Raw genomic sequence first — 67,136 nt, forward strand, 5'->3', positions numbered from 1 at the left:
AACCGAACATTATTTATATAATTTTTACCTCTAATACACCACTATGTCCAACTTCGTTCAGCTTCCTGTTAGTGAGGTCAAAAAACGCGTTGTGATGACGGAAGTGATGTCTCGCCCATATACTTCAATGAGCGTGAGACATCACTTCCGTTGTCAGAGCGTGATCAGACCTCACTAGCCGGAAGCTGAACGAAGTTGGACATAGTGGTGTATTAGAGGTAAAAAATGATATAATGTTCGGTTTCTCGCACAAACCGATCGTTTCGTGTCTCAGGACATCAATGTGCCGTCACGAGCCGCAGGGTTTAATTTGGATTTGTCTATGGAAGTTTTTTCGACTCTTATTGTTCAAGTTCCCAATCACTGCTATTATTTGACTGACAGACGGCAGCGGTTGCAGTTAAAAATCATAATTTGAGTTCGACTGAAGAAAAAAAGTCCTCTACATCTTGGATGCCCTGGGGGTAAGCAGATAAACATTTTTGGGTGAACTATCCCTTTAACACACTGGCCCCGTTTTTAGCTTAGCCTTGGAAGTAGGAGTGTAACAATACACAAAACTGACGGTTCGCTACGTACATAATCATAAAATTATGTTATTTTAAAATATAATTATTTATAAAATTATTATGATCATAAAAATTATGATCTCTGCTAATGCTGTAAACTATATAGGGAGCCCTTTCTTGAACATTACTATAATATTAAAGGTTCAAAGCCCAACTTAGCCTAAATTCAGTTGCTATTTATTTTCAAATATAATAATCAACAATCAAATAAAAACATTGTATGCAAACTTGTAAACTGCACATAGGGCAGTTTTTCCATTCTAAATCGAATTATAAAATTATATTTTTTACTGCAATTCGTTGTTGAAATATAATCATTTATACAGTGGCTGTCATTTTCATGACAGATTTATTTAAAGGATTAGTTCACTTTCAAATGAAAATTAGCCCAAGCTTTACTCACCTTCAAGCCATCTTACGTGTATATGACTTTCTTCTTTCTGATGAACACAGTCAGAGATATTTTAATTAATTTCCTGACGCAACCAAGCTTTTTAATGGCAGTAATGCGCTACCAAACGAGTATCAGCTGAAGAAAGTGTCTCCAACCACATTCCATGCGGCTCCAGAGGGTTAGTAAAGGCCTTCTGAAGCGAAGCGATGCGTTTGTGTTAAAAAAAAAAAAAAGTCCATATTTAACAAGTTATGAAGTAAAATATCTAGCTTCCACCAGACCGCCTTTTTGAAGCATACGGAAGGCAGTCTGGCGGAAACTGAATTTTTTTAAATTATTAAATATGGATTTTTTTTTTTATTTTTTTTTTACACAAACGCATTGCTTCACTTCAGAAGGCCTTTTATTAACTGTGTGGAATATGTTTATGATGGATGGATGGATGTGGATGGAGACACTTTCTTTGAGCTTTGAGCTCATACTCATTTGGTAGCGCATTACTGCATCAGGATATTTATTATTAATATTTCTCAGAATGTTTTCATCAGAAAGAAGAAAGTCATATACACCTAGGATGGCTTGAGGGTGAGTAAAGCTTGGGCTAATTTTCATTTGAAAGTGAATTAATCCTTAACCCACATTAAATAATCAAGACATCACTAACAAGTTAAGTAAAATATAATGAATATATAGGCTAATACTTAGCAAAAGAGTTAATTTCTCTGGTGAACTAACAAGCTGTGGACTCAGCTGAGGTAAATGCGACATGACAGCGTTTACAAGCTGTTTTATTGACATTTTTGAAACACTGACTGAAGGATTACATGACATATTATAGGAAGAGATGATCACGTTCACTCGTGCTCCATGCTGCTGCTGTACAGAGATCTGTCACGCCACAATAAAGAGCGTCAAAACGGCATTTTTTATTTGAATTTCATGATAAAATTGACAGAATTTGAAAGGTGACACTTTTTTTTTCTTATCGAAAGTAACAAAACAGAGCTTATTGCAAATCATTGGTGTTTAGGCAACGCTCTATTGGTTGTGTATGGTAGATGCAGTGGGCCAGGGCTGGGCGGGGCAGCAGGGGGCGAGGCGCGTTCGAGTATTGCGGTACGTACCGTGGGTGTTGTATCGCAGTTTTTCGGTTCGGTTTTGAATGCGTTACACCCCTACAAAGTAAAAAAAAAAATCCCGACGCTATCCAGCTGCTGAGAGTGAGGTTTAGATGAATATGTAAATACGTGCTGCATGCACTTTCCTCTCAACAAACAAAATAAAGACAACAATGACGGCGATGAGAAAGCAGCGGGTAAGAAAGCATCTGATCAGAGCAATGTGGATATGTTTGCACCAGCTCTGCAATTCCCCAGCATCATGTCGACTGATGAGGTAATTAAAATTACACTGTTATGATAGTTTGATTAAAGTATGTTTGCGACTATATAGAGCTGGCTATAGTTTGAATTAATCCGTTTCCTTTGGATGACACATTGACATATACAGTACAGAGCTTTTTCTGCATTATCCATGCACAAACATTCGTTTTATGCGTCATAGAATGAACGTCCGTAAACGTCACATTATTTTCATTTTCCTGGCAAAAACGTCTAGAGTCATTCACACATTGGCATTAATACATTAAAATTATTACATGAAACACCATAATCTCCATAAGCTCAAAATTTCACATATTCTTTTATGCATTACAAATTTACACGACATACAATTTAAAATTGTTCGCTTTAGAAAGAACAGCAAATAACTTCAAGTCTTGACATACAAATGTTTTTTATTATTAAGTAGATGCAAAGTTCTTGCAGTATATGCATTAAAATGGCAAATGTTTCAATGTTCAAAGTTCCACAATATAAGATTAACAGCGGAAATTGATTGGAACAGTTTCTTTTAGCAGCAGCAAAGAACAAACACAAAAAGAGAAAATAAAATCCCGTAAGCTTCTTCTCCGTCCAGTCACAGAGGAAGGACGCGATCACAACAGTTAAATGGACACACACAGTGCAGGTTAAGAGAAGAACAGGACTGTAACATCATGCATTCAGAATAATGCTTCAGGTTCCCCCAAACTAAGTAAAGATTAGACATCATATTCACAAAATAAATTACAAGCAACTCAGAGGGACAAAACCAAATCAATACCCATAATCAAAATACATTCTTAAAAAATTCTCATATATATTTAGATATTTACTGTACCCTTTAATATATGCATGTGTGTGTTTCTTTTTTGCCAGACTTTTTATAATCACAGAGTTTAAACGGTGCAAAACCCAAATGTGGGGAAGGAAACATTCAGTTTTAACAGCATACATAGAACAAGAATATTCTCCTACAGAAAGACAACAGAAAGCAAAGTCCCTTGAAATCAATGTAATATTTTTCATGCCAGAGGCCACTCATAACTCAAAGTTTTCCAAGCAAATCCGAAGCGAGCTAGGATCTAATCGAACATACATATCAGAAGCAAAACAGTGACTTTTCTTAAAGGATTCATCTCCAGAAACCTCCAGCCATCAAAAAGGCATTGCATGCAAAAAAAACTGAACTATGCACAGCATTGATTTTTTGCTCTCTGTTGCAAGCGTTTACCCTTTAATGCAAAACAATAACTACAACGGTTGATCTTAAATCTAAAGAAGAAATCCAGATCTCAGTTGGATTCAAAGAAAAGTGCCATGTCTCAGAGAAGCGAGGAAAAAGGGATACAGAAGTATAATAAAGCAAAACAGGTGCATCACCTCTTTCATTTTTGTCATTTCCTCCTGAATACTGAAGATCAGGATGTTTCATAAAAGAACTAGCCTAGAGAGTCTTTTCTTACAGTTAGCTTGAGATAAATGCATATCGAATATTCAAAATTAGCCTCATCTTAATTTTCTTGATTTTAAAATTCCAACCAGTTTTCTTTAAATCCACACTCATGTTTTTATTCACTGAATTAATTATTAAAAGTGAGATGTTTTTAGTGCATCAGGAAATAATAAAAATAACCACTCTATTTTTTTCCTTAATGTTCATTATATTTCTTTCCATATTGAGGGCTAGTTGTTAACAAGACAAACATTTACAACTAACCACTTCAGCACGTTCAGATGCACAGTAACCAGTGATGACATTTTAAGGTCCTTGTTCCAGTGTAATTATACATTTAAAGGTGCAATGTGTGAATTAGGAGGATCTACTGCAATATAATATAGGTAACTATGTTTCCAGTAGTGTATAAAGACCTTACATAGTGAACCATTATGTTTTTATTACCTTAGAATGATAGCTAAATACACCGCAGGTCTCCTTACGTGTTAAGTTGCCATTTTGTGCCCGCATTATAGCTGCACGGTTCTGGAAAAAATGAGAATCACGATTTTTTGGTTTCAAATAAAGATCACGATTCTCCCATGATTCTGGATATACAACTAAAAATAACGGGGAATTCATTAGAGGTTCTGACAAAATATTAATTGCTGGGAATTTTTTTTATTAATTTATTTTAAATGAATTATTTAATAAATACTTGTTTCATTACTGGATGAATCAGTGTTTTTGAACAAATCTTTTGAATGGATGATTCAATGACAATACATTTTTAACAGTCACTTGTTGCCACCTAGTGGCATAAGATGTAATAAATACAATCGTTATTTGAAGCGCCATGTTCATTTCAAAAGGTGTTTTGCTCTATTTCGATCACTATCGTAGACATCAGTGTTTATATCCTAACTTTAAACTTTAATCTCAGTACTTCTGTGATAATTTGAATATTTGTAACAGAAATACTACTATTGTGTGGTTCAAAACCTCTCTCTCTGGCTCAGAATGGCAGCATGAACACAGATTTGCATGTTCCAGTATAATTTTGTCAAAGGTTTAACAGACACAGGCGAATCGTTGTCAGTAATAAATAAGATCGCGTGGGTGTTTGAATCGAGATTGCGATTTTTTACGATTAATCGTGCGGCTCAAACCGGCATGTTTCTACAGTAGCGCTGAATGGACAAACTGCTCTACAGAGCATGTTTGCTTGACTGGCTATTCTCTTCTGTCTCAGACGATGACATCTTTGTCCTGTGTTGGCCACTGTAGCTTCTCTATACTGCAATTCGCAACCTCACTGCTAGATGCCGCTAAAATGTACACACTGCACCTTTAAGTACTGAGTAATATTAATTAACTACAGGTACTTACTGTTAGTTGCATGTAATTATGCATAATTTACTGTTGATAAGTGCATATAATGTGTAACAAGGACACTGTAAAATTTCCGAAGTGATAACGCATGGATTTTCTAACGCGTCTTCTACACAGCTGGTATGCTGGCATATATTAACTCTATCTCTATCCCCGCCAGTATTTTTTTTAAAAACTTGTCAGTCTGCGCCAGCATTTTTGAGCATTTTCACAAAACTTTCATGGCCCCCAGAATATTTTGTTGAATTACCTGAACATACATCATATCAAAGGAAAGAACACAAAGGGAAAATACAACTACAAACATTTTATTCTAGCTTCATGCTTTCTTTTTTGTCAACACTTCAATTTGGGTAAGTTTCAGTAAAAAAGTAACCTTTTGAACCAAAAGCTGAGAAAGTTTTTCTCGCATTTTTGTGAAAGACTTCGTCAGGATCAGATTCATAGATCGAATGATCAAAACATAGATCGAGTCCATCAACACCCTCAAAGCTTGCACAGTCCTATACCTTGTCATGGGTCCCACATTTCATTCAAGAATATTAATCAGTTTTGATTTATATGCTATTTAATGTTTGATGATCGCTTTAGATTACATGTGCATAAGCAATGCTTCTGTTTTTGTTTATGCTTCTTCTTCACCTGTGTTTTGATCTGGAGATTCTGTACTCTTTAAGAAGATGCGTAATAGCGCCCCCTACTGTATAACAGTGACATCGCGCTATAGGGAACGCCACTCGTGACCCGTGTTTGAAATGCCAAGAATCATACAACACCAATCCTATTGGCCGGCGACAGCCTATGATGTTGAATGGCGCGAACCGTGACGTATAAAGGGAGTGCCCGAGGAAGCAGTCGGACATCTTCTCGTCTTTTCGGGACTGTTTTGTTAACTGGCTAATGACCTCCTTGGTAATCGGTCTGTCTAGCCTGAACCGTGATAACACTGCCACGAGCTGATGCCACGTGTCTGCTGAGGTTTTAGGCCCATGGGGCCTTCTTTAGCGTGTGTTGGCGTACGTTGTACTCCTCTTGCTTAAAAAGTAAAAGTGTGCTTTTACCGAGTACACTGCTCGCCGGATTGTGTTGGATGGGCTGTCTTGTGGGCACTCACAGCTACCTAATTACTTGGTTGGTCATGTGCACAGCATGCTTTGTTTTCAGTTCTTTGGCCTTATGGGCCATCCTGAATACCACCTGGTGTGCTGGGTTCGTGTTGTGATGTTAGTTCTCTATAGAACTCATAGCTATGTTGTAGGCCCCTTTTTGTTTGGCCTCCGTGGTTATGTGCCTACAGTACGGTCTGTCTGTTAGGTTGAGCTTCATACTTCTCTCTGGGTTGACTGCGTAATTGTGCTTAGCTCCCTAAGCTGGTCATTGGTTGTAGACTTCTGTGAAGTCTCCCGTTCAGACTGGCCCCAGGCTGGTTTGTGCTCCGCTGTACCAGGGTGCTCTAGCGCACAGCCTCCTCAGCACTTTATCAGAAGCTGAGTAGATCCTAGGATAAGCGGATTATACTCCCCTCAATACGAGGGTTTATAGCGATTAGCCGAGTTCTGCTCTCCGGGATGCCCATCTCTTAATGGCCGCTAGCTGACGCCACATGTAACAGGTAGGCCCTCGGGCCCTACATTGTTTTTGAAGACAGTAAAGGGAATTTGATGTCGCTGGCTGGCCAGGGCTCTGGCTGACTCATTAACCTCCTCTGTAGTCGGTTTGTTCTGCCTGGAGCTTGATAGCACTGCCACAAGCTGATGCCACGTGTCTGCTGAGGTTATAGGCCCATGGGGCCTTCTTTAGCACATGATGGCGTACGTTGAACTCCTCTTGCTTAAAGAGTAGAAGGTTGCTTTTACCGAGTACACTGCTCGTTGGTTTGTGTTGGACGGGCTGTTTTGTGGGCACTCACAGCTACCTAATTACTTGGTTGGTCGTGCGCTTAGCATGCTATGTTTTCCGTCGAATGGCCTTATGGGCCATCCTGAATACCACCCTGTGTGTTGGGTTCATGTTGTGATATTAGTTCATTGTAAGAACTCTTAGCTATGTTGTAGGCCCCTTTTGTTTGGCCTCCATGGTTATGTGCCTACAGTACGGTCTGTCTGTTAGGTTGAGCTTCGTACTTCCCTCTGGGTTGACTGCGTAATTGTGCTTAGCTCCCTAAGCTGGTCATTGGTTGTAGACTTCTGTGAAGTCTCCCGTTCAGACTGGCCCCAGGCTGGTTTGTGCTCCCCTGTACCAGGGTGCTCTAGCGCACAGCCTCCTCAGCACTTTATCAGAAGCTGAGTAGATCCTAGGATGAGTGGTCTTACTCCCCTCAGTATGAGGGTTTATAGTGCTCAACTGAGTTCCGCTCTCCAGGATGCCTATCTCTGTGTGTGGGTTTGAGTTGCTCACTGCCCTTTCGCAGTCGCTCTTACCTGCTCTCCTCTTTCGGAGTTTGCGCATTGGACACCATTCCTTGGTGGTGTCAGGGGTGAATTTATCCCCCTGGCCAAATTCCCTTTAAGTGACCACTTCCCCACGGGTTGTTGGTCTCAGATGCCTCTAGCAGCCTTGGCAGGCCTTTTACTGAAGGCCTCTTTTAGGCTCAGCTTGGGCTGTTGGCTGTAGGGAATGCTGTCACTGACAGCCTTGGAGAGTTGCTCCCGGTTTTGTCTGGAACTGCCGGACGTTTGTTCAGACTTCTTGGGCATGCACTCTCCTTCAGCATGGCGGCGTGGGTATATCGCTCCTGATAGTGCGATTTCAGCGCAGAGTTGAGTTCCCTTTCGAAAGGGAACGTCTCAGGTTACGCATGTAACCATGGTTCCCTGAGAACAGGGAACGAGACTCTGCGCTTCCCTGCCATGCTTAGGGGTGCCTGCGGAACAGTCCCTCAAAGACAAGAAGGTGTCCGACTGCTTCCTCGGTCGCTCAATTTATATGTCACGGTTGGCGCCGTTTGACGTCATAGGCTGTCGCCGGCCAATAGGATTGGAGTTGTGTGATTCTTGGCATTTCGAACACGGGTCACGAGTGGCGTTCCCCATAGCGTGATTTCAGCGCAGAGTCTCGTTCCCTGTTCTTAGGGAACCATGGTTACATGCGTAACCTGAGATGATTTCTATTTTGAAACATAATTTTTATATTATATATTTTTATTTTTATTTTATTATCAAATAATACAACAACAACACTTTAAAACAAGGTTCCATTGGTTAACATTAGTTAAATACATAAGCTAGCATAAACTAACAATCAAAAATACTTCTAAATCATTTATTAATCTTAGTTAATGTTAATTTCAACATTTACATTATCAAAAAACAAAAGTTATATCTGGTAATATTATTTAGTGGACCTGTACTAACAATTGGCAATTGTATTTTTATTAACTAACATTAACAAAGGTGAATAAATACTGTAACGTGTTTTGCATTGCACAATGGGACCTTATAGTAAAGTGTTATCATGATGATCATAATAATAATAATAATATTAAATTGAATATAAAATATTATTATTATGAAGAAGAAGAGGAGGAAGAAGACAAATTAATATTATAAATTAATATAACTGATAATATAATTGACTCTTTCACAACCAAAATGAACTAATATGGACCGAAATGAGATCTGAACCCACTTTTAAGGTCAAGAACAGTGTGAATGCAAAGCGAACTGGTTATGTTTCTACTCAGTTCATCTCTTGGTCTGTGTTTGGTTCTTTTAAAGATGACTCACCCTTAGTAAATGCTAGCACATCCTCTCTTTATCATGGATAGAGACTTGGTCTTTAATAAAAACAGATCATAATATGCATAATAACCCCAAGACTCACTAACTAAATCAAATGCTTCCCATCTCTTAATGGTCAAAAGTCAATATCTATGCATGTTTGTACATCAGAAAAGCCACTGATCTTGCTTACATGTTAAAAAGGCAGGCCATGTCTAAGTGCACGCAGCCCATTGAGGACAAAGCATAAAGACACACAAAAAAGTGCATTTAGAAATTCAAGTGAAAGGTGTTTGTATTAATACAGATTTGATCATAGAGATGCACATCAAACAAGACCTAGCAAAGAAAATGAAATATTCCATTTAGAAAAAGGAAAAGAAGAAACCGTTTTTAAATTGGACAAACTTGGCACAGTTTTCCCGAATCATGGTTGGTGTCCCATCATGCTTCTGGTTGGCTGATTATGAGCAAAAACCAGCAATATGGACTGAAAATGAAACTATGAACAAAACACCCTGTAAAAGAAAGAAAATAAAGATTAAAAGAGATAAAAAAAAAGAGAAAAAGGGGAGGGGTAGAGAGGGTATGCATACAGTATATATATCAATCACAAAATATAAAATATAATTAATAGATTTATATTTTAATTAATAATAATTAAATGCAACAGCATATTAGAATGATTTCTGAAGGATCATGTGACACTGAAGACTGGAGTAATGATGCTGAAAATTTAGCTTTGTATCACAGGAATAAATTACATTTTAAAATAGAAAACAGTTATTTTATGTTAAGTTTTATGTTATGTTAGTGTAATAATATTTCACAGTGTTACTGTCTTCACTGTATTTTTGATTAAATAAATGCAGCCTTGGTGAGCAGACGAGACTTTCAAGAACATTTAAAAAATCTTACTGACCCCATACTCTTGAACGGTAGTATATTTTTCATATTTCATGCCTTTTTTCATTTAACTTAAGAAAATGTGTTGCTGTAATTGTGATTAATTTGATGAATAAATCTGCATGATGAAAGTAATTCAAATAATAAACACCTTTCATGCTTTAATCATGCTCACATTTCATATTCTATGCATTCTTTGCAACATTTCATGATGATATTTAATTATGTTGTGATTAGTGCTGTCAAATCAATTAATCATGATTAATCGCATCTAACATAAAAGTTATATATATATTGATAAAAGCATATTTTGTAAAACATGATATTTTGTAAATATATATTTTATGTTAGATGCGATTAATTGAGATATATATATATATATGTATATATATATATAAATAAATATAAATATAAATTTATTCAATTTTGCCCACTGTCCAACAGAGTACCAGATGACACATGGCGAGAGATTGTAAGGTACCTCTCGTCCTCCAATACAAGGACTTTCATCATAAAACATCAAAATAAGTGACACCTCTCACAGGAACTATGGTGGCCATACTGCGAAAAGGCCAGTTCAGTGCGCTACGGTTAAAGCACTTCTCCCTCCCTCCGCTCTTACAGCAAGTGTGCAATGAACAAGCTCTTATCTGTAAGAGCACAAACAGAGAATAGCACAGCCACTCTCTTCTCACTAATCCTGTTACGCTGCAGCCTCTTCTCAGCCTCCGTCTCTATGGTTACCGCTGGCATTCAGTGATGCCGGTCCAGAGGCAGTATCTACAGTAATCTACACAGTACAAGGTCCTCCTACAAGCACGGATAACCCAAGGCAACTCGAGGAGAGAGATGGATGAAGAAGAAGCAAACAGGACTTACTCATCCGTGTCTTTCTTGCTCTCTTCGATGTATGCAATAGACTCCGACCTTAGACGGTTGGTGACCTCGTAAGTGCGCAGAGTAACACCGAAAATGTCCTCGTGGTATCGATTCTCATCCTTCAATAAGAAAGAGGAGAAAACAGTTTGAAAAAAGTAACTGGAACTTCTCAGATGACCTTGTACTTGATTTACCTTTGCACACAAAGCGTCAGTTTTAAATAAATGGCCAAATATAACACTAAATATAAGCTGTGTTTCCACAACAGAAACTTTCCCCAGGAACTAAGGACTTTGGGTTGGTACTCTGTGTGTTTCGATCACAGGAACCAGGGTCTAAATGAAGTTCCAGGTAAAAATGTCCCCCTCCGAAAGTCCCTGCTTGCAAACAGGAACTTTCGGGGGTGGGATTTGGGCGCTCAACATGCTTATTGGTTGAGTTAACGCAGCATTTTGATTGGTTGACTCCACGCAGCAATTTATTTCAACCACCACTTTTAAAAATGTTGTTGCGGTGCGTGCAGTAAGAGTTGTTTGCTATTCAAATCAACAATGTAGTTTAAAGAACACAAACGATGGACTGACAATGAGGTTCAGGCTTTATTAAGCTTATATGCGGAGGACGAAATCCAGTGGGAACTAGAAAGTCGCGTGCACTCCTACGTCACCAGACTATCTTCATGGTACTTTAGACCGTGATGGAAACGCAGACAGCAACAGGTCTGGGGGAAATAGTGGCTATAGTGTAAAGTTTTGAAAAAAGTGGGATCTGACCCTTAGTTTGCTGATATAGAAGCCGGCATCCTCCAGAGTCAAGTTGCCGTGCAGTTTAAAGATCTGCTGGACTGTTTTCAGCACATCTCCGGCCATGGTGACGTCCCCACAGACGTAGATATGTCCTCCTTCTTCTCTCAGATACTTGTACACTGTTTCAGACAGCTGCTCACGAAGCACATCCTGGACGTATTTCTGAGAAAAGAATATGAAATTGTGAGGTAAGGGACTGAATAGACATCTGAGCCACATGGCATGGTACATGAAGAGTTGACTATTATTTGATAAGTCAGAAAGCCTTTGCTTTGCTCACTGAATTTTTTTTTTTTTTTTTTTTTAAAGGAAAAATTAGACTTTTTCATTTTCCATTTTTCATTTTCCCACTAATCTCTATGATTCACATGGGCAATCTATCTAAACCCTCACTAATGCTGGAGTATAAATGGATTTGAAATATCCTCACTGATATTTGCCAAGGCATAATATTCTCACCTTTGGTCTCCCAGGCTCTCTGGAGTATGCGGTGAAAAGTTCTTTAAACACTTCCTTGTTCTTGGCCTGGATGGTCTCTTCCTTGTAAATGTGGTCAATCTGTGACTGCCGACAACCGAAAACCAAGATCATGGGGCATGCCTTGATTCCTGGTCAAATAAAACATGCCAAAATTAAGTTTTAAAGGAATGTTCACCCGAAAATGAAAATTCTGTCATCATTTACTCACCCTTATGTTGTTCCAAACCTGTATGAGTTTCTTACTTCTGCTGAACACAAAAGAAGATATTTTGGTGAGAATGTTGGTAACCAGACAGTTGACAGTAGCCATTGTAATTTTCCATAGTAATTTTTTTTCCTACTATGGAAGTCAATGGCTACCATCAACTGACTGGTTACACCAACGTTCTTCAAAATATCTCATACAGGTTTGGAACAACATAAGGGTGAGTAAATGATGACAGAATATTCATTTTTGGGTGAACTATCCCTTCAGTGACAAATGCCAAAGTATATTAGTGCTATATGCAAATTATCAATTAATCCTAAAATTATAAATAAATGATTAAAATTAAAATGATAAATAATAATAAATTTATATTATATATATATATATATATATATTTTGTGGGTATAATAAATATATATATATATATATATATATATATATATATATATATATATATATATATATATATATATATATATATATATATATATATATTATACCCACAAAATAATAAATAAAATAAATTAATATATAAAAATAAATAAACGTTTTATTTCATTTTATTCTATAAAAAGTAATGGAATATCACAGCATTAGATAACAAATTAATTAAACAATGCTTGACCCTTTTCAGGAAATTTAAATGCAAATTTTGTACATTTGTACATTCCAGCAATTAAAACAACTGACAAATAAAATAAATGAATACATTTTCTACAAAAAATAGAACACATATGTGACCCTGGACCACAAGACCAGTCATAATGGTCAATTTTTTAAAACTGAGATTTATACATCATCTGAAAGTTTAATAAATAAGCTGTTTGGATTGGACAACATTTGGCCGAGATACAACTATTTGAAAATCTGGAATCTGAGGGTGCAAAAAAAATCTAAATATTGAGAAAATCACCTTTAAAGTTGTCCATATAAAGTCTTTAGCAACGCATATACACTCACAAAAACACATTTTTATATATATTTACAGTAGGAAATTTACAAAATATCTTCATGGAATAAAATCGATCATTTTGAAACATACAATGTATTGTTAGCTATCGCTACAAATATACCCTCGCGACTTATGACTGGTTTTGTGGTCCAGGGTCATATATAAGTGTGAAAAGTCACACTTGAAAATGTATTAAATAACAAAGTAAAAAATTAATCAAACCCAAGACACTTTCCTTTCTCAGAACTTAGAATTTAAACTTAGAAGCAATAATAAGCATACCCTTATTTTCAATATCATAGAGTCTCTGCTGCCAGAAACTTCTGAATGGAGCAATTCCAGTGCCTGGACCAATCAGAATACACGGAACCTGGCTGTCTTTAGGCATACGGAATGTTGGAGCCCTGAAACACAAAATACATCATTTGATTCCATCAAATCCACAAGAAAACTACCCTCAGTGGACATATGTGAGAAGTGTATAAACGCTTTACCCTCTGACAAAGCATGGCACCGTATCATCTTCTTCCAAGCTGTTGAGCCAGGAGGAACACACTCCATGGTGTACGGGACCCTCTCCATCTATCCGGAATAAAGCACATAATCCTTTAACCTGACATCCTCTGACACTGATCTAATGCCTGGCAATTTAGGACTGCACAGGGCTGACATCACTTGCTTCAAATGGAGTGAAATTGCTATATTTTAACCGCCAATTACGCCATTATGCACATAATTACATGTTTACAATGCATTAAAAATGTGGAAAAGAGATTAGATCACAGTTTCTCTCTTTTGCGCATGATAACAAAAAAGGCTTAACAGCAAATGAGTAGATCTAGAATTAATTTGATCTTTTAATTTTTATGTAGTCCCTATCTTTAAAATAAATGAGCAGTTACTAGATGAACAGTCTAATACCACAGACAATCAGCCTGGTTTCTCTTTTGACAATACAGATTATTCACAATTCATTAGGCACTTCAGTCAAATTGCTAATTAAGTTCATAGTCTCTTATTAAGCACCCAATTATTCATACGATACCGCTGTTGGGGAAATGTGAGTTTTCAGGCTGTATGTCATTGAAAGTGAGAGGCTGTTTAGTGTGACACTCACAGTTTGAAATGAGTGACAAAGAAGCACTGGAAAACACTGTGAAGTGGATTGCATTGGTTAAACACAACATCAGGTCCTGTTTACACCTGCTTTGAACATCTGGTGTTAAAGTGATCAGCTGAGATACATTACTGTTAACACCTGGTACAAACTTGCATCTCAAATGTGTTTCTGGTGACCATTAGCTTTCATCAAATAGAGGGTCTCTGAAAGACTGCTTAAATCACTTATTACATCAGTGTATCTCTGCACATTGACATAAAAAAAACCCCACAAACTAACAAACAAAAAAAATGTTAATTGCAGGTATATAATGTCTATTATGCAATTTAATATGAGTTTGCTATTGCTTGTGGTGTATATGGATAGAATCAAATTTAGCTGTGATGTAGAGTACATACATATACGGTACATACTGTTTTATTTGATTCTATTTTTTTACAAGTAATTTTATAAGTAATTTTAAAATCTCACTCGAAAAAATGTTCTGTTAAATTGATGATTAAAAAAACTGCAGCTGTGGTTGCCAGAAAATAACACAGTCACATTGTTTTAGGTATTATTACTTGAATTATCAAAATCTGCTTTTTGCCTTAAAATATACTAATAATCACCTTAATAATGCAGGTGGTAAAACAGAAAATCACATGATGAATCAGAGTTCATAATAAGTGGCCTGTCCATAAAACAAGGCCAATACTTGTGTATAAATGTGCACAGTGTCATGCAATCAAAGAAAAAAACACCATTAGTCAGTGAAACACAAGACACTAAAATAATGCAATAAACATTTACTAAATAACAGCTGGTCGATTGGTGTTTTAACACCATGCCAGCCTCCTTGGCTATTTTCATGGTGAGTAACAGGTTTTAAAAAAACCAAAAAACAATAGGTATAGTAAAATAATTCCTGCGAGAACTTAAACCATAACAATTTAATAAAATATGTTTAAGAGATACTGGACCAAAGTCCCTTCTCTTTGAATGGGGAAACATCAAATTCTCCAAAACTGTTCGCCAACCTTACGATTACATTTCATATTTGAAATCACCAATGAAATCTGACAACAGCTGTCTTATAAATGTTTTATCCAAACGCTCGAATCATGACAAAAATTTTATTTTTCAGGCTGGATCAAGCTAATGCGCATACGCAGACCTAAATGCGCGTCTCTTTGCCATGTTTCAGAGGTGCGCGTCTGACTGTTTCTATAGAAACCGGTGATTCTAACGGCTGCTGCAGTGACGCGATGACTTTATTGGTCGCCGATTGGCTCTTATTTAGAAGGCGGGACTTATTCCGCCATATTGAGCGTTACACTTTCTCCCATTCAAAACAATACGAGTGACACATCTTGTGTTATTCTATAGTCTTTGTACTGGATTCTGGTATGAGGAGCATAGCGGTGGATCTTCATTTGACTTGTGTGTGATTGTGGAATGTAATGCGTTACAATATTGCATTAATACCTAAAAAAGTAACAAATGATCTTACTTTTTATGCAAAGTAGCTTTTTTTTTTTTTTTTTGTATATTAAAAAACAAAGTTATATTTTATTGGCAAATGTAAAGGCTCTTTCACACCTAAAGTGAAAAGAATAAGCTCATGCTGAAGGAAATGCAAAAAAAAAGTGATGTTTATCTAAGTCAATTTTGCTTATTAGCAAAGACTATAGAATAACACAAGACGTGTCACTTGTATTGTTTTGAATGGGAGAAAGTGTAACGCGCAATAAGTCCCACCTTCTAAATAAGAGCCAATCGCCGACTGGTAAAGTCGTCGCGTCACTTCAGCAGCCGTTAGAATCACCGATTTCTATAGAAACAGTCAGACGCGCATGCGCATTAGCTTGATCCAGCCTAAAAAATACAGTTTTTTTGTCATGATTCGAGCGCTTAGAAACTAAATTTATGAGCCGGTTGTTGTTAGATTTCATTGGTGATTTCAAATATGAAATTTAATCGTAAGGTTGGGGAACAGTTTTGGAGAATTTGATGTTTCCCCATTCAAGGAGATTGCATGATGCCCAGGATGCCCAAGAGGCGTTTCAAAGATGGCCGCCGAGTGAAATGACTTGCCTTAAAGGGACTTTGTTATTAGTATGGTTGAATTGGAACACTGAAGGTCAGCAACAAAGACATAGGTTAATAAAGTGAGATTAAATGCATAAAGTATATATTTATTACTTAACATTTAATTAGTCCAGGTTTGCGTTCAGTTCTGAGTTTTCTGATTTCACTGTTTTTATTCATTTTGAGGAATACTGAATCTGTTTTTGTGCAAGTGAGATGAGTAAATGTATCCTCACATTTAGTCTAGAACTGCAATAACTATCATGTTCACACAGCTTAGTGACACAACGCCTCTTTCTCTCAACCTGGGGACAGGAGAGCTGTCAGTCAATAAATGGGAAAATAAAGTAACTTGCGTTAGTTATTTGAAAAAGTAACTGATATTTTGTTGTAAATTTAAAATGCGTTACTTTTAAATTTTAATGCGTTACTTTACTTGTTACTTAAAAAAGTAATCTGATTGTGTTACTCGTGTTACTTGTAATGCGTTACCCCCAACACTGCTTGTATTACATATTACATACATTACATATTATGCAATGGTAAACCATTTAACCATTTTTCCACCATATATGGCAAGGTAACTTACAGCTAACATCTTAAAAGGTTTTTATTGTAGCATTTTTACTGTTTTTTTTTTTTTTTTTTTTTGTTTTTTTAAATTATAAGCAACATTATTAAGTTTCCTGAACTATGAAAAAGCAACCCCTTTGCGATCCCCTCTGGTTTTTCTTTTCTTTTTTTCATTACCTTTGGGCCGATAGGACACCACCGCCACAGTGAGGTGGATCTCTCCCGGATAGAGGTCTGGAGAGGAGCTGATGGAGTAGTACCGTGCCTGTAAGAGGGGTAGCTGGGTCAAGAGCAGGGTGGAGGGGATCTGGAGGGACGGGAACTCTTCCAACACCTCCACTATGGTGGGGTTATTGTACCACTTCCACTCCTCATACTCCTGCAAACCCTGAGGAGACACAGAATGAAGCACATGACATCAACATGATGTTCTCAGTAGCTCTGGTTTGGCACATGAGCTCTGGATGAGTGGCCGTGAATGGCAAACGTTCAAAACATTCTGCAAGCCGTGAATTGACAGCAAGAAGCGAGTAAAAAAAAACTGTCAACGTTGTAATTTGCGTATAAGCGTTAATCATGTGAGTGTAAAACAGAGCCAGAAATGTCTTTCTCAGATCTCTCCTTTTAAAGAGGGTTTTTGACACCATGTACTCACCATCATGTCAATCCTAATCTACAGTATGTGATATTTTGAACATAAATTATTATTTAGCACAATGTTCTTTTTTATACAATAAAAGTGTTTTTACTAGAGCTGTATATTTTTAATTACACTACCTGATCATATGGCTTCAAAAAATTACAAAAAACAGTGGTGGAAAAATCATATAGACTACTTGCTCATTTTTCCTGATAATTTCTTCATCATAGATTTCTTGATCCTTTCTGACCTTCAGCTATTACCTGAAGAATTCCATTTTAAATTAATGCTGTTCTTTTGAACTTTCCATTCATCAAAAATACTGAAATATAAATGTATCATGGTTTCCACGGGAATATTAAACAGCGCGAATCAGCATATTAGAATGATTTCTGAAGAATCATGTGACACTAAAGACTGGAATAATGATGTTGAAAATTCAGCTGACATCATGGGAATAAATTACATTTTATAATATATATAAAATAAAAGTTACTTTAACTTCTAATTATATTTCACAATTTTTACTGTATTTTTGATCAAATAAATGCAGCCTTAGTGAGCCTAAGAGACCTTTTTTAAAAACATTTAAAAATCTCACCGACCCCAAACTTTCACTAGTGTTTTCCAAATAAATGCTTAAAATATACAGAAGTAAATTGTATGTTTATTTTAATCAGGCAGAGAGACACTGTGGGGAGTTGCCATCCTCACTGACATGAACCTCTCTTTCTCCTCTGTTTCACTCCATTCTTTCATCAGAATCATTTGAACCAAAAAAGAATGACTCACTAACTAAGCAGCCATTTTCAGTGGGAACAAGCAATGAAAGAGAAATATTTCCATGTCTTTGAGTTGACGCTGAGAGGCTTGTGTGAGAGAGCAAGACAGGCATGGGAGAGGAAAAAAGGAAGTGGGGAGGAGGGGGTTGATTTTCAGGTAATAAGTTATCAAACTGAGAAAATTACTGCCGATTTGAGGCGGAAAATGCAGGGACGCATGTGGAGACGTGACACCTTTTGTCTAATACGGTGTATGAAAACGGGTCTTAGATCATTACTGAGCTTTAGCACGGCTTGTATTGATGCAAATAAATGTCTCACATGATAATTAGAGAAACACACAAGTTTGTGTGCAGGCATGCAGTGTTTTCTTACCTTGCTGAGCACCTCTAGTCTCTTTCTCTGTTTCTCATTAGTTGCTAGAGGAGCAAACTGTTGCAATAATTGAGGACTAGGAGGGGTGGTTATGTCCAGGAAGTATTTGAAAGCTTGATAGATGGTACAGGGCGGAATACGACTCTCATCTGTCCAGTTACTTATCACACCTGAAGAAGATGAAGAGATTCTGATTTGTTAAGAATCCTATTTTCCATGCAGAAAAAAAAAAAAAAATCAAGGCAACATGTATTGATATCAAGCCAAAAATTCAATAAAAGTATGATGTATGCACTATATTTTAGTCATATTATAGGTGTAAGAAAAAAAAACTAAAATTGAAAAGATTAGTTCTCTTCAGAATTAAAATTTCCTGAAAATTTACTTATCCCCATGTCATCCAAGATGTTTATGTCTTTCTTTCATCAGTTGAAAAGAAATTAAGGTTTTTGAGGAAAACATTCCAGGATTATTCTCCATATAGTGGACTTCACCAGGGTTCAACGAATTGAAGGTCAAAATTGCTGTTTCAGTGAAGCTTCAAAGGGCTCTGAACAATTCCAGACGAGGAATAAGGGTCTTATTTAGTGAAATGATTGGTCATTTTCCAAAAAAACAAAAACATTATATACAGTATATGTATACAGTATAAGTCCACTATATGGAGAATAATCCTGGAATGTTTTCCTTAAAAACCTTAATTTCTTTTCGACTGACGAAAGAAACACATAAACATCTTGGATGACATGGGGATAAGTAAATTGTCAGGAAATTTTAATTCTGAAGTGAACTAATCCTTTAAGTCATTATTCGCTGAAAATCTCTTCTGTAGTTTGTCATCACTGAAGTCTAACTTGATGTGACATTCAGATATTCACAAATGCAGATGAGATTTGAGAGTTATGGTGGAGGAAAATATTTAAGCAAACTATGACTTAAATTGTAGCTTTTTTCCCCTCACACATTAAACTATTATATGCCTTCAGAGGACTTGGAATATAGTGGACAGATAATTTGGACTTCTTTCATGGTGCTTGTTTTATCATTTTTTTATCATCACCTTTCCATTTGTATTCCAAAAAAAAAAAAGAAAGTTGTATGGGATTAGAAGGACATGTGGATGAGTAAATGATGACAGAGTTTTCATTTCTGAGTGAACTGTACCCTGATGATGTGCCCAAGGCACCTACTTTTATTAAAATACCTCTTTTGTGCACAATAATGCAGGCTTCAATGAGACCACATCTGTAATGATTGCCAGATCAAGGAGAAAGAGTTGCAGCAACCTCATATTACCTCTGTAAAGGTCACTGGCCAGTTTTCAGTCATCCTGACATATTTCTCAACAAGAAAGGGTGAGAAATCTCACTTCAGCTAACCTTTTTAAAAGACTCTGATAATAGGTCCTGTATGATAGGTCAGTACCACCAAAAATATATGTAGTATCTCTTTAACACCTTCTCTTATCTCTTCAACACAACAACTGTGAAATAATCATAATTCTTTCCATGCACAGAGGCAAGATAAATAACCATATATGATGAGGGAGAACTTCAACAAAAGAGAACAAATAGAATGTAAAGGCTCAAATAGAGAAACGGGACTGCGCCTCTGGCACAAGAGATGAAACCCTGATAGAAATGTGATTGAAAGCACTTCATTTGGCATCAAAAATTGTTTTGATTCAGTTAGATTTGCAAAGGAATAGCATGCCAGCATCAAAATCTTTCCCTCTCGGTGAAGTTTTGATCTCAAAATTGTCTATTTAATCTAAATATCTGTCATAGATTATAATGAATCCAAGGCAAATTAATTCTGCATTCATCGTATATAGAGATTTGTCATGTGGCATCTAAATTATGTTTTACAATTGATTAATAATATGATACAATTGCAATTCACTATGCAAATGTTAAAATGAGTGTTTACACGCACACTGCACTGATAACTAGCAAGTATCAGCTTATTATAAAAACCTAACAATGCAAGAGAATTGCATTTACATGAGATTTAAATTTTTGATTTTATTGTTGTGTGCGAACATTGAATAAGCCATCATAATGCCAGTGAAATTAAAGGTGATAAAGAGGATCTTTTCGTCGACTGAGAAACCAAAGACTGTTACTGAGTTTTTGAAATTAGCGCATGCGTAAGAACAACCCCCCTCCTTTCGAGGGAACGCCTCCCAAAACTCGTGCATGAGTATTGGAACACGAGTGTTTACCACCGGCATTCGCTGTGTCGTGTTAGTGGATTCATTATGTCGGACTCACCGCAGGTAACTCATAATCTGCAGTTGTTACTCCTGTCTCCTGACAAAAACATTGCATGCGGCGCCTGTGGAGTGTGGAAAGTTACTGGAGCGCACACGTCTCTCACAAGGAACGTCACGGCAGTGATTGACAAGCCAGAGGGCCAATCCGCGCACGTCTCTCACAAGGAATGTCACGGAAGTGATTGACAAGCCAGAGGGCCAATTGTTTACGTGATGATCACGTAAATGATTGGCTGATGTTTTTAAGGCCCTACCTCGTGCACAGATGATGTATATTAATATTATTCCTTTCAGTGCACCTAATAAATAGTCTTTTATCAGTTAGTAAAGACAGTTTCAAGTAATATTGCAAGAATGTATAAAACAAAACATCCTCTTTAGCACCTTTAAAGCAAAACCACTTTTTTTTTTTAAATCATTTTTAACTATTTAAAAAGGCGCATGCACACTTTACACATTGTCAGGTTAAGCATAATGAGTTTGTGAATGCTAATCTACTCAATGTCAGCGCATACATTTTGAGTAGTGAATTGTATAATTTATAAACCCTCAGAATACAGGATCTGTTTTAAGTACAATATCCTGATGGATATCAGTTGTAAGTGTTATTGTAAGTGATATGAATGAAAGCTAGCTCACTTTTCAGTAAATGTGACATGATGAGCACTATGGACCAGGTTACCCTGATCTTTGACTCATTGTGAACACCAGAACACCTGGTGAACGCACTGTTCAACAGACAATGGCATATTGAGAAAGCCTTTCCTCTGTGTTCAAAGGGGAGAAATCAAAATAATGTTTGAATGGGGGTGGGGGGGACGGGGACTGGCAGACTTATATGGACAAAGTACTAGAAACATTGCATCTCTGTTCTCATTCTGTTTGTTCATCAAAAGTGATATGTCATTTCAGATTATTTTATGTAGATTCTGTCATTTTCCGTAAGATACCAAAGCAGATGATTGAAAGACAAGTTGATTTGGAAAGTTGCTTTTCATTTGTTGACATTTGCAAGAAACAATTTAAAGCTGCTATTAAGCTAGATTGTTATTCTAGAATACTTTTTTCCATTTCATATTATATTTTCATTTTTGGATTAGTATGTAAGGAATAATTAGTATGTAAGCAATAAGGCCATTGAATTATTAGAAAATAATGCACACCCGAGGTGGTAATGCAGCCATGATGTGAAGCAGGTGTGCATTATTTTCTAATAATTCAACGGCCCGGAGTCAATTATTCCGCTTATACTATGGTTACCACACCTCAAAACATTGTTCAGATGTTGTATTTCAAGACATTTGTCAGGTTTTTGTCCTTAAACACTCGTGTGTAGGACTTAATTCTTACGCACCTCATCCCACGCCGCCGTAGCTAATTTCAAAACATCATTTAAGAGCTAGTGACAGAGGCTTAAAGTCACTGATAGCAGACTAATGCAGTCATTAATGCAGTTATTAGAGAGAGAGAGATTAAAGGTGCTAAAGAGGATGTTTTGTTTTATACATTTTTGCAATATTACTTGAAACTGTCTTTACTAACTGATAAAAGACTATTTATTAGGTGCACTGAAAGGAATAATATTAATATACATCATCTGTGCACGAGGTAGGACCTTAAAAACATCAGCCAATCGTTTACGCGATCATCGCGTAAACGATTGGCCCTCTGGCTTGTCAATCACTGCCGTGGCATTCCTTGTGAGAGACGAGCGCGGCTGCGCGCTCCAGTAACTTTCCACACTCCACAGGCGCCGCATGCAATGTTTTTGTTAGGAGACAGGAGTAACAAGTACAGATTATGAGTTACCTGCGGTGAGTCCGACATAATGAATCCAAAAAACACGACACAGCGAATGCCGGTGGTAAACACTCATGTTCCAATGCACGATTTTTGGGAGGCGTTCCTTTGAAATGAGCTGTGAAGGAGGGGGGTTGTTCTTACGCATGCGCTCATTTCAAAAACTCAGTAACAGTCTTTGGATTCTCAGTCGACGAAAAAAATCCTCTCTATCACCTTTAAGCTTGTGTCAATTACCTAAATCTGCATCTGGCAACAGTATTCGGCAGCAGCGTTTCTACTAATAGCAAAACTGTAAGTTTATCTGCTTCAATAACAGCACTATTTCTACATCGCTAGTGAGAAATGTAATGTAGCTTTTAAGTTGCTAAACTATTTTACTGATAAAATCTTCAGAGCAGCGCTGACAACATGTATCTGTGCGAGTGTGTGTCCGTACTGTATGTGTGTGTATTTGAGTAGGAGAGAGCGGGAGAAAGAGATATGTGCTTTCCATCAGCCCAGGCTCATTGGAAAAATTTACATTTGGGAACATTTTTGCAAAACGAAAATGCGTTGCGTCATTCATGTTTTGTGACTGTTATAATGTGAACTGTCCACTGAGTGGCGCTAAAAGCGTGTTCTGTTTATCCAAAACAGATGAACGTGAATCTAGTATGTTTTTTTAGGGTTTTTTTTTTTTTGCATTGTTTTTTTTGCAACACTTAAGTATAGGGAACACATATCAATGATTAACTTCAAAATTTCCCTCAATAAACTCCTAATTTACTGCTTATTAACAGTTAATAAGTTAGTTGTTAAGTTTAGGTATGGGGTAGGATTAAGAATGTAGAATAAGTTCATGCAGAATAAGGCATTAATATCTGCTTAATAATAATAATAATACATAGCCAATATTCTATGCATGCTAATAAGAAAATAACTAAAATAAAGTGTTAGCTTGTTTTGCATTTCTGATTTGATATGTCCAGTGAGTGGCGCTAAACTTAATGCTCCATTACGTTTTAAAATAAGGTTTTACCAACACTACACCTAAACCTACTTTTAGCCATTTTAGCTAGTTTTCATTTTTGATCTCTCATCTTTGAGCTCTTTTATCATAAGTCATGCTTCACCGGATTCGTACCCAGGCCCTCCACATCCCAAGTACAATTCTGTATCAGCTGAGCTAACAAGGAACCTTTGTTACATCAGAAAAGTGAAATATATGGAGCTTGTTAAGCGATGCAAAGCCCAAAATGTATTCGTTTACAAATCATGTACTATGGTAAAAAGTTTTTTGAGATCATAACATAATATTGCGCAAGGAGACATGAAAACAAGTCTTTATTAATCCATAATCTGACCCTGTAATCATAACTGTATGAAAAGGATTAAAAATACTTGCTGTTTTACTGCCTCTAGTGTTCATTTCTGTTGGAAACTGCAGTGTTATGTACCTACTGTGTTGGTATGTATTTTGCATTTTGCAATGATGTTCCCACAGGTATGTTTTTTCCATGAGATCAGGTTGCTTTTTACATAATAAAACACTATTGTTGCGAAAAACATGCAACTTAAAAAAGTAAATTACCTGGTTGACTTAAACTTCTGAGTTCAATGAAATTAAAAATTTGAGTTAATACAATGAAGGTCATTGGTTTAATAAACAGAAACTCAAAATAATATGTTATCCGAACCACATTATTTACTGAAGTTGATTTGACAAATCATAAAAATATTTTTTTACAGTTTGGAAATAATTTGTCGTTTTTATCCTATTGTTTACTATATTTATTTGCTTGGTCGTGTCGTTGTGGGTTTTAGTTCTTTTGCTGTTGTAGGCTGTAAGGACCTTTGAAATAACTGAAATCATTTAGTGTAGTGATCTGGACATGTAATGTGGTCAAGACCTGCCTGGAACTACTTTAGCCGTGCTTTTCCATGAAATGTTTGTAGAATGTTTGTCAACCAATCATATTCAAGCATTCAGTCCCATAGTATGAATAGTATTTCATATAGTTTTATAATAAAAATGTGTTTTTTTTTTTTTTTTTTTTTGACAAGAAAAAAAAAACATATTTGCATGTATTTCATAGTTACCCAATGCTGTGTTTCTCTCCACTAAGAACTCCACTTTCACAATTTGATTGACAGGAGGTGCGTCCTCCAGCTTCTCGATAAGAGTTGTAACTAGATCTTCGTTGTTGCCAGGGAAAACTCCTAAATGGTCACCAGGCAGGTATTTCAGGGTCTCGTGATTGTTGGCATCAAGACGTACAAATATAGTTGATCGGCTGATGGACAGGAAGAAAACGTAATATGAAACAGTTGCAGTCATTATTAAAGAGATTACAAAAGATATATTCATACACAATAGCAATTTGATACACTTTGCCCCATTGGGTACTTTTGCTATAATAGGCTGGAGTGAAGTCTGACATTGAAAAGCATTTTATCTGCCATTTTTCTTAAAATAAATTGTTACATTTTACAGTAACATGATTAAAAACTCAAGGCTTAAATTAGCTTTATGTTATTGACATTAATTTAGCTCACTTTTCCTTAATTTCCTAACTTTTCAGGGTTTAATAAATGATTGCAACAATATGGAAATAGCATTTTATAATAATTTTTTGAAAAACTCAGTTGAAAACTATACAAACACACCAATCCTACATAGATTTACATTAGAAAAGAGCAAAAGCTTCTCAGAAAATATGGCAGAGATAGCAACAATTGCTAAGGAAGGTTTAGTAACTTTTTAAAGTTTTTTTTAAGGCAGAACTCAGTCAAACGTAATGTGAAAGACTTTCATGACAACGTAAATATGAGATCATTTGAAATTGGACAGAATATTAGCAAAAAACATACTTTGATCTGGCACTTTGTAGGTTCTGTCTCTGCAGAAATTTGGCCCCATAAACTTTCTTCTTATGGATGCTGTAAAGTGCTGAGAGTGGATACAAAAACCAATCAACAGTTAAAAATGTGCTGTGTGGAATTAGACTATACAATTTAGCGGCCCTACAACTTGATTTGCTATAAAACTCATTATGGAGCCAAGCCGCCCATTTCAAGATCATTTTGAGGACTTTAGATGCAATAGCAAAAAAGTCTATGATATAAGAAATCAGATCCGGAAGCCTTAAAGGCATTGTTTACACTTTCATCAGTTGAATAAGAAGTGTTTACAATCCTCTGGGTAATGCTAAAACGGCGCTGAGACAATCTGTGTCAAGCTAATGAGCCACTAAAATGGCAGTCCCTTCAAGAGTCAGTTGGCATGCGTCATAAATTTTGTGGCAAATAAAAAAGCTTCGCCATTCACAGGGGAAGACTTTAAGTATCATTTAATTTGATAAAAGCTTATTGGCTTTCTGAAATGAGTCATTCCTTAATAAATGAAAGGCACTAGAGCTGCAATGTACCTTGTGTTAGCGTCGGTGCCTCTGCTGTGTATGTCATCCGGAACTTGCTTTTCTTCCAGCTGCGATCGTTACTAATCAAGGAATCGTTTGCTTTCTCGATATTAACATCATCGCCGACACAGAAAACGTCACATGCAGCCTGGGATAAAAAGGACAAAAAAAGGATCAAAACAAATTCTTGACAACTTTTTATGATGTATCATGAGCTAAACCATAAGTGTAAGTGCAGTGCAAGAAATATACACTTTACATCTTTTTATTAAGCTTAAAAATGTCTAAAAAAACAAAACAAACCTAAATTAAATGGTTTTATTTAACCCTGTTAAGCCTGACATATGAAATAAGAAAAACAAAAATGGAAAAAAATGGAAAAATCCATTTCAAGTTCAATAAAATAAAATTGTGCATATGTGTTTGAATACTGAATGAATAAACAATCAATGCAAAGTAGTGACTGCAGCCCACTGCTCGCTTAGGGCAGTACCTTAAAGACCTTTCTGGCCCATGTTCTGAAGGATTCCTCTTGGCCACAGAGTTCGTCTCCCTCTCCCATGCGCATTATTCGTTCCCCACCAAGCTCTTCGAACAGCGTGTCCACTGCGTGGGCAAACGCACAGAAGTGTGGGTATGCCCGGGAGCCAAGGCCAAACACAGAGAATCTGCATGGGAGAAACGAAGTGTTGAAAACACTTGAAGCACATGAACACAAACAACAACACACACAAGAAGATACACCGTATATACAAAACCAAGTAAATTATAAGAGTGGGATGGTTGTGGACATCAGGCCAGAGGCTGTGAGCTTTGATCCTAAACTATGAAACAGGATGAAATTCAAGGCCAGAGAGGATGTTACGCAAGCATATGCACACATACATGCAAAAAGTGTGAAATTTCTTTTGATTGCTTTAGGATGGAATTTCTTTTCAAAACTAAAGTTATTTTAGATGGTTGTTCTCTGCTCTTAGGTGCTTTGTATTTTAGTTTTGAAGAAGTTGATGAACTTAACGGGTTAGTTCACCCAAAAATTAAAATTCTGTCATTAATTACTCAACCTCATGTCGTTCCAAACCTGTAAGACCTTCATATTTGGAACACAAATTAAGATATTTTTGATGAAATTCGTGAGCTTTCTGGCCTCTGATAGACTGCCAACACTATTACCACTTTCAAGGCCCAGAAAGGTAGTAAAGACATCGTTATATTAGTCCAGTGGTTCAATCTTAATGTTATGAAGCGACGAGAATACTTTTTGTGCGCAAAAAACAAACAAAAATAATGACTTTATTCAACAATTTCTTCTCTTCCATGTCAATCTCCTACACAGTTGACGTAGTAAACACAGTGCAGCACTTTTGAGTTCTACGTCAGAATTTTTGATTTCATTAATTTGTGTTCTGAAAATGAAGGTGATCTTAATTTGTGTTCCAAAGATGAGTAATTAATGATAAAATGACAGAATTTTCATTTTTGGGTGAACTAACCCTTTAAATTTAGTGACAGATACCAGAAGAAATGCACACATGTACATAAAGACATATAGGACAATATCATGAAAAACAAGTCCAAGTCACCACAAAATTGGAAATAGTTTTTTTTTAGGCAGTTGTTGAGGATGTTAGATATTATGTGTTTAGATAAATATGCCACAATGCAAAAACTTAAAAATAATAATCCTTAAGAGAAAAATACAAAAGAATCTAGTAAAATAAGTAAATATATTTTGTATGAAGAAAGTATTTATTTTATGAAATTTAGGCCTAATTTAGGTTTGCAACGTTTTCCCTTAATTATGTAATAATTCACCCTTTGAAATCAGTTATCAATTAAAGAATAAAAGTACAATAAATATTCACATGATTAATCAACACTTAAATACAATTTAAAAATATAGAGAGAATCTAAGGGGAATAGTACTTAATTGTGCTTTTTTAAATGCAAAAACATATATATTTTTTAATTGTATTGTGGCATAGTTTATCCTAATCCTAAAAAAAACTGATTTTGAGATGGAATAACCCAGACATGTACTTACTACTTTGTTGTTGTTTTTTTGTTGTTTTTTCAAAGTATACAGATCTACACAAAGTCACATACATACACATACAGGCACTACAAGTACCTGACATTAGCAAGTGGTCCAGTGCTCTCAAAGTTGGCTTTGGTTTCAGGTTCGTCGCTGGAGGATTTACGGGTATCAGAATATGAAGAAACACTGTTAAAACGCACTTTGTACGTCCTGAGAGAGAGAAAGAGAGAGAGAGATTTCTTTGTGCATTTATGTGAATGGTTTGAGCGTATAGAGAAGAAATGCATGTTATGCGTAAATGTGTATGTCTGATGCATATATGTTAGACTTTGCGTAGGTGTGTGAACTGAAACACTGAAAAAAATTAATTATGGGAAAGCAGATGGGTGGGAGGATGAGAAGAAAATCATTCGCTTGCATCTCCACTCGTGCACACACACTCACTTTCTGTCCTCTACGCTGGTGGTGGGATGTCTCATCTCCATCAGAGCTGCACCAAATTTCTGTAGAGTGGAAAAAGGGAGAAAGAGAAACAGGAGTGAAGTTACCGGCCCTTCCCACGCATGTTCACAATCACAAATTCAACCAGGACCTGTCAGCATAATGCAGGTTCTCCACTGTACAGTATATGTGTGAAGTCCTTTATCATCACGATGAGCACATTCTGTTGTGTTGTAAAGTGTTGACAATTAGATTCAAAGCAGAAGAAAATGATTGATGTGCTCAGTGAAACACTAGCGTATGAAAGCAAACTTGTATTTTAATAACTCACCTCTCCATTTTCAGGAGGGTCCCCATTGCCGAACGTGCTTGTCACCACTAACACAAGCGTCTCGTGTTCCAAATCGACTGTGTCATATTCATCCATGGACGTCACCTGCAGGATCATATTATACTGCATTATACACATTACTTATGCTGCTATATACAGTATGTACATGATATTATGACCTCAGTAAACATCATCCATCTAAATAGTTGCATTAGTACTACTGTTGTGTTTTATGCCACTTTTCATTATAGACATATGAGAGAGGAGAGAAGAAATTACAGTAACACTTTACAATAAGGGTCCATGACATTATTTAGCTGCATTAGTTAAAATGAGCTAGCAAATAAAAAGTGTTACTGAAATTACATTGAGGAGAGTCAGGGAATGTGACTGGAACAGGGAATGTGATTTTTTCACATTATAGTAATGAAAAATGTGGGGAAATGTGCTTAATTGTGCTTATGTGTTCAAAAGTTTGTTTGTTTTTTAAAAAATGTTTTTGAAAGCAGTGTGTTATGTTCACCAAGACCATTTATTTGAACAAAAATACAGTAAAAGCCATAATATTATGAAATATTATTACAATTTACAGTAACTGTTTTCTATTTAAATACATTTTGAAATGTAATTTATTCCTGTGATGGGAAAGCTGAATTTTCAGCATCAATACTCCAGTCTTTAGTGTCAATGATCCTTTCGTTCTAATATTCCTATTTGCTGCTCAACATACATTTCTTATATTTGTCCTGAGCCGTACGGTTCGGACATCACGCTTCAGTGCATGCAATCGGACGACGAATACAGTCAGTCACGGGCGATTCACTCTCCAATCCAGAAGGGGGCGTGCACAGAAATACAACGCTGTTTGCTAACCACCACAACAGGAAAAAAAGCAGAAGAAGAAGCAGCACATACGCAAATCACATGTTTCTCAATTCCAAGAACGCAGAGAACGGACTTGCGTTCTCGTGGAGACCGGTCTTGCCAGGCGACCTTGAAAGAACAAACTCGGAAAGGACGCGAGGACACAGAACACATCGTTTGAGAATTGAGATGTGCTGCGATTAATCTTGTTGCTCAACTGACCGTCTCAGCATATTATAAGTGGCTAATGCACAATAAATACAACATAACATCACAAACAATTATCATAACCTATTAAAAGATTTTTTTTTTCACATTATTATAGACATATAAACATTGTTTTCACATAATTTTATAGCCTATCTTTTTATTTCACAGTGTGTATTTATGAAAATGAGTAGCCTTTGTGTTAGGCCTACAGGCTTTGTCAATATTAAGATTATTTTTTATATTCCAATAAAAATACTGCAGGCTTTCTTCACGTTATCACTTTATTAAAATTAAGCAAAACAAACGGTTTACTTTCACGAGCCATCACGTATTTGCGAGCTTGTAGTGGGAATCTCATAAGTGAGAACGAGAACTTTAAAGTTTACAGGCTTCCGTATGTCGACCGCCCGCAGCGTCCTCTGGGATTTTTAACGGTTTGATTCTCTCAAGTTTGCATTCGATGCATCCTCGACATCTGGGTACTTTCATGCGTTCTCTGTTCTTGCGTTCTTGAGAATTGGAACTGTATTTCGACAGTTGATGACGACGTAGAGCAAGAACACAAGGACGCAAGATCGCTTAAGAACGCATATTGAGAAACAGCCAAATGCAGTGTCGAATGCATCTTTCTGCGCTCATGGACAAAAGAGAATTCTTTGAAAGGTCAAAATTAAGTATAGGAGGGTTTGGGCTTAAGATTTGAATGTTTAAATATTGTTTGAGTAGAGCAAATTGTAACACTCCTAAAGCACAAGTTTTATTTTTCATTAATCTATTTATTTTTTTACTTTTATAACACGAGATGCTTTTCAGTTTGTAGCTGATTGTGATTAAACACCTTTTGTTTTTTATTAGCCCTGCAAAAAAAATATGACCTACTGCTTAGTGCTTACTACACTATTGGAAGCTGTACTGTACCAAGTAGGGGACTAAATGGAACAAACTGTGATTTGCACTACTTTCTGTTCAAAATAAAATAATAGAAAATAGCATTGTGGATTTGTTCCGTTGTCCGGTAACACTTTAGTTTAGGGTCCAATCTTCACTAATAACTAGTTGCTTTTTTAGCATCCATACTAGGATGTTGGCTGTTTATTAGTACTTATAAAGCACATATTATTGCCTTATTCTGCATGAACTTATTCTACATCCCATAATCCTACCCAATACCTAAATTTAACAACTACCTTTCTAACTATTAATAAGCAGCAATTTATTGAGGCAAAAGTCATAGACAATTGGAAACTAAACTTTTAAAGCGTGACCATTTTGGCTACTGTACTGAAATCTTACTGATCCGTGACCCCAAAACTGAGGAATGTACACTCTAAAAAATGCTGGGTTAAAAACAACCCAAGTTGGGTTGAAAATGGACAAACCCAGCGATTGCGCTGTTATAACCCAGCGGTTGGGTTAAGTGTTTGCCCAACCTGCTGGGTAGTTTTATTTAACCCAACTATTGTTTGAAAATTGCTATATGACTAGCTTAAAATGAACCCAAAATAGTTGGGAAATTAAAAACCAGATGCAATTAGAGACAACAATAATAGACAAAAGGTGAATGTTTATTAATAAGCTTTAATATTTTATTCATATAAATTTAATAGTTTAATAGTTTATTAATATACATTTATTAATAAGCAATTTAATAAATGTTTATTGTTTAATAATTATTCATTGGACATTAATAAATGTTCATTTCCAACATACTTTGGGTTAATTTTAATTAAGCAATACCGTAATTTTTAAACAATAATTGAGTTAAATAAAACTACCCAGCAGATTGGACAAACATTTGACCCTACCACTGGGTTAAAACAACCCAATTGCTGGGTTTGTCCATTTTCAGTCCAACTTGGGATGTTTTTAACCCAGCATTTTTTAGAGTGTACTGAACTGTGACTTCTGTGTACTGTTACACCCCTAATATAAACATCATATATCTATGTATTATCATATATACCCATCTAAAAAAAAAAAAAACGGCATTGTTGTGCATTATGCCACTTTTTTATTTATTTTACATTTTCCCACAAGAGCAACATGTCTGTCATATTATTTTTACTGAACTAATACATATGCGAGGCTAAGGCTTTCACTTAGATAAGACCTTTACTCAAATCCCAAGTATTATACTGTAGTATAATTCAATCTTCTGTTTGAACTACAACAATTAATCAATCAAATCAATCAATCAATCAACTGAAGTAGGGAGCAAGCAAGCAACCACCTAGAGCTCCCTTTCATCACAGAGGCCAGTTTTGCACCAGCAAGCATGTAATCTAATTACTAGTACTGTTTGTGAGAACATACATAATACTTCCTCCACTAGACATGATTGGTTTTTCTGTCTCATTTGTAAGCCAGAAGCAAAAGTTTGACTATTAGATAAGCGTTCGGAGAGATTTCGAGTGTGAAAAATCACACAATGTGCATCAGGAATGGGAGGCACGTTATCTCTTGATCCTGACATACCGCCAAAAGGGGTGTAGCAGTAATGAACAGTTTGTACGGTGTCTAACGAGCAGCTAATGCGCCATGATACAATTAACAGAAAAGACGCATCAGTGCGTGTGGCAGGGCAAACGCCTTCAGGACATGCAGAAATAGAGAGAGAAGTGGTATATCTGCGTCATCTGCATGTAAATCACGTAATAACAAGCACACATGAACAAGATTGATTATTCTGCTAGATTATAAAAATAACTTTGCATTTAAATGCTATCCCAAGGCTAAATACTTGATGGACTCAATACTCTTGTTTGAGATGTCACATAGCTTGGAGTGTAATGTGATCTTATCTTAACCTACAGCTCAATGCATGGGTGTATTGATTCTTGCCATTTTATGGCACTGGAGCAAAGGAAATTGGGTCAAAAGACACATTTGCGTAAGCTCTCGCATAGTGCACTTTGGTGTGAAAATAGCCTTGAATTGGAAGAGAGATTTTGGTTGTGAAACCATAAGGGGATATGCGGATATACATGTCTTGTGTCAATATTCTTTGTCATTTTGTTTACATCAGTGTTTACGTGCAAATCCACTGGAGGCACTGATCTGGGATGAACAGGAAGGGTTTTAAGAATCACACACAGATGTCAATCTATTATGTGTGGTTCAATAAGCCCGTCATTCTTACCTTGGCATCAAACGCGTGCTTGAAAATCTCACAGAGTGTTTTTGCATAGTCCTGCGATTTCCCAGTTTCTGTGGCGAACAAGATGGTGGCTTTGACTCTCTTGGCCATGGCCTGCCCCATGAGTTTGGCGGAGAATTTCACAGCCCTGCAAGTCGCACACAAACATGTCAGATGTCAATGTCAATATGTCATTACTGTATATAGTGCTTTATGCAATACAGATTTGCAATACAGATACTGAAAGCAGTAGTAAACAAGAAAATAACAGAATCAATGATACAAACTTCATCAGATCTAAGAAATTCAAATTCTGATGTAAACCAGCTTTAAAAAGACAATAGTGTCAATAGTGTCCTTCAACTCAAGTTAGTTTGGTGTTGATTCAGTTCAGTAACTTTGTAAAGTTCATTAATTCTTTCCCGCCAGCGTTTTTTTTAAGTTGTCAGCATTTTTGATCATTTTCACAAAAATTGAATGGCCTCCAGAATATTTTGTATGAATATCTGAACATGCAATGTATCAAAGGAAGGAAAAGAGCCTCTTATTTTAAACAAACAAACAACAACAACAACAACAACAACAAGACATTTTATTCTACCTTTATGCATTCTTTTTTATCAACACTTAAAAGTGGGTAAGTTTCATAAAAAAAGCAACATTTTGAACAAAAAGCTGAGAAAATCTAGTGCTTTTGTTTTGTTTAAAAAAAAAGACTGCAACGTGCATAAGCAATGCTTTTATCGCTTGTTTCTGCTCCTTTTTTTCCTGTTTTGATCAAGAGATTCTCTACACTTTCAGAAGATGTGTATTAGCGCCCCCTACCATATAACAGTGAAAAGCTATTTTTCAAAAGTTAATTTCAGCTATAAGCAGCTCTGCAGAAGACAATAGTGTCATTATTCAGCTCAAGTTAGTTCAATGTTGATTCATTTCAGTTCAAAACAGTGTCTATGTTGCAAAATTAATCAATTCTGAAAAATTATAAACTCTACAGAAGGCAATAGCAGTGTTGGCAAGTTTTCAGTTTTCCCGCGTTATTGGGCTACTTTAACACTGTTGCAATGGGTTGTTTTTCACGTCTGCGGGTTGAAACGACCCCAAATAACATGATATTTAGCACCTGGAATGAGAATTTTACCAGGAGAACCCCTGCCAAAAAGAGTATTTTACCACCTGGAATGACATTTTTTACTGGGGGACAGTTAATATTTTCTAAAAAAAAAAAAAAAAAAAAATATATATATATATATATATATATATATATATATATATATATATATATATATATATATATATATATATATATATATATATATATTTACTTGTCTGCTTGGTCATTCTTCCAAGATCTAGAACTGCTGCTGTCAAACAAACACACACACACACACACACCACAAGGGTTGAGGCGCCTGTTCTAACTGATGAATGAGACTACAAATAATCTACCTGAGATTGAGATTTATTCAAGCAGGGTTAGTGTGTTGGGCTAATTTTGAGTAGCAATTGGGTGGGTTTTCTTGTGAAAACCTGGCAACCCTTGGCAATAGTGCCAACATCCAGCTCAATTCAGTAAGGGTTGGGGTTAGTTTTGTTCTCATTCGATAGTGTCAGTGTAGTCAAATCGATTATATTCCTGAATATAAGTCTTTTATAGTCTTTTTCCTGGGTAACATGTTATAATGTCAGCAAGGATGAATTGTTGCACTAAAAATCTCATCGATTGTGGCAATGTGCATTGCAATTCCTGAATATGATCTCTTAGTAAGAGTTTAACACACTGACAGACACTTTCCCCTCATTTCCGTGACCACACAATCACATAAACATAGCTACTTATATCCTGCAGGCAATTACTGTAATAGCACAGAGGCTGAACATTAAAGGGACACTGAAAGGAAACCTGATTACACCTGAGTGTGATTCAGTGAGTTAGACTCACACTATTTGCAGCCGTTCCAGCATTATTGTGAGGAAAATATGCTGGAAAGCACTCTTAAACAGCTATTATCACAACCACTTACTGAAGTTCCTGAGCTAAGGGTTAAAATTACAATAAAAGGCTGGCAAAGATTTGGAGCGCTGCAGACGGCCAGCCTCAGAAGCGTTGTGCAGGTTAAACTCAGCATACACTTTGTGCTCAAGACAAAAACAAACAGCGCAAAGGTCTCGAGATCTTCACCCACTCACTTGGCAAGTTTCTTGAATCCAATCGCTCTTTTCTTTGTGGGTGTTCCATTCACCCCTTTCCACACGTGAGTGTTCCATGGGTCAGGCTGGAGAGTGAGAGAGAGAGAGAGAGAGAGAGAGAAAGCTGCAGAGCTCATTTCAATTATGAGCACAATAGGCTGATTGTTTTATTTCTTTCATTGGCTAAATGGGACAGAGGTTGGTGAGAAATTAAACGTCATCACGCTGATCAGGTAAACTCATCTACTCAATAGTCCACTTTTACAGCCTTATTGTATTTATACTCGCAGTCTTGCAAACTATTCAAACTCAAACTTTCCAATATGTAGATTTTAAATAAAGATTGAAAGAGTTGTCTGCTTAGTGGTGGTGACGTTGAAGTCATGTAACAGTAGTGTTGTTTGTTTATATCATAATATTAGCTTTTTACATCTGCCGATTGTTTCTTTCAGTCTCAGCTAAAGTGTTTGAGGGCGCGTCAAAGTGGATGTTCGCGATAGCCAGTGAAAACTATGGGCTGGCTTTACGCAAATTTATTACAAGCCTACTTAGGCAGTTCAGAATTGGTTCTTTCTTTTGCAGACCTTTTACATTCACAAACAGCTATATAACACACAATTACTTACGTAATTTACTTACGTAGATTACTTACAAATTGTAATCAGTTACTGATTCCAAATTACACGACAAAAACTGTAGTTAGTAACGTAATCAGATACATATTAGGTAATATTACAATTTTACATTTTACATATTACATTTTAGGTAATATAATCTGACTACTTTTTGTTTACTTTTAGATTGCTTTTGACCTACAGTAACTCATTTATCACATTGATTTGAATAGGATAATCTTGACACTGACAATGCGCCGACAGACAAGACAGAGCAGGTTACTTTTGGTATGAAACAAAGTCTCAGCTTTCCAATTTTGTCATTTTTTTAACAAATTCAAACAATAAATACTGTTTTGTGGCTCTTTAATGTGCCGTGACAGATTGCTGTGGCGCCTTAGTTCAAGAGGAACTGATCATCTCTTCCTACTAGTTATAGCAGGAAATAAACATGAATGAACATCAGAAAGTATGTTGTTTCAATGGCGGAAAGAGTCTACTAACTCTCCTGTCTGGTTTGTTTCTTGAACAAAATGGCAGATTCAGTTTTATGACTGGTCAGATCACCTGTCAATCAAACTCATGGTAAAGGGTGAATTCCACAAACCTTTTTTACTTAATTTACTGCCATTGTGAGAATAATTTGTAATCATTTAATTGATAAAAAAATACTGTAGTCTGATTACGAGTATTTTAAAATGGAATATAATCTAATTAAAAGTACTTAATTTTTGGAATCTGATTACATTATCCATATTACATGTAATCAGCAACTACCCAGCACTGATAACACACTACAGAAAAGGGGTACTTTAATGCTTATGTTATATTTATGACTTTACTAATAAGTCAAACTTAAACATAAACTGGACAAAAGACCTACCTGGTATTCAAAGGAAGGTGTTAGGCGATAGTTGAGCATTTCCTGATGGAAAACAGGTGTAATGCTGCCTGACATGGGCGGCACTATCCAAACCCAGTCACCCGGGCAGCCTCCCCTCACCCTGTACTCATTCTCCATGTGCTTCATGAAGGACTCAGTGGCCGAGTGATGGTCTACTATGGTAACCTTTGACATCTATAAAGGAAAAATTGGAAAAAGTGAGACTTCTAACTTCCTGGCTGAAAAAAAAAAAAACAGCTATAAAAAGACCAAAACGGAAGTTAAATTCAGCATGTGAAGCAAATCAACACGGAGCTGATATCAGCTAAAAATAATAAAAATAAAAGAGGCTTTTTGGGGTTTGCTTAGTATTCTGAAGTACTTGTTTTGAAAAGTATATTGTCTTTTAATATAATATACAATTATCAGATGTTCTATAATAGAATCATGAAGTATTAAATGCAATAAAATGTCAATGCTTGACAAAGGAAATGTCCACAATATTGTGCAATCCCAAAATTGTGCTTTTTTATCTGACACAAATCCAGTACGAACAGCAACAATGCCCATAATTTTTTGCATTCATGGACATGGTTATTTTCAAATGCATTTTAGATAGCTTGTAATGCTTAATGCAGCATGTTGACGTAAGTCAATACAACCTGCTATTAAATCCTCAGATTGGCTTGTACTGCAGCACATCTACTTTTCCAAGAAGATTTAATTGTTATCTGTCATTGTTTTGACTCCATCCGCAATTATGAAAGATAAGAAACTGAACACGGCTACTTACTAACATCTAATTAGTTTATCAGTGTTGAAACCGTACAGTAAAAGCCTTTTAAGCAAGGAATAAGGTCTTGTGGGTAAACAAACTGCAGGGGGTGTGCAATAAATATCAATAAACATACTTCTTCAGTCACATGAGCTTTCAGTTAAATGTCCAAGGTGCTTAACTATAATAAATAGAACAGAAGGGATTCAGCCTCTTTGATTTGTGAAAGCCGGTTAATGTTTTGTCTGCTTGCACGAGTCTCTATGAATGCTGCATAAATGTGAACACAGGGATTTGCTTTTAGGCTCTTGGAGAAGCTGTGTAAAGAAATGGACTGAAAAATGAGATACTGGCAAATATAAATAAACGTGACAGAAAATAAGGCTGAGTTTAAGATTACATGTGGGTGAACAACAAAATCAAACGAAGAAAAAAATTATATTTCGTATAAAAGACAATAAAGCCTACTTTTAGGGGCTTTTTTGATGTTGTGACGTTATTTACATGCCAAGTCAACACATCTTCACGTCAAATTAAAATGAAAAAGTAAAATAAAGTATTAATATCTAAACTGTGGTAGTATTTATTGTACTGCTTGTAAATTATACTGATTTTAATAGCTAAAAAACGCTATAGATAGATCTATGGATCGATAGATGAAAATGAAGCCACATGTCCAAACTATTAATGATACTAAAATAGGCTATATTTTCGTTATGATTTTAAATATGATTCTGACATATTATCCTGAGATTCATCCATCCATATGTATTCATCCTACCTGAAAGCTATAAAGGACAGCGATGTTGATCTCCACCAGAGCCTGGTCCTTCCACAGGGATGAAGTCTTCCTCGTGTCCAGCCCCATCATTGTAGCTACTTCCTGTAATAGAGGGAATTAATCATACTGTACAGGGAGACTATTCATACTGTATTCTCTCTGGATCTGAACCGAGGTTAATAGAACTGCCACTTGTGATCTGCCTCTATAGATCTGGAAGATCTGGAGCGACCAGGAAGAATCTAAAAATACACTTCCAGTCAAAACTTTGGACACACTTGACATGAATATGTATTTCTCATGATCTTAAAAACCTTTTGATATGAAGGCTGATTCTTACATAAATTAGTTTTGGAGATTTAAAATCAGATTTGAGTAAAACATTTTTTTTTTTAGATTATTTGAATTATATTTGAGCATGTATTTTTATTTGTGGTAAACAGTCAGGATGTTATTGACTCATTGTAAATGTGGAGGAGAGATTGTAATACTGAATTCAAAAATTATAAACAATGCGTAATATACCATATAATCAACTTAATCCATTATAATGGATTGTCAAACACAAAGTGTCATTTCTAATTTCCTGCAGCAGTACAATATCTAATGCGTATGCATGTTAATGAACAAATGTAATGCAGTTTGGGTTCAAAAGTGTGATTTTTTTTAAACATTCTCATTAATGCAGGGGTGAATTATGGGTGTCTGGTATGGTACCTCAAGAATGTTGTATCGAGAGCTGTCGCAGAAGTCTCTGACACCGATCTCGGTCCCCATGTACCAGCCGCTGAAGGGGCAGGCGGTAAACTCCAGTCCTCCGATCTCTAACAGCATGCTTGACACGGCAGGAAGGCCATACCACTTTAGATTCAGCTCCTTAAACCATTCAAACCTAAACAGACACAGACAGGAGAGTGGACAATATTAAATTCAGCACAGGGAGAAAAGTTACATGCAGAAATGTTTTGCAACGAAAGGTTCTTGGGGTTTATTTGCATAACGTAATGGAGTCAGTGGAATATCTTGGCATATGCAGATGTACACCATTAAGCTTGAAGAATATTCCATTTACAGTTTTCATCATAATTTCTCTGCAAAAACATAGTAAGCACTGCCAAAACTGTCATTATCTCTAAACCAGCACCTGCAGGTGTCTCAGGTGTTGAGCTAAAAGGCCAATTCCACCCGTCTGTTATAAATGAAGAATGGCTGAGCCATGCAGAAGTATTCACACAATTATTGCACTAAATAATGCAGTGATTGAGTCCATTATTGTCATAATACCAGCATTTTTCTTGAAAAGAAACTTTACGCAAATGCATCTCCTCCATTTAGGTGTGTTTGTTTGGCTGGTCAATTCTTTGAGAGTTTTGAGACAAACTGCCAATAATGGGCATTATATCAATGCAAAAGTTGAGTACTGAAAATTGTTGTTCTTTTCTGCTAACCGTCTCATAATGGTAGTTTCTTTACCAGTGCTTCAGGTATGTGGCCTTTTCCTCAGAATGTTTGATTCGTGTGCATTTGACTTCATAATGTCAAAATTGCTCGCATACTGTATAAAAACCTCCCACACATTTTAAATCACAGAAACATTGCGGGTATAAAACAAGCATATTTTAGCCAAACTTCAACACAGAATTCAAGGTTTACTCCTCAAGAATGGCCTAATCGCAATTTTCTTGAATAATAGTAGCACCACTGTCATTTTCATTTATGCCAGAAAAGTCGAGTTGTTTATTTCGCAATTGAGCAGTGTATGAGCAGAAGAAAACATTTTGTTTTACTTTTTACTCAGTCACTAGAATATGTAGCTGACTTTAAGTGACTTACTGGTTTCACTTATATCTTCATAAATTTCATTCAGTTTTATTGCATTTATCCACTATTACCCTTCACTCTTAAAAATATACATATATATATTTTTTTGCCTTATGCCTTAAAAAAACCATTTTTGTTTCCCCAAAGAACCTTTCATTGATCAGTTCTTTAAAGAACCATCTTTCTCTTAGTGTGAAGAACATTTTAATAATCTAAAGCAGTGTTTCCCAACCACATTCCTGGAGGCCCCCAAACATTGCACATTTTGCATGTCTCCTTGATCATGCACACCTGAATCAGGTCATCAGCTCCTTAGCAGAGACTCCAAAACCAGAAATGGGTGTGTCAGACAAAGGAGACATGGAAAATGTGCAGTGTTTTGGGGATTCCAGGAACATTGTTGGGAACCACTGATCTAAAGAACTCTCTTTAGTGGAATGGAAAGGTTCCATGGATGTCAAATGTTCTTCATTGAACCATAGATGCCAATAAAGAACCTTTATTTTTAAGAGTGTTTGATAAGAAGTTTAACTTCATCTGCATGACTTATGAGATCTAGACCTATGTCAAGTATCTCAATCTGATCATCTCTGAGACACATCAGTGTCAAACTGACAGCATTAAACAAGCAAACTAAGGCAGGATCTGGAAAAAGGGCAAGTTTTATGCCAAATTAGCCCACGTTCCTGAATGTACGTGCATAAGAGGCACTCTCTCAGCTTGAGTTCCCTGTTGCTATGCATCCTGAAGCTCTGCACATTACAGCCTCTCTGATATGTGATTTTCCTTTGGTATGTACTGACGCAGAGTGTTATCACATTCTGAGTTGAAAAACCTTTCAGGTGCAAAGCGTTTTAAGCACTGACGTGATTCAACAATGTTTCACCAAACAGATTGACCCCCAAAAAACTCTACAATATGTTTGGTTCTTCTTACTTTGGATGTAAGATAGGAACCTCAAGTACAAGATCATCAGGAATCTCAAAAAGCTCAGGATCATTCCCATTAGCTTGGAGAAGAAGGGGCAAAACATCAAACCGGCTTTTTGGAGCTTTCCATCCTTGCTGTATACAGATCTGTAAGTCAAAAACAAACAAGAACACAACTTCTATAGGATCATCTAACAGAGCAACAAGATAAATACCTGCTGGAAAATCCAGCTTAAAACTGTTAACTGTGGTCAATGGCTGCTAGACCATCTTGAACCAGCAACAAACCAGCTACCAGTCGGTCCTAAGGTAGTCAAGCTGGTTTTTTGGACATGTTGGTTAACCCAGCTATCTTGGACCAGCTTTTAACTTGTTTAACCATGTTCCAAAATACAGATTGCACTGCCCTAAAACAACTCAAACACAAGTAATTACATTAAATTAAACAAATGTCATCCTAATTATGATAAGAAATACCTATGATGCCAAAAAAGTTTTGTATGAATCGGTTTGACTCTTTATTCTTGTGTGTACTGCTTCAATTAACATGTAAGTAGGATGCTTTTGTGATGCCTGTGACTCTGACAATCGGAATTATTGCAATGTAGCTTCCCATCTCACCTCTGTAAGCTCCACAGAAGCTGGATCTCCAAGAATTGATCCATCAGGCTGCTTGTAGCCAGCATACCGGATTAACTGGCTGTTCCACACCCGGAAGTCATGCTTCCCGTCTGTCCTCTGGGGGAAGATGGTAATAGCCGATCTACACATCAGAGACAAGAGATCACTGAGGTAATGCTGAGATCCCTCTGGTGAATTTACAGTTCTAATCTTTTAATTCAGGCAGTTTTACAGATTCCATGAAATCAAACTTAAGTGACTCCCAGTTCATGTCTGTTAAGTCAAGGCATTTTTATATGGAGAGCGCTTTTTACAATACATATTGTTTCAAAGCAGCCTATTGTTTATAATATATTAATGTCTTCATACCTTATAGTTGCATTTAGCACATTAGAGCTGGGCAATAATATAGTTTACATTTAACATAGGTATGTATGAGGGTAAATTTGTAACGAAGGCCAGCTAGTAAGAGCTGTGCAGGTAAACCTCACTCCTCTGATCTCAAGAGGTGCACTAGGGACGGACACTAGAGGTTGCGGTCTTTAGCGTTCTTGTCAGTGTGTCCCTCTCCCATGCCATAGATGCAGGTTCGATTCCTGGAGGGGTTTCATTGGCGCCGTGACCTGGATGGGAGTGAGGTTTAGGAGGGTGAGTGTGACGAAGGCAAACTAGTAAGAGCTGTACGGGTAACCCTCACTCCTGTGATCTCAAGAGGCGTACTAGCAACAGAAGCTAGAGGCTTTGGTCTTTAGCATCCTTGTTAGTGTGCTTGCCTCCCATGCCAGAAATGCCTGATCGCATCCTGCTTGGAGTGGGGCTAGTAGAGCCGGAGGAGTTTCATTGGTGCCGTGACCCGGATGGGAGTGAGGTTTAGGGGGGTGAGTGTAACGGAGATAAGTTAGTAAGGCCGTGTGTCCACCAAAGCATTTTTTCCCAAGGCTAGCGTATTTTTCCAAATATTTACAATGAGAGCGCCACATTTTTAAAACGCCAGCAGCGTGATGAGGTATTGAACATCTATTTTTTTTTTTTACAGGTTGCTGAGAGTTGAAGAATGTTCATATTTGGGTAAAACGCAGCACTCATCACTGTCACTTTTAACCCAGCAGTCCAATCACAGTGGAGGAGGGTGGGGCAAATACCACACTGACCAACCGTCACATTCTGCTTGTACAATAATAACGAACGACAACAAGAACGTCTCTTCATCCAAAACTAGTGCCAGAGCAAGTACGTTACATTGTGTCAACAATTTTATACAAAGAAACAAACTATTTGTTAAATCAGATACTAGTAACAATTCCATGGAAATTCTGTATCATACCACTCAACTGAAAAAAAAAAACGCTGCGCCACTGAAGTACTCTCAAGCACCCGCAGCAAGACGTTTTCAGAAGAGTGCTGGTGTTTTCAGCTGGCTAAAAGGGCTTTGGGAGAAACACGACCTAAGAGTTGTGCGGGTAAACCTCATTCCCCTGATCTCAAGAGGTGCACTACTGACTGATGCTAGAGGCTGCGGTCTTGCAGTCCTTGTTAACATGCCCACCTCCCATGCCGGACACAGCGGTTTGAATCCTGCTCGGAGTGGTGCAAGTAGGACCGGAGGGGTTTCATGTGGGTAAAAAATTGGATATACCTATACATCCAACTTTATATAAAGAGGCGTGCAATGATATTTTGTGACAGTATATATTAGTATATATTTGTGATAGTATATATAGCTTTATGTGAGTATACTGTATGTAGGCTACATATCCAACTTTAAATAGCTTTATACTGCTGTTAGCTTTGTGGTCATGTTAATGCACTGCAACAAAGATAGTAATTATCTTCTGGAAAATATATAGATAATTAATTTTGTTAGGATGGACATTTAAAAAATTTTGTCCAACAAAAGGCTGCCATTGAGATAAACAGGAATGCTAATGAATAGTATTTTCCAGATATAAAGAACTAAAAATATCTGGTTTGCTAGTCTTCAATGTCTTTAAGTCTGGTCATGCTGGTTTTATATGAGTTTTGGGCAAGGAACTATCAAATAGCCCATGCAGCTAAAAAAAACAAATTGCCAGGCTGCAAGACCATCCTAAAGACTAAGACCAAAAACATTAAACTGTACTATAAAGTTAGCTATATTAACAGGGTAATGCTATATAATCATCTGCTGAAAAACAACCTTGACTGGTTTGCTGATCTTACCAGTGTTTTTTTGTTTTTGTTTTTCAGCAGGATAAAGCTAATTATTTAGCATTACCATCCAGATAATGGTAATTACATAATAGAATTTATTGTTTTAAGTGCTTTTGAAATCAAACCACCCCATCTTTTCCATAAGAAAACAGAAACGTGCTTCGCTGCTGAAAATAAATCGCATTGACGTCGCATCGGCGCTCCAACAGTGTTGAGTTGCCTTTATTTGTTTACTGACTTCAACAGTATGCTAAGAGCACAAAGTGTCAGTCCAACTAAGCTAAATAACAAGTTCCGTCACTCTCGGATGAAATTTGGGTCAACAGCCTGTTTGCAAAAGCACAGAGAAGCTTTTCTTGCTAACAGAGAAATGTGCCTTGATTTGTTTATGTGCAGAAAAAGAGTGTAGGAGACCTCTGACGTTTATTCTGGCAGGTCCTGGTGATGTAAGAAGCAAGCGCGGGGGCTTCTGCCTGTATAACAGCATTTCCTCTCTTCTTGTTTTAATTTTCCCTTTCCTCGCCCCTCTCTCTCACTCTCCCAGGCTCTAATCATTCTGTTAGACTGACGCTAATTAAACAGAACAGAGAGTAAGTGTCGTGTATGATTAGCTTTGTAACGTGGCAGCGGTGCCAGCACTCGGCAATGCTGTGGCAGGTGCTGTACTGAGGGCTGTGGAACAAGGTGACAAAGAGAGAATGGGAACACACACTTTGACAGGGAAGGAGGCAAGTTGCAGAGAAAAGGAGATGCAGAAAAAAGACAGGAAAAGAAGGGAGCTGGTAAAAAACGACCACACTAACCTGAGGTTTCCTTTGTTGGTGGCGTATTTGATGTGGTTGCAGATGTAATTAAACATTCCGTGAGCGGTTGTGCAGTCTCGAGCGTCAAACACCTCGACGGAGAGAAATTCACTTTTTAGAACGCATTCTTTTTTCTATTATCACTGCATTTCAATAGTTATCACACTGTTGTAGCTCTTGATGAGATGAATGGAATGGTATATTGCATTTGTGAAAAAACATGCTTCGATGTTAGACTGATCTGAAGATAGACACATTTAATGTTTGTGTAATTGTGTAATGTAATTTACTTAAGTATGGCATGCTTCTGAAATTACCATTTTCAGGTACAGTTAGGAACTTGGTTTGGATCTAGGATGAGAAATTGTAATATTATAAAAACTATTATAAAATACCTGTAATTTGGACCACTGGATCCGTCCCACACAGCGAGCTGCATTTCTCCATGCGTGTTTGGCCCCATAGATTAGCTCTGTGTCTTTCAACTGATATGTTCCAGAAGTTTCAATCTCTTTTTTGACCTCTTCTAGCCGGTCAACATGAGCCTTTGAGCCGCATCTGTTCAGACATATAGGGAGGTGCACTGATAAGAAAATTAACAAGGAAAGCTAAGCACTGAACAAACAAACAAACAAACAAATAATTATGAATCAGTATTTTTTTTACTTGAAAAATATCCCAAAATCCCTGAAAAAAGATATTTGTTTTCAGATAGTATATCTTGAAATAAGTTTTTCTCCTGCCTTTTGATTGATGTGTAGTACTGGTCAATGAAATCTGTCGCAAGTGGTAGCAGTTCGTCTTTTCTTCGGACTTCATCTGGTTTGCGACTTTGCTGATTTGGCACCATAACAGAGCCTATACAAACACGCTCGGTGCAGATAGGAACCTGCAAATAAAAAGCAACTAGCACAATAAGAAAACTGTGTTCAAATCCAAACATGCTACATCACACACATCTCACACATATTGTGTCCACAGGAGTTTAACTGCAACAGCAGGCACTAGCTGAGACGCCTTTTCTGCTGTGTAACAGAAGTGCAGCTCTATACAGAATATAAAGTGATGTCTGGGTCAGCACATTGAGTATTTCCTTTAATTACCACCATAAATTATAAAATGTCATGAAATTTAAGTTATGGTAGAAGGGTCAGAAAATTTACATTCAAATCGTATTATTTACTGTACATACACAGCTTGTTTTTACTAACAGTTTTAGGTTGCTGCATAAAATTACGACAATTCTTGAATTAGTTTTAGCATGTTAATGAATATGGCAATGTTAATGTATCTGGTCCTGGTGGGCTACATCTGTTATGCTGCTGTTGCTTCAGACCAAGTATAGACTTGCTAGTGCTAATAGATACACAGATATGCTGCTGTGAGCATGTAAGTTATGCTGCGTCTGCATAAAAATATACATATATCCCATAGCAGGGGCGTTGCATAAACTTAGTCACTATATTAAGACTCTACCTTTTTATGTAACAGATTTTTAAAAATTAAGACCATTCTTAAAGAAAAACATTAGTGTCTTAACTTTTAAGACTAGTCTTAATGAGTTCCCTTTTAATTTTAAGACTAGGCCCCAGATCTAGGCAGGTGGAGCTGGAGGGTTTCAGAGGAACTCTGATAGGGTGCTGCAGGACTAGCTTATAGCAAACAATGAACCAGTCTATTTAAATGTTCAATAAGCAAGCTCATTAGCTGTAGCCCTTAAGACCTTTGTTCATCTTCGGAACACAAATTAAGATATAATTCACTGATTTGATTCGTAAAGCTCAGAAGCTTCAAGAAGCAGTGTTATGAAACCGGCCATCACTAGAAATTGTTAAAAAGCTGTTATTTAGTTTTTTTGGTGCACAAAAAATATTCTCATCGCTTTATAATATTAACCCTTTGAGCGGTACGGTCCCACATGTGGGATTTTTATTTCTGTGCCCCTGGACGTACGGTCCCACATATGGGATTTCGAACGTTCAGCAACGTCACATAACTGCCAGATTCAAACTGTGCTTTCGCGCTCTGGCTGCAAGACGGACGCGCGGAGCTCTTGTCATATATCACAGCTTTATCACAGTTTACTCTATTATTCTTCCAATTCACCAGCCACTTATTTTGGGAGAAACTGATGAATTCACGTGCTATAAATGCGACTGACAGGAGTCTGCAAACTGCGGGGCAAACTAAGATGGCGGTGCCCATCTCGTGTTATAGATCAAGATAAAGATCATTTATAAAGGCTTTTAAATGACAAAAAAACTCACTTACACATATTTAAGGATCGGAATATCAGATAGTTAATGACATGGTAAGCAAGTTTGTGAATATTTTAAATAAACAAAGAAAAACAAAATAATTGCGATCCATCTGTCATACAGTGTTATTGTGGCTGCATTCAGCACTCGTGACACGCATGACGCGTCGCTATGGAAACATTAAAAGCAAACGTTCTAAAATAACGGTCGCCTTAAAAAACTCACTCTGGGGGGACAGTTAGAATATTTTAAACTCACGCTTGAAAGGGTTAAAGTAGAACCAATGTTAACTGATTTAAATATGTTTTTAGTACCTTTATGGATCTTGAGAGACTAAATGTCATTGCTGTGAATGCAGGCTTCACTGAGCCATCGGATTTCATCAAAAATATCTTAATTTGTGTTCCGAAGATGAACAAAGGTCTTAGGGGTGTAGACCGACATGAGGGTGAGTAATTAGTGATGCTATTTTCATTTTTGGGTGAACTAACCCTTTAATGTTATGTGTCACCTACATGCTGCAAACCTTAGTAATCATACAATATGACCCTTTTAAGTTGGACAGTACATATGTAACATATTCTAATCACAAAATGGGCATGTGAAACAAACACAGCTTCAACATATATTGTACGTGTGTTTCGTGATCATAATGAAAATGTATGAACAACAAATCGCTAAGTGATAAGTGGCAGGCTTCATCAGAGCTTGATAAGAAAAAGCAAAGAGACAAACGGAAGTCGCTCATTGCCTTGAGGAAAATACTCATATGGTCACTATAATAAGATTAGATTTGAAGTGCACTGTCACTTTCTGTAGCTGTTAATATGTTCACTGGATTAGGGGTGAAATGGCAAAGAAGTGCTGGAAAATAACAACAAGCCTATCTAAGCTAGTGCTGTTTAATTAAGGACTGGCTTGTTTCCATGTCCCAAATTGCCCTTTCAGTTGGTGAAGCATTTAAACCATTGACCCATAACGTTCAACAGTTTTAGAGCAGTGAATCTTTTAGAGCAGTGAATCTTTTTGAGTAATGGACCCCCGTCATATTTGGAACCATCCTCAAGGACCCCAGAATAAAATGTGCTTATTGGTATCATTAATTTCTTTGTGACGACCAAATGCAATAAAGTAATTTACTACTACATTAGTTGACTTGTCCTATATTTAGTCATATCGTCAGTTATATTATGCATATATTATCTTCTTCTTTTATGGGAACATGTCAAATGTAAAAATATACAAAAATTCATATTCAGATACAGTAAGTGATATAAGGGCCCTCTGGCATTAGGTCAAGGACCACTAGGGGTCCATGGACCCCTGGTTGAGAAACACTTTTTTAGAGTAACCAGCCCAAAATAACCAAACTCCCTTTAAAGCAAGTCAGTTCACTAGGTGGCCATCTTGGTAACACCCTCGTATTTACTGTATGAGCTCACGGCAAGAACAAAATGCATGGTATCTACCAGTTAATAATTAATGTGCATAAAGCAAACCACAAATGGCGAGTTATTAGTTTTACATTAATACATTATGGCACGGTTTCACAGAGAGGGCTTAGATTAAGCCAGGATTACTGTAGGTCTTAGTTAAATTAGGGCATTTAAGTAGCTTTTAAACATGCCTTAGAAAAATAAAACATTACTAATGTGCATCTTGAGACAAAACAACAGCACTGGCATATTTTAAGATGTCACTGCAAGTTGCATTCAGTTAAACAGCTCAAACATGAATTTTCATCAATTTTCAATTTTCTGCTGTTTCATCCTACATTGTCCTCCAACCACCTTACTGAACGTTTCAACTTCTTCTATTAATTTAATTTGATCCTCCCCTTATACTGTCCTATACTAAACTATACTAAACTAACTCAGGATACCAGGACTAGTACTTGCCCTAACAAAGTATAACTTACCCATTTGTCCTATCCTTGGCATGTACTGGGACACCTGTGTGACTAACCAAAAAGCATTTATACTGATGGCGCTTAGCATAAGAATGTTAAAAATAAAATAAGACTTTCATTAGTTTCTTCACATTCAGCCACCATAAGGGACTGTGAATGCAGTCTTGCAGCTGTCACATTCTGTAGAGTTGGAGATTCAACCCAAAAATCCTTCAGAATGTGATATATTATAAATTATACCATCTGTAATTAGCATCAATTAGCATGCAAAGCCATCCTCTCATGAAAGTGCGCAGAACTTCATAACCCCCTCTTGGAATGATGATTCAGATTTAGAGAGATGTTGAGAGTTCTGAAAACATGTTGTCGTACAGATTTATGTCTACAGTGGAAGGCAAAAGCTAAGTTCGTTCACAACATATGGATTCTATAGGAGCAGCTAAATTGCAAGCAAATGCGAATAGTAAAAGTCAGCTCTAGTTCCAAGTTATGTCTGAATTACCATAATTATGAGTTTCCAACTTGTGAAAATGGCTCACATTTTTGTTGAATTCATTTTTCATAAACAATCTGAGTTTTCACACTAGACTGTTGTGAGTGAGACATTATGCAAAAACAACCAAGATGGAAGCAGCTAAAGCTACTTTTTTGGCAACCTCTGTTTGATATGGCATTTTAATATTTTGCAAGAGGTGAATTAAGGTAGTAATAAAGTATTTTTCGGTCATTACTGTACCAACAAAGCCACACTTGGATCCATTTTGGTGTTATGAGTGCTGCCATAGAAACAATTCATTCATGTGTCTGAGCAGAAGTACAATCTCAGAGATGTCATTTTGTAATTACGAAAATTCCGACACAATGTCAATGCTGCATGAACCTCTCACGCTGAGCCATTCCTGATATTTCTTTCTAGTTGTTATTATATTACTTTGGAAACACCTAAATAAGCAATGAAATGGGCCTATTGATTTTGATCACAGGAAAATGTGTTAAGGACCCTCTTTGGTTACAGAGACTGAAACAAAGTGCAGATAAAAAATAACAATTGTAGCTAGAACCATGGTGTATCTATCTATCCATTTCATATCATTATCATAATCAAATATATAGTTTTTGTTAGAATGGCTGAGTTCCGTGCACATGCGCTACTTTCCATCATCAGCAGAGACTCAGCGGAAGGTGCGGGCAGGACTGTGTGTGCAGAAGTGTGTGTCAATAAACAAATGTAAGTTGCCTGTTTATCAAGTAAAAGTGTATGTGAATGTGCTTTCTGATTATATACAATATTATTTGCAATTTGTGGTATATATCTTGCAACCAGTATTGGATTTGTATGCATCTATGTGTGATTGTCTCATTAATACCTGACACGCTCGTTATTTCTGTATTTTATGCGCGCGAGGTTTCTGATTACATGCAGGTCATTTAAATCACGTCATAAACCATTTATATGGAAGCTTGTTTCCACCATTAAATAAAAAAATAAGTAATTGTGACTTTTTATCTCACAATTCTGACTTTTCTTTTGCAGAGTTGCGAGATATAAACTCACAATTGCGAGTCATAAAGTCATAATTGCATGATATAAAGTCATAATTGTGTGATATAAAGTCATAATTGTGAGATATAACCTTGCAATCACAAGTTATAATGTCTAATTGTGAGGGGGGAAAAAGACTGACGTTTTTTTCTCAGAATTGCGAGTTTATATGCCTATCTCACAATTCTGACTTTAAAACTTGCAATTGCATGTTATAAAGTGAGAACTGCAAGATAAAAACTTGTCATTTTGAGGAAAAAAAGTTTATATCTCGCAATTTTGAAAAAAAAATCTCTATATGATTATGATTATAGTTAATAAAGTTAAATATTTTCTTACAAAAACGATTCGCTTCAATTCAGACGGTCTTTATTAAACCCCTGGAGCCTTATGGATTACTTTTATGATGGATAGATGCACTTTTTTGGGCCGCAAAAAAAAATGGTACCATTCATTGCCATTATAAAGCTTGGAAGAGCCAGGATAATATTTAATATAACTCTGATTGTGTTTGGCTGAAAGAAGAAAGTCATATACACCTAGGATGGTTTAAGGGGGAGTAAATTATAGGATAATTTTAATTTTTTGGGTGAACTAACCCTTTAATACCAGGTAGAAACAGAGGTGGGATGTCCGATGTCTCTATTTCTTCACATGCTCAATTAAATGGCAAAGAGATCATATACAGGTACAAAGCCTTCCTTAGAGCTTTGAGGTCAACATCAAACGTACCGCGCTGGAGCTGTGATGTAGAGTATCATTGTATAAAGCTCCAGTTTCCCAATTCTTCACTTTCATGAATCTGGGACATTTGGAGGGACTTCCATTCTGTACAGTCTTTGTGGGGGAAACTCTTCCATGGGATTGCGGCTGTGGAGGAACAAACATTATTAGCAAACTTGCTTCTAATTTGTCTATTAGCAAACACTATTATCCACAATGGCTCCCTGTACACTTATTACAGGAAAAATTCCCACAACACTCCCCAAGAACAATTCAAAAGAACATTTTGGTTATCAACACAGACATTTAACCATCTTTATTAGGTCACTAAGCAAAACCAGCCTTTTACTTCTTGAAAAGAATATTAAATGGCATTAATAATGTAACATCTAATAAAATACATGCATATAAAACAATATCAACATATCACATATTCATATAAGCATGAGGGTTGCTAAAAGGCGATCACACATAGCATTTTTTAAATCAGTCATACATAAAAAATATGTAAAAAGCATAATAATAAATTTCTATTTCTTCAAAAGAATGTTTTTGCTATCAACACAAGCTTTTAAACATCTTTATCAGGTCACTAAGCAAAACCAGCCTTTTATTTCTCAAAAAGATGACATTAACCAGCTTCTATGAATCCTCAACATCTGCATGAAGACAAATGATATTTGACAGCAATGAACTTTCTTTGCAAAGTTCTTTATTCTAATTTAGGTATTTTAATAACCAGCAGGTAAAGGAAAGAAATTACCTATACTCAAATCGTCAAAGGAATAATCCGCATTATTAAGCAAAGATTGAATTGAGCTTTGATTTTCAGAGAGAATAGAATACTCTCATTGACTCGCCATTCAAAAAATGACTGTAATTTGCTTCATGTACAAATGTATCAAAAGTTGGCATCTTTAAGCCAATGGAAATCAATCTAGCAGCCATTACATTCCTTATGAAGACCCAGTTCACAGGCCGACGGGTTCGACACCACATAACTCTCATAATTGTAGTGGTTTCTGATGATATCAATGCAAACTTCAATATCAGCCTTGGCCCATTATGTTCGCTGTCCCCTGGAAGAATAGTGGGCGTCCTTCTACTCAATCGATTTGATTGTCCTCAGAAGAAAAATATGTCTCTGGCTACACAACATGCGCAACATACACGATTGTTATCTCAAAGCCGTCACGCTGCACTCGGCTGGCACGGAAAACACCACACTCATGTTCACGCATGTGAGACATCTGAAGCTGAATGGATGAGAAGAACAATCTTGCCACAAGTGAAATGTGAGGACAAAAGCAGATATGATACACCCTTACATATACGAACGTGCACCGTGACAGGAAGGCAGTGCGAAAGAAAAGATGTAAAATTGAAAAAGGAAACTTCAACTGAGGATTCTGTGTACATGACAGCGTTGCCCCGAGCAACAACTGACACACACACACACACACACAACCACGTGTACAAGCGGGGTGGAATAATCGGCAACATCATCGACACTTCAAGACCACTTACCCACACTGGAGCGCTTCAGAAACAAGCACTCGATACACTCACGCAACATTCACAGACCCCCAGAGCCCACCTTTACTGCTGCGCCTCGTTATTCAACTTTGCTCGACAACAGCCACTGCGGGGGTAACTGCTTTGTCTACGTCTCATCCTTCTCACCACAGCTGTATTAACACAAGCTGAGCAAAAAGCTTTATTATGTAAAAGAGTAACACAAGCTGATTTGACAAACTAATTTCACAAGCACAAGCTGCTAATAAATAAAACATTCTGGAATGACTAATCAGCTGAAAAGATTGTGTTTCTTTGGATATCATGGAAACTGTCTGTATAAAAAGGCCTACCTAATATTAGCTTTATATACCTTGTATATAGATCGCTGCTATGGTGTTCTGTGTGGTTGATCGATTGATCAATCATTCATCCAACCACCCATCGATCATCCATCCATCCATCCATCTACCTATTCATTCAACTACCCATCGATCATCCATTCATCCATCCATCCATCAAACATCATCTATCCATCCAACCAACCATCAATCATCCATCCATTGCTTCGATCATACATCAATCCATCCATACATCCATCCACCTATTGATCATCCATCCATCCTTCGATCACCCATCCATCCATCTATCCATCCATACATCCATCCATCTATCCATCCATACATCCATCCACCTATTGATCATCCATCCATCCATCCAAACACCCATCAATCACAGCCACCCATACATCCATCGATCATCCATCCATCCACCCCTACATCCATCTTTCGATCATACATCCATCCACCCATCTATCGATCATCCATCCATCCATCAATCATCCATCAAACATCCATTCATCCAACATCCACCCATCCATCCACTGATCATCCATCCATCATCACTCCATCCATCCATCCAACATCCATCCATCATCCATCCATTCATCCATCCATCCATCATCTATACATCCACCCCTACATCCATCTTTCGATCATACATCCATCCACCCATCTATCGATCATCCATTATCCATCAGTCATCCATCAATCCATCCATCCATCCAACATCATCCACCCATCAACCCATCCATCCATCCATCCATCCATCCATCCATCCTTGATCATCCATCCATCAATCCATCCATCCACTCATCGATCATACATCCATCAATCATCCATCCATTCACCCATACATCCAACTTTCGATCATCCATCCATCGCTTCGATCAAACATCAATCCATCCATCCATCCATCCACCTATCGATCATCCATCCATCCATCCAACCACCCATCCATCCATCGATCATTCATCCATCCACCCATCGATCATCCATCCACCCCTACATCCATCTTTCGATCATACATCCACCCATCTATCGATCATCCATTCATCCACCCCTACATCCATCTTTCGATCATACATCAATCCACCCATCTATCGATCATTCATCCATCGATCATCCATCAAACATCCATCCATCCATCCAACATCCACCCATCCATTATCCATCCATCCATCATCCATACATCCATCATCACTCCATCCATCCATCCATCCATCCATTGATCATCCATCCATCCATTTATCCATCCATCCAACCATCCATCCATCTTCCCCTACATCCATCTTTCGATCATACATCCATCCACACATCTATCGATCATCCATTATCCATTGATCATCCATCAATCCATCCAGCCATCCATCCAACATCCATCCACCCATCCTTGATCCATCCATCCATCGATCATCCATCAATCCATCCATCCACTCATCAATCATCCATCCATCAATCATCCATCCATCCATTCACCCATACATCCATCCTTGATCATCCATCCATTCATCCATCCATCTTTTGATCATTCATTCATTCATTCATCCATTAATCCATCCACCCACCCATTGATCATCCATCCATCTATCCATCCATACATCGATAATCCATTCATCCACCCGTCCATTCATTCATAAATATGCAAATCATAAATATGCAAATATTGATTAATATACATTATTCACATAATCATTTAAGTATTTAGTGTTGTACTTTTACATTAAATGAGTCATACATAATTTTAAAAATGCATAACAATAGTAGACACATTTCTATTCATTTTTCTATTCTATTTATGTCACTTTGAAAAAAAAAAAAACATGTCAGATGCATAAATCTAAATGTAAAACTTAATAGCTAATGGTGAATATGCATTTTAGTATCATAGCAGTTATTAAACCACATATTTTTGAACTGGTGGAATGTTCTATTGACATTAGCATCCAGGAGAGGAACTATCTGTTTTATAATTGAACTTATGAGGGCATGGAATTAATAAAAATGTAGAAGATAAAACAATATTTCTTATTTTTCATGCAGAGCTTTAAAGGCAGCATCATTGTTTAATGATGTTAGCAGCTCATCTGTCCAACTGCTTTGCACCACTTCCACTGGGCGAGCGAGCCTTATTAGAGCTTAAATTATGCAGGACACTGCTGTTAGCCTTGGAAAACTCAGCACATTTCTAAAAAACCTCAACCACATCAGCCAGACTGAAATGTTATTATCATCTCAAACATTTCAAATCATCGCACCTGTGTTGCTTTAAGGGGGTTTGCAATCACTAAAGCAACGAAACATGCATTCTGTCTAGTGTCAGCAAGGTTAGCTTTCCAAAGTACAGACACTTCTCACAAAAAAACAAGCTGTTCCATTTACAGCTTGATAGAGAAATGTAAAACAAGTTTAAAATTGTCTAAAGCAACCTAAAGAGAACGCTCACTTATCATCATCTCAGCAGGAATATTCTGTAGATCTAAGAGAATATGTGTCGAGAATATTCTGGTCATGCTCCAGCAAATTCATTACCCAGCAGTGCGTGTCAGTGAGAATATGCTAAAAGTGCAAAATGTCAACATACACTTCTGTTATAACAGGTTATTATAGAGTAGCCAAGGTCTCAAACTGTCAGAGCGAAGTGAAGATTGGAAGGTACAAGGGAATGTGTTATCAACCCTTAGCCTTTGCAGATAATGTCATATCTGGCTAGCCATTTAAGGTCATTGTGACTGAATAACACACAGTCTTAAGTCTGATGCACTGTTCGTTTAGGGTGTACACTCAGGATGTTTGGGGTCTCATCAGACACCAGTAAAATGTCATTTTGTAACATACAGTAATAATGTAACAAATTTAATATTGCTCACTTTATTAATGTTTTTACTCTAATGTTATAAATGTGTGCTTGAATTTGTTCTCCATCGTGGATGTGTTGTGGTGTCACTCCACCATTTCTGTGTGTGGTCTGCATTTTTGCTTTTTTTTTTTTTTTCCAAATGATCTAACTTTTGTCATCTCACCTTTTCATTTCTTATAAATTATTTTGTGGGTTTTGGGGGAGTTAGGGTGTGGGGTGGGGGTTGTTTGAGTGTTTACTCCATCGTGGATGTGTTGTGGTGTCACCCCAGAATTTTTTTTTTTTTTTTTTTTTTCTGCATTGTACCTAACATTTTTTGACAAATGATGTAACAGAAAGCAATTTTTACCTATCGGTGATTTTTGGAAGTGGGGGGCAGTGCTGTGTGTGTGCGTTCAAGGCTGATTTAGTGATTTTATTTGACAAATTAGGAAAAGTAAGTTTACACAACAACAATGTACAAAAAAAAGGAAGTTTTTCCTTTTCGTTTTTCACGTACAGACGACAATGCAGTCAAAATGATCCCTGTTCACACGGATCCATGAAAACGACTAAAAACACTGTATTATTCATGCCAGGCTATCCATGCCAGTAGCTGGCAATGTCACTTTGTAAAGAAACACTATGTGCCTATAGACTGAACACGTAACCTGCATGCACATGACGTCACTGTTTTCACTAATTCATGTTTTTGTAGTTTACACAGAGACAATAATGGGATAGTTTTCAAAAACTCGCTCTTTGAAACCCGTTTTCAAAAGTTTGCATTTTCAAGTACTCAAAACGCTGTTGTCGTGTAAGGTAAGGGACACACCAAACCGACACTAAAGAACTAGCTCTGATGAAAGCCGACTGTGTCGTCGCCTTGCACCACCTGTGTCGGGGGAAAAAAAATCAGTTTGAACACGGCAAAACGAATACAACAACTGTCAACTAGCACGAGCGTTCTGTGTCTGCGTGTAAAGAAGATAACTATCCATTTAAGCAGATCTATTTGTCTATACTCATCATTCAAAAAGGGAAAGTGAAATAAAACTGCAGGTATTCAAATCGTAAACAAAGCAGCACTTGCTTACCACTTTGAAAATCAATCATTCTTTATTCCACTCCGCTCTGCTCATATTATTATGAAAATATTTGTGCAGTGGAAAGCTCAGGTAAGATGATTGAAAATTAGAAGCCTTCAGTCTGTGCCGTCATGACTTCTTTGCTTTACTTTTGCTCTTATACTTGTGCATCTGCAAACTCCAAAGTGGCGAAAAAGGTGACATGTTTACAAAGTAAGTAGTTGTAGGGGGGTCTGGGGGCATCCCAAAATTTTCATTTCCTAGAGACACTAGGGCTGGGCATTGACACAAATCTCAGAATTGAATTTGATTTTGATTCAGAAGCTTGCAATTTGATTTCAATTTGATCACCCTCAATTTAATAATGATTAATTTGGGGCCAATCAAGTACAGTACATGGCAAATTTACTCAAAGAAAAAGTATCTCTCAATTATTGCTGTAAACTATACAGGGAACCACAGCTGGTACATCATTATAATATTAAATTCTTAAAGACATAATTATGTTTCTATTTGTTTTTAATATCGGCCTAAACATTTAAATGGTGGCCGTCATAAAACGGTGTTTTACATTCAGTACTGATGCACATGTTAAGTACATGAATATGCAATGGCCTATAGTCACAGTGGATATATATCAAAATGCTCCTCTCTAGGTTCATTTTTGTAGCAGACTAACAAGTTTTTTGACATTGAACGGCTTTTCTGAGGTTCATTTTTACAAGCTATTTTATTGGCGCTTTTCCGCGGTTGAAACGATGATTGATCGATTAACGTTACATATGACATGATATGGATTTCAGTAAGTTGTACTGTATCTTTCAACATACCTTCAGTATTCATTCATCCTACATTCATGTTTATTTTGTGCTGTAAAGTGGAAGAGATGATCGGTTCACATGCGCTCTGCCTCTGTTTGAACTGAAGTGCTACAGCGATGTGTCAGTCACACCACAGAGCACCAAAAAAGATCACGGCAACTATGGTTAACAGTCTATGGGGATTTTCGATTTATTGTGCCTGCAAACTCACCCCGTTCCCCAAAAAAAAACTCTTTGGATCTACACGATTCACATAAATTAAATATTTTGATTCAATCAGAGTTCTCTCTCTCACCGACGGCCCGACGACGATTCTACATGCTGAATTGGAAAAAAAACAAACAAACAAAAAAAAAACAACGGCAACCGACTAGAGCAAATAGTGCGGAAAACACTGAAAAAACTAAGTCTGGCTTGGTGTGTCCTTGGCTTAAATTAACGGCCAAAATGCATAAAAAGTTTCTCGTTAGCTAATAAGGAAATTATGTGGTCTTTCATTGCTCCCTTTGCCAAGTGCTTCGCAAATGGCTTCATTATGACATACAATTCCCCTGCTCCCTCCAAAGTCTCCACTTCAAGGGTTCTGCTCTTCAGAGTGAGTAGGGCATAGCGACGTTCACTTCTGATTGGAATTTGCCCAAGATCTTCAGGAGCACTTGATAATTATAGACAGGTGTGTTGGATCAGGGTTGGATCTGAATTCTGCAAGTAGGTAGAGTTCCAGGATCAGGACCCCCACAGCCCCCCCCCAAAAAAGGAAAAAAGTATAATGCATAGTTTATGAATGTGAATTCTGGATGCATCTATAGTCTTTCCTCATCGGGAACGTGAGACGCCCCCTGTGCAGATCCATCATTTTAAAACTTCTTACAGTCCTAACCAGATGCAAAGAAACACAGCAACAAGCAATAAAGGCCATTTCTTTGATTTAAATCTGACATCTTGTGTAAATCTTGACATTTTGTTGATCATGCACATTGCATTATACATTAAATATCATCTGATTGGCTACAGCAGTTTTGCACTTATTGACAAATTGCTTGTTGCTGGAAACTTAGTGCTCTAAGAGTTCACATGTCATCTCAACAGTCATCTTTCTGTCACGCTAATAGTGTCAGGCATCATGCGCAACAATCACATGCTACCATGTTCTTGTCTTTCTATTTCTCTTATACCCTCTCACTCTCCCCCTCCTCGTCTTACTCACTGATGATTAATCATCCACCAGACACTGTATTACGCGAAAGAGAGAGAGAGAAAGAGAACAACTCCGTCTTGGACCACACAGCTGCATCCATTCATTCCTCTGCTTTCTTGGATCGCCTCCATCCATCCGGTTTCTTTCAGAGGGATAATGCGTCACAAGAGGCCAGATGAGAGAGTCATGTGCTGATGTGAAATGTAAGCACTGCTACCCCCACAACCAGGACTGTAGAAACACATGCTACACCAGCACTGTGCTGGCAGGTACAGAGAAGACCATGTGACAGGTGCTAGAGAGAGGCTTTCATATGGTTACTTTCATATATACAAGTGACCCTATAAGTACTTGAAGTACTTCTGCAGTTAATTAAGCCTGAACTTCTTGACATGCAGACTCAATTTAAATCTCATTTTGTAGAAAATTTCAGTCGTGGGTGTGTTTTGTATTTTTTGTTTTTGTAAATATTGTATTTTTTAAATATAAGGTTAAAAGGCACAATATGTAAGATTTTTAGATTAAAATATCCAAAAACCCCTACAACAATGATATATATTTTGTTGACATGTTGACATTATCCCAGCCTTTTCCAACAACGTTTAAATCAGAAATCAGCAATTTTAACCAGGACACGGAGAGTGTCATTGCGTCGCCTGTCAGTGACGCCATATCCGCGCTACCTTCAATTTCCAGTTTTACTAATGTTGATCTAGATTACTGTAAAGTGCAGCAAGTCTCTCATAGCAGTCACCGAGCAAATGCACAGAGTAACGTTATAGTATAAATTTCAACACACTCAAATGTATTTAGTATGATTGTTTTAACCATGTAAAACAGTGCTACGTTACCCCACGTACGCAATGAAAAGAGACTGCAGCATTAGCATAATAAAAGCTTCGCTGGACTCGAGATCGGTGTGCATCGCAGATGTCAATCATAAGCATTCGCTCCAGGGGCCTCGTTCTGTTCCCACGGCGCACCTGTCCTGCTTCATACCACAGTCACGTTAATAAAACTTTAATACATTAGCTCATCCATGAACATGACTTCTGCCTGAGTCCGTTGGATTCCTTTCCATCAGCTGTGGATATGAAGACGACAACTCCCATGATTCCACGCTTATTCACAGCGTCATCAAGCTATGCCTTTGTTTTCGATAAGCAACCTCTAGTAGCGAAAATTACATATTGTGCCTTTCAAGTTTGCAAATCTCACAAATATAGGTTCTTTGCAGCAAAGAACCCTCAAGAAACCCATATAGTGGTTCTTTTGAAAACATGCTTGAATTGACATTACAGAATCTTCAGATCAGTCAGAAAACTAAAAATGTAAATCCCCATTACATTTTACAGTAAATTACTGTTCATCTTAAGAATTCAGAAAATAAAAAGATACTTATTGGACTATGTCCTGTAATTATTTTTAAGAATAGGACATTGACTATCTGCCAGCTGTCAAGCAGATCAGGCCATATTTACAGAAAGTACAGCTTCAATATATCTGAACTTGCACCTTTAAAACAGAAAAACAAATAACGATAGATTACTGACTCACTCGCAGTCCTGCAAAGCCACATGTAAAGCCATTTAGACTGTATTTTACCTTGTCACTCTCTGAGTAAGGGTTGTTAAGCACCGTAGGCATGCTGTCCTTTCTCCAGAGGTCATCGAACACTCTGTCGTTATCCGACGCCAGCTGGGCGTTCTGTCCATTTCCCACACCAAGGTCTCTGAAAGTCACAAACAGTTCAGGTCACACCTCAAACATCAGCCAGAAGACCAATATATGCCAGCCAGAATACCAATATAAGTCTTGATATATGTACAACTACTCAAATCACATTCGATTATATATATATATATATATATATATATATATATATATATATATATATATATATATATATATATATATACATATATATATATATTTTTTTTTATTTTATTGCAAGTGTATAACTTTGGGACTTATAGTAACACATTCTTCACAAATGTGAGAAGAGTGAGAGAAGCATGATTTGTTTTGGATGAGATGCTGCCATGTCACCAGTCGGATTGAAATTCCAAGCCTAATTATGATTTGTTTAGTAATATAGAAATCTGGTGAAGTGTCTACTTTTTCAAACAATAAAACTTTGAGGCCATTTCTAATCATTGATCTGTTTATTTGAGCATCTTGCCCAACAACAGCAACACTGACTCAACCACTGGCATGAGTTTGGGGCGGGACTATTTGTTTGACCAACCAATGGCAGAAGGGAGGATAGTGTTTGGGAAACCTATTTGGAAACAGTCATTAATTTTATACACTTCACCTTGTTTGCACACTCAACGGGGACAGCTGCTGTTCATGAACCACAAAGACTAAATCTTTCATTTTTGTGTAATGAGGCGTTTACAGAGTAGACGATCATTTGATCTTCACATTTCTGAAGACGGTAAATCTCATTTGGTTAAACAATATGACAACATTACAGCACTAGAGTGTAACAAATAATTTAGGCATAATTAATTAGACCAAGTGGTGTACTGTGAAAACTGGGTGTGATCACGAAATGACAATAATATGTAATGTCTATATTTATCCGTTCTATTATTAATGTTGCTGGAAGCTTCTCACACTGCCTGTTAGTATTTCATGTTCACTTAAGCGCAATATGAACATTCAATGCAAGAGTAATTTCAAAGACTGAATGGAATAAATACACTATGTACAGATTCACTCACTTACGGCTCAGCAAATAAACAGAAAATGCACTCATTAAAAAAAAAACTCAACTGGAGTACATACAGGCATATTTTATATAAAATAGTATAATTGATTTTACGAGCAGGATGTCTTCTCGATTTGTGTTTACAACATGAAACCAATAATGCTTTGAAAGAACTCTTTTCTTGAGCAATAGCGCTCATGTAATTAGCTGTAGTGTTTACATTACTCATGCTCTACCACTTGAAGCTTTTAGAACAAGATATTTCTGGGAACAAGTGAAGTTAAGTCAGGTTTGCAGACTCATCTTTGCTTCTTAAATGCCACTTCAGAACTGTAATCCAAAATGAAGTATGCATTAATAACTTATATTTGCACATATATTGAAAAGTTTAGAGGTTTCCTGGAATGCAATCTATTTTGTACTCTGGTGAATGTAAGAAGTGGAATGTTGAAAGTTGATGCTTTCAGCAAGGCAATTACATGGAGTTACTGTAAGTACCTAAATCAGATTCCAATGTGCAGATCACATGATCAGACTCACTGAACACACAACAGGCTCCATTTAGGATACCATTCATGTCAGGACAAAATATGTGTTGAAATTTTACTTTTGCAATCAAACTTGGTTTTAGTTTACTTCTTTAAAAATTAATAGTTGAGTTTGAAAAACTTTTGACTTACATTGACGAAATGTTTGACAATCAAAACTGAACCCAAAACAATGTCATGAAAATATTTGAAGAAATCTGATTTCTTGCTCTTAATTGCATTCTACATTGTGATTTTTTTTCTCTCCTTTTTTTGTATTATGGCCGCCTTTACTCTACAAAGACGTTATTTGTTGATTCTCATGCGCAGTCAGCAGAAAAAGAGAAAGTTACATTTAAAGGTAATGTGTTACAATATTGTGTTACTCCCTAAATTAATTCCTTAATTGACATTAGTCGATAAAGTGAGTTCACATACATAAAGTATATTTATGTAATTTAACATTTAATTAAAGATAAAATGTAATTATTGCAGGTTTATGTAATATTCATTCATGTTTTTATTCATTTTGAGGAATACTGAATCTGTTTTTAAGCAAGTGAGATGAGTAAATGCATGTTCACATTAAGTCTAGAACTACAATAACCATCATGTTTACACAGTGCACACAACACCTCTGCACTAACTCTCAATTTCTCTCAACATGGGAACAGGAGAGCTGTCAGTCAATAAATGGGAAAACAAAGTAACTTGCGTTACTTATTCAAAAAAGTAACTGATATTTTGTTGTAAATTTAAAAGTAATGCGTTACTCGTTACTTGAAAAAGTAATCTGATTACATAACTTACATTACTTGTAATGCAATGTGAACGGGCCTTAACCAATAGTGTTAACATGAGATAAAAACACATTTGCTAAAGCAACCCTGCCATTTTAGCTTGAATCTACAAGTCTTTGAGTTTTATTATAACTCATGTTTCACAGGGCTCTAGAGTGCTTCACATCACAAGTGCATTACTGTACTAGGTGAGCTACTGAGCAAATTTACTATGTAAAAATACACATGGAACTGGTAATATATGATGCAAACATCAAAATGTATTAGTTTACAGATCATTTGGAGATCATAATAACATAATTTTGTGGAAGGAACTGTGGAATAAGTCTTTAACTAATAATAATGTGCCCTGTAATAATAATTTGCGTGAAAGGAATAAAATTTGTTAGCGTTTTACAGGCTCTAGTGTTTAAGTTGAAAACTGCAGTGAATTGTATGTATTGGTACGTTTTTGAAGTTTTGCAAAAAGTAGGTTGAGGCACATACTTCCAAGTAATTCTAGTTAACAGTTCATGCACTATATTAAAAGCATTTTGAGGTCAGAATAACATAGTATTATGAAAGGAACTAAGCAAAAATAAGTCAATAAGTCATTAACTAGAAACAGCATAGTATTGTAAAAGGAAATGTGCAAAAATAAGTCTTTATTAATTGATAATTTGCCCTCGTAATCATAATTTGTATAAATATTGGTATATTTTTGGAAAAATGTAGATAGAGGCATGTATTTCCAATGAGCCTACTGTATAGCCGCTTTTCCACCGAAATTACCTGGAACAATTTATCCCTGGAACTTTTTTCCCCCACACCTGTTGCTGTCTGACTTTCCATTGCAGTACTGTGAAGACAGTCGTGACGAAGGACTTTCCAGTTCTCACTGGATTTCGTCCTCCGCATATAAGCTTAATAAAGCCTGAACCTCATCAGTCCACTCCATTGTTGATTCGAACAGCAACAACTCTTTCTGCACGCACCGCAAGCATGGTGGTTTATGCTGCGTGGAGTCAACCAATCAAAATGCTGCGTGAACTCAACCAATCAGCATTTTTAGCACCCAAGTCCCACCCCTGAAAGTTCCTGAACTTTGAAAAAAGTACTACCTCGTGAGCAGGGACTTTCTGAGGGGGAAATTTTTACCCAGAACTTCATTTAGACCCTCGTTCCTGCAGTCGAAACACACCGAGTACCACCCCAAAGTCCCTAGTTCCTGCAGTGGAAACGTGGCATTAATGTTGCAGATGTTGCACTAATGACATCACTCACCTCTCCACCTGCACTTCGACATCCTTCCTGTCTATGACTCTCTGACCTTCTCCATTGATCTCTTTTTTGCTGTTCTTGATGAGCTTTAGCACTGGCTCAATCTCCTTTAGCAGTTCGTTGTTCTCCTCCACCCCGTTGAGAAGGAGGGCTGAATGTCCTCCTTCTCTTAGCAGAGAGTCCTGGGATAGCAGGGGAATCAAAGGTTTGTTCTCTCGCGGTTCTTTCCCGGGAGTGTAGGCAGAGGACAGGTTCTCTATCGCCCGGAGCTCTTTGGTCATGTTGGGCGTGACGGGCGAGCATCGTTCGCACGACCTGCTCTGAGCGGGGTTGACGGGCCTGGTGACGCGAACCGTTCTGGGTTTACCGTCGCCGCTCAGCGTGGTCTCCAGGTGAGTGGTGAAGCCCTCAGGTCCCCGGAGGATAAGGACGGCGTGGCTCTCGGGCAACACGTTCTTCAGGGTCTCGAGCGCACGTTCGTAGCTCAGGTCCACCAAAGGCTTGTTGTTCACGGCCAGGACAATGTCGCCGACTTGGACCAGCCCACATTCCTCTGCCGCCCCGCCCCGAATGAGGTCGGAGATGATAACGGGCGGCTTGCACACACGTTGTTTGACCAGAAAGCCCAGCCCACCGATCTTTCTTTTGAAGAGGCGCACTGAGATGATGTTGGGCTGCAGCTGACACACGCTGGGCTCAGATTCCTGCATTGTGTCTTACTGTGCGTCAGCGCTGATCTGCAATTGAGTTGAATGTGACAAAGGAGAGCAACATGTCAAATGTGTCAGCCACGGCAGGCGAAGTCATGCAGAGATGCAAAACAATATGGGCTAGTAAAATTCACTTTTTCATTGTACTAATGGCATCCTGTGACATTTAAGAAAATATCGGTCCCACTTTATATTAAGTGGCCTTAACTACTATGTACTTACATCAAAAAATAAGTACAATGTACTTATTGGGTTTATATTGAATTGCAAAACACATTTTCAGCTATTGAAGTGGGGTACGGGTAAGGTTAGGTGGTAAGGGTAGGGGTAAGGGTTAAGGGATGGGTCAACAGTGTAATTATAAATGTAATTACAGAAATTAATTACAGATGTAATTACATGCAGGTGTTTTTAAAATATAAGTACAATGTAAAAACATGTATGTACACAATAAGTGCATTGTATCAAATGTAAGTACATAGTAGTTAAGGCTACTTAATATAAAGTGGATCCAAAATATCCAGACCCTCAATTAGGTCCACACTATGTCTGAATATAATAAGTTTAAAGGAATAATTAAAAATAATTTGTTCTTAGCTTATTCTTTCATATTTCCATGGAACAAAAAGCAAAAAAAATGCCATGAAAGTAGTCCATATGACTCATGCTCTATATTCAATGCTTTAAAGTCTGATAAGTCTGAATCGTGAATGAATTTTACTTTTGAGCAAGTTCTTTTCAATGAACTCTTGATCTGGTTCACAAATCAGACTGAATGATTCGTTCACGAATTTATCTGACTCGTGATCAGGTTCTTGAGATATCAGGAGGAGAAGTTTAGCAGTAAATGAACATTATTCAATTAAATTTCAGTAGTTCTCATACAAAACTATTGTACAGCTTCAAAAGAACTAAAATATAGAGCATAAGTTGTGAAGATTCCTCCAAATTTCATTTTTGTACCACAGAAATATAATAGCATCATACAGATTTGGAACGACATGAGGGTGAGGAAATAATGACCGAATTTTCTTTTTCTTTTTTGGATGAGCTATTGCTTTTCTTTGAATGCAAGTCATTATTTCTAAGAAAAAGTAATTCAGCTCAATTCATCATTTTTTATTTTTTTTTAATAATAATTTCAATGATTGAGTGGTGACTCATATCACAAGCTGTGAACATAGACTTCAATTCAGTCTTTCCTTTCTGTTGACAAGCCAGTAGCATTTCCTTCATGAGCATCATTAAACGTTCACGTAAGAAACACTTAGAATCTACAGTCCTCCTGCATCTCGCCTTTCTTGGCAGCATGAAACGCATATGGCCTCGTGTGAACAACTATTGTCCAATTTTGTCAAAATGGGACATCACTAATTCAGATTTAGAGTGAGACATTACAATTGCAGGGACTGTTTTGTAATGAAGAATAGGGAAAAACACAACTAACAACTTTCAATTGCACTGCAGCTTCACAGCATGATCTAATAACTTCTTGTTTATAATACACTTGTTTTCAAGAACTATTTGTGGATAGTAAAATAACAAAAATGCATTTGTTATAGATTACAATGAGATTTCCCACTGAGAAAATCATGTGCTATGCATGTCAAAGCTCTTAAAGAACACATTACATTCCTCTATTAGTAGACATATATATATATATATATATAATATATATATATATATAATATATAATTTTTTTTGTATGCAGATTATTTGGACATTTATTTAAAAAAAGCTAAATTAATTAACTTGTGAAGTCAGTAACCTATTAGAATAATGTTTAAATAAATCTCATGTGCGGATATATCTGCTATAAAGCAGAAAAAAGGGTAAATAAATACTAAAAAGCATGCTTCGAGCATTTATAAGTTGCCTTTTCTTAATACAGAAAGATAGAAACACATGCTGACAGTTCTCAGAAGCAGGCAAGAACTTCCCATGCACAAATACACTCAATCAATTATAGCCTATGGTCCTTTTTTTTAAAACCAAATTATATGGTTAATATAATAGAGTTAAAAGAAGCGCTGACCTGCAGCCATGCATGCATGTTCAACAGGACACACCAGTTGCATCATGAGCTACAGCAAGTCCGCATGCCCA

General features: G+C 36.9%; 1 protein-coding gene across 1 annotated transcript; it reads right to left on the reverse strand.

Moving 5' to 3' along the window:
• Positions 1-8,281: 8,281 nt before the first annotated feature.
• On the reverse strand, positions 8,282-60,705 carry nos1 (nitric oxide synthase 1 (neuronal)). Its single transcript, XM_067405500.1, has 27 exons — positions 60,623-60,705; positions 51,228-51,365; positions 45,529-45,674; positions 45,181-45,343; positions 44,786-44,877; positions 41,793-41,934; positions 41,179-41,318; positions 39,139-39,313; positions 38,422-38,523; positions 36,866-37,060; positions 35,369-35,454; positions 33,182-33,326; positions 28,969-29,073; positions 28,641-28,699; positions 28,290-28,406; positions 26,652-26,826; positions 26,168-26,306; positions 25,611-25,689; positions 24,840-25,033; positions 18,683-18,852; positions 17,063-17,273; positions 13,617-13,704; positions 13,405-13,526; positions 11,942-12,090; positions 11,450-11,644; positions 10,677-10,795; positions 8,282-9,409 (listed from the first exon to the last, which is right to left on the reverse strand). The coding sequence occupies exons 1-27, from the start codon at positions 60,662-60,664 to the stop codon at positions 9,394-9,396; spliced, it is 3,504 nt and encodes a 1,167-aa protein (XP_067261601.1). The 5' UTR covers positions 60,665-60,705; the 3' UTR covers positions 8,282-9,393.
• Between the last annotated feature and the right edge of the window lie 6,431 nt (positions 60,706-67,136).

The sequence above is a fragment of the Chanodichthys erythropterus genome, chromosome 13 (genome assembly GCF_024489055.1).
Source record: "Chanodichthys erythropterus isolate Z2021 chromosome 13, ASM2448905v1, whole genome shotgun sequence".
Lineage (NCBI taxonomy): Eukaryota > Metazoa > Chordata > Actinopteri > Cypriniformes > Xenocyprididae > Chanodichthys > Chanodichthys erythropterus.

Excerpts from the sequence above, each read along its gene's own strand:
- nos1 (XM_067405500.1), bottom strand. The coding sequence starts at position 60,664 with ATGCCTACGGTGCTTAACAACCCTTACTCAGAGAGTGACAAG. Across the intron at positions 44,878-45,180 it reads TCCAGTGGTCCAAATTACAG|GTGTTTGACGCTCGAGACTG; the intron begins GTATTTTATAAT and ends CTCTCCGTCGAG. Across the intron at positions 26,827-28,289 it reads GGACCACTTGCTAATGTCAG|ATTCTCTGTGTTTGGCCTTG; the intron begins GTACTTGTAGTG and ends TCTCCCATGCAG.